Consider the following 72089-nt stretch of genomic DNA (forward strand, 5'->3'; position numbering starts at 1 on the left):
AAAAAAGATTCATATCATGGTTGACTTTCTCTAATATTTCCTTATTATTCTAATGCACTATAGATGAATAATTTTGATATTTTTTTTAATTGGAAAAGAAAATACTCATCAAAATTTGGTCCTTTATTGTTTCAAAGATAACATTTTTTACTATTATTAACCTATGTAATTTAAAGCACGGAATTAAAAGAAATGGGATTGTATTTTAATTTCTTTTTAAAAAAAAACATTAAAATTCATTACTAAAATTGGGTGCTTATACAAAGTTATTTAATTGCATTCTTAATTGCTACGAGGTCTTAATTGCATTAATGAATTCTTATGATTGCCGCTTTTTAAGTAGATTCCTATTGGAAGACTGCCTATTGGAATGGTTCTCATGGCTTTAAATATGTTATGAGAAATGTAAATATCTCGAACTATTTCGTAAATGGTTCATTACATCAAAAGTCTTAGATGTAGGGAAGAGTTGAAAGTTTCTTGAATATGAATTTCATGAATATAAATTTCTTAATATTGAAGATAGAAAAATAAATCCAAAGAATAACCTTCGTATTTTGAACTTTTCGATAACTGCAATATCTTAAAAGTTAGGGATTGAAAAGTGATTTTCAAGCCCTAATAATGACATTTTCTAACATCAACAATTTACGTTGCCAAATAGTAACTTAGATGTAAAGACTTTCATTTGTCTTCCAACTTACCGAAAGGAATTATTTTATTCTCCTGTGGGCGATGAATAAATGTCAAATGTAGAAAATAAAATTAATTTATTACCAAATATATAAAAAGATAAAGAAACAAAGAGTATTTTTCGATATAATCATATTGCGGTGCAAGCATTTAACATATAAATAGTCTCGGAATCGCAACTAAAAATAATTCCTTATTCAAATTAAAACCAAAAAAGGAACAGAAAAATCATCAGAGTATTAGAGCGCGCAAATGCAGTTACTTCTAAATTGCAGATGAATAAAGTTAAAAGTAATAAAAATCAAGTTAATATGAAAATCAAATTAAACCAAATAGTAAAGAATCCGGCCTGAAGATTTTTTTAAGGATCACCCTCAGGCAGGGATTCAAAAAAGGATTTTTTTTTTGTGAAGGAATATAGTCTAGATAGTCTAATAATGATTCCTGGTGATCCGAAAATCCCCGAAATTAGGCCCAAGAGATATGCCATTTTAGGAGAAAGGAAAATACAAAACAATAAACTAGAAGAATACGTCCATTAATAAGCAAAATACAATAAAAAAATACCTTATAATAACACTCAAATCAGTAATGTAAACAAAAAAGAAAGCACATCCCAGCAGCAGGCGAAGAAATTTTAAGCTATCGATTGTGATAGCAGCTTTTAACACCTATAAGCTAACGTATTTGAGGTAAAAAAAAAAAAAAAAAAAAAAACAATTGTACTGTCCCAGCTCCATCTGTGGAGTGATCTAATTTTATTACACACAAGTACAACAATACCTATTTAAATTATAATTATTTTGAAATTTTCTGCACTCTTGTATTTTTGAAAATACAATAAATTTTGTAATTATTTGACCAACTGTAATTTTACTGGTTTTCTTGCATTTAGTTGTTTGAAAGGGATTATTTTATTTCTTTTTTTTACACAAATATGTTTGGCTTGATAGTTGATAAAATATTCTTTATCGCTGCCAGATGTTTTTCAATAAAAATTTTAAACAAATCAAACTAGTTTCAAATGTTAAAGGTTGTAATTGTTTGTAAATTAGGAAATAAATACAATTGCCACTGTAAATATGAAAAAAAGGAATGAACATTTTTCGTTTTCTAGTTACGAAATCAGTCATTAATAAATTACTATTTTTAAGATTTCTAAAATTAATTATACTTTATTACAATGCTAATATGATAAGATTCGCAAGTCGACAAGAATGTATAAATTTTAACTTTTTCTGTAAGTTCAGCGAAGCATAAAATACGAGTACGTAAAAGTTCGAAAAAAAAGAAGAAGAAGAAGAAAAGCGACTTAACTTACAGCTCACCGGTAAACATCAAAATTCAAATTCGATGCCCCCGTCTTGTTTTATGACAATTCATATTAATACATAATTATTCACCTATTTCAAAATTTTGGAATGACTGAAATGATGCTTAAATTATATTTTCAGAAAGAAGAACAAGGAACAAAATAATTTTAGCCATGTTTAACAATTAATCTTCATTAAATTATAAAATATGATTTGTATATTTAAAATATATTAAACTTTGAAAGTATTAATAATAATTAAATATACTATATTATATACTATATTTATATACATTATATTTAATATATATAAAATTAAGTATAATATATAATATAAATATATTTTATGGTAATTAAATAAATTAAATATATTTATTGATTAATTTATCAGATTTTATCTATTAAAAATATTAAATTTGTCATATTGGTATTTCAGATGATAGAGTTTAAGATTCTTGAAAAAAATTTCACCCTTTCTACATTGTAAGATAATTGATTAAATAGCCTGTTCGAAAGTATGAGCCACCATTTAAGGAAGATTAATTGGTAAATTATTAGACTCTTGAAAGAAATATTTATAAAACATAAGAATACTAAAATATTTTTTGATAATATAAATTTTTCTAATTTTGTCAATTGGTATCAATTGAGATTAATTTTCAAAAATTATTCTTTAATAAAAAAGTAAGCTACAGAATTTTATATTAAGATGAAATGCTAAAATATTTATTAATTTTAATGGTTCCAACCACAAATTCTTTCTGAATGACTGAATTAAAATATATGTGAGAACATCTTTTTATTATGAAGTAATTACTATCTTCATTGCAATGAGAAATTAATTTTAAAATATCGGAATTTAATTTTGTTAATTCGAAATATTCACGATAATATATTTTACATTAAAAGTTTTGCTTCATATAATACTTCCGTTAATAGAGAATAATCAAATTTTGACCCAGGATACCAATTAAGAATAAATTTCAAAAATAATTGTGTATTAAAAGTATTAAAATCTTTATTTTAAATTAAGATAAAATGCTAAACTATTTCTTCATTTAATTATTTCCATAAACAAATTCATTAAATATGACTGAATTAATGAATATTTGAGGACACTTTTGATTCTGAAGTAATTGCTGTCTTGATTAAAGTGAAATATTGCTTTAAATTGTGGCAATGCAATTTTGCTAATTAAATATATATTCATGATCATATATAGTATTATTTTATACGATCTTATTTTCATATGCAGTAAATTTATAAGACATATTTATAATTGTGGGAAGCGCTGACAGATCCCGTATCCTGTATGGCGCCATGCTGGCCATGTTGCGTCACGTCATTAATCACGTAATGCTTTCCCGCAATTATTGGCAGACGAGAGTTGGGCAGTGAGACTGCAAGACGTGCAGCTCACGCTCATGTATCTTTTATGTTCTATGTAGTAATGTTTTGTCCTTTGTACTTTAATCTTAATAAATATATTTCACATATTAATGCTGGTCGTTGCCTTTTCCCACATTTTTGGGGGCTCGGCCTTTCTCGTGAATACCCCTAGCAAATCCCGCCAAATTGTTGAAAAAGCTGTGGACGTTAGTACAATTTAAGGCGTTAAATTGATGCTAAAAATTTTGATAAGAGTGGATTTTTGCTGTGGATGATTTACTGGACTAGTGAATGGACGTTAGTGCATGTTTTTCATGGATATCATTGAAGTGAAAAAGTGATAACTTTCAAGTTTCGTGTTCTTGTGCAACTGTGCTGACATATACTGGCTGCTTTAAAAAAAAGGAACATTTAAGAGTGAATAATTCGACTGCTCCCAACCAGGTAGGCTCAATTTTTTCCCAAGTTTGTAATTTATAGTACGTTACTTTATTCCATTCTCCCTTTAAATTTTAATCCCGAGTGAATGTGCATTAGTTCTGTTTTAATTCATTACAATGTCTTTAAAACTAGACGATATTCAATTAATCGCTAACTCCCTTAAATATGCAAAAACTAATTCAGTAAAATTGCTTAACTCTGTGTTAGGTTACAGTAATTTTGACCATTCTTCTCGAAAAAGAATGAGAAATTTTGAAAGATTTGAAAATTTAGATGTAGAAAAACATAAACAAGAATTGCTGAAGATTTTTTCTTTATCTGATTTTATCTCCATTTCTGATTTATTACACTTAGAAGTAACTGAGACCGACAAAGATGCTTTGTGTGAAAATATTTTTAAAGCCCTAACAAATTTAAATGAATTTCAGAACTCGATAGATACTAGTTTTTTATCGGAAACAGAAGAAAAATCTTTGTCTCCTCAAAAGGTTTCTCAAACCGAAAGTTCATCTATTAATAACAACTCTATGAGTAATACGGGTAATAATTCTTCCTTCCCCATCCCCGTAACTTCAGACGAAACATTAATAAATAACACTCAGGCATTAATTACTGGCGCCAAAAGGGAATCACTCGAAAATGATCCCACGAATAAACAAACGATGAATGAAATAAACCTTCAGTTTTGTTTTTTATTACGCGATCTCTGTGTTAGTTGTAGAAACTTCACAGGAAATGATTCCTATTCGATTAAAAGTTTTTTTTGTGATGTTGAAGAGAATTTTTCGCTTTTTCCTTCTTTAAGCGAACAACAAAAATTAATCTTTGCAAAGAGGTTAGTTTCCGGTACTGCTAAATCTTTTTTATTCTCCCAAAGAAATCTAAATTCCTATCAAGCTTTTAAAAGGGCATTAATTAATGAATTTTCCGATAAAGTAACTTCGATTGAAATACATAAACAACTAGAAAGACGTAAAATGCGCTCGAATGAAACTTTTATGCAATATTTTATTGCAATGCGTGAAATTGCGAATCAGTCTGAAACCCTTATTGATGAATGTTCTGTTATTCAATACACAGTAAATGGGATACAGGGTTCCCCTTCTAATAAAATTATTCTTTATGGTGCAAAATGTTATTCTGAGTTTAAAGAAAAATTACGAATTTTCGAAACTATCGTAAGTGCAATGAACGCAAATAATTCAAAGATGTCGTATTCTATATATGCTAATGACGGCCAAAGACGTGATACAATACATAAAATCCCTGTCCAACAAAGAGAATCAAAATCGAATTTTAGTAATCCGACTAACAGTAACATGCGTTGTTTTAATTGTAACGATTTTGGACATATTTCAAAGTCTTGCCCTAATCGTAATCGTGGTCCTAAATGTCTTTCTTGTAATCTTTTCGGACATAAATCTTCCGATTGTCACCGTACTACTCGGAATGACAGTTCTACCCCACGTGATAATGTCAACACTTTACATTTATTGTATTCTCCGTCGAATATGCATAAAGAGGTTGTTATTCTTAATAATACACTTTCCGGGTTAGTCGATACTGGTAGTTTTTCGACACTTCTCAAACATTCTGCATGGATTAAACTAGGATCGCCGCCGTTGACGAATAACAAGATAACACTAACTGGATTCGGTTTTTCCCAAACTAAAATAATAGGTTCCTTTGAATCTGAAATTATTATTGACAAACAAAGTTTTCCTGTTTTTATTTCTGTGGTACCTAATAATTGTACTACTTATGACCTAATAATAGGTTGCGACGTAATAAATCAGGCAAATTTGACAATTAAACCTGACGATGTTGTATTTTCCAAAATTTCTAAATCTGATGATCCTGTTGAAACTGACAGTTTTATAATGGCTATTTCAGCCGAAACTCCCACGTTGGATATAGGTCCGAATATTTCTAAACAAACTCTCAATGAGGTTGAACAGATTTTGTTAGCCTATAAATCTAACAAAACTAAAACCACGAACATCGCACTTGATATAACACTTACTGACGATGAGCCAATTTTCCACACTCCTCGACGTTTACCCTTTGCCGAACGTGATATAGTAAATGCGCAGATAGACGAGTGGTTAAAAAATGGAATTATAGAACCATGTTCTTCACCCTATGCTAGTCAAGTTGTCGTAGTTCGTAAGAAAGATGGAAAACATAGAGTCTGTATAGATTATAGAAAATTAAATCGTAAATTAGTTAAAGACCATTATCCACTACCAATAATTGATGACATTTAAATCGTCTTCAAAATGCTAAAATTTTCAGTACTCTCGATTTGCGTAACGGATTTTTTCATGTGCCGGTAAAAGAAAAAAGTCGTTGTTACACCAGTTTCGTCACAAATACAGGTCAATTTCAATTCCGTTATATGCCATTCGGTTTAAGTTCATGTCCTCCTGTCTTTATGCGATACATAAATGCCGTTTTTCGTGATCTTATTGCAAAAGGCATTGTCCTCCCGTATATGGATGACATCGTCATTCCCGCAAATAATGAATCTGAGGCTCTCGAACGCCTTAACACTGTTCTAAAAGTAGCTCGCGATTATGGACTAGATATAAACTTTAAAAAATGTCAATTTTTGCATAGTCAGATTGAATTTTTGGGTCACGTAGTAGAACACGACAAATTGCTCCCTTCACCCTCCAAAACTAAAGCCGTTCTTAATTATCCTGAGTTAAAAAATGCAAAAGACGTACAACGTTTTCTAGGTCTTACGGGATACTTTAGAAAATTTATTCCCTCATACTCTACTAAAACCACTTAGTGATCTTCTTCGTAAGGACAGCCCCTTTCTATTTCAAGCTCAGCAAAAAACTGCGTTTTTACTCTTAAAACAGTTACTTCCTGATAAACCCGTTTTAACTATTTTTAATCAAGGCAGTCCCATTGAAATTCATACAGACGCGTCAATTGATGGCTTGGGGGCAGTCCTACTACAAAAATCCAAAGATGATAACAAATTCCATCCAGTGTATTATATGTCCAAGAAAACGTCTGACAGCGAAAGAAAATACACCAGCTATGAACTGGAGGTACTCGCCATTGTAGAAGCTCTTAAAAAATTCCGAATTTACATCCTCGGATCACACTTTAAAATTATCACTGACTGTAATGCATTCGTCAAAACGTTAAATAAAAAAGAAATGAATTCCCGCATTTCGCGATGGGCATTATACCTTCAGGATTTTGACTACGAAATAGAGCATCGAACCGGTTCAAAGATGACTCATGTCGACGTTCTTAGCCGAAGCCCATGCTGCATGATCATTCAAGACTGTGTCAATCTTCACATTTTCAAAGCTCAACAGACAGATGAGCATATTACAGCTGGACTTCCTAGATCAAACGGGCAGGTAGAAAGACTTAATTCTACTATCATATCTGTACTCTCCAAGCTATCCATAGAAAACCCTGAGAAATGGTATAGCCATGTTGCTTCCGTTCAGCAAATTATTAATTCTACATTTCAACGAAATATCAATTCTACTCCATTCGAAATTCTGTTTGGAACTAAAATGAAATCTGAGCATGATATAAAAATCCTCGAAATCGTCAACGAAGAGATCCAGTCTGCATTTCTCCAACAGCGTGATGAACTCCGTAAAGATGCAAAACAACAAATCTTCAAAATCCAAGAAGAAAATCGCCGTACCTACAATCTGCGTAGAAACATGCTCAAAAATTTCAATTGAATGATCTCGTCGCAATCAAGCGCACTCAATTTGGCCCTGGTCTGAAATTGAAACAAAAATTTCTCGGACCATATAAAGTGATCAAAATTAAAGCAAACGACACATACGATGTTGAAAAGTGTGATTTCTTCGATGGACCATCAAAAACTTCAACTTGTGCAGAATATATGAAACCATGGTCCAACAATATAGAACATATCACTTGAATTGTGTTTCAAAAAAAAACAGTGAACATTACTTAAAGAAAAAGAGAACTATTTGCCTTCTTTTTGTGTGTGTGTATATTTGGACGATATAAACTTTAATTTTTTTTTCTCTGTTTATTTGTGTTATTATATTTTTATATGTTCAACACTAATATTATTTTTATTTTTAGTTAGTTATTCGATATTTCCAGTGCACGCTATTGTATTGCTATATACTTATGCTGTCACGGATGGTATGACTATTTTATTTGTTTTATCTTGTGAATATTTCAATTTTACATATTATTATTTTCCTGTATTTGCTGTTTGTTTTATATATTTACTTCAATGTACTGTATACCATAAGGCGAGGTCGCCTATCCTGTCATGATGGCCGATGTGGGAAGCGCTGACAGATCCCGTATCCTGTATGGCGCCATGCTGGCCATGTTGCGTCACGTCATTAATCACGTAATGCTTTCCCGCCATTATTGGCAGACGAGAGTTGGGCAGTGAGACTGCAAGACGTGCAGCTCACGCTCATGTATCTTTTATGTTCTATGTAGAATTGTTTTGTCCTTTGTACTTTAATATTAATAAATATATTTCGCATATTAATGCTGGTCTTTGCCTTTTCCCACATAATAATTATAATATACTTTTAATAATTTTTGTTCCTTGTAGAGAGAAATAAAACAGAAAGCTTTAGACAATATATGAATTTTGAGTAATCTTTTTGCCTTCAAAATATCATTTATTGGTTTCCGATCTTTCCATCAGCTTACTAGAGGCAAGGAAAAAAGATAAACTAAAAAATCTGAATTCTTAAATGAAAATATAGTTTGCCAATTAATTTATTAATCTAAATATACAAGTTGGAATTACCAAACTTATAAACATTATATTGAAAACAAGATGAATGAATTCTATTTGTAAGTAATTTTAATATTTTAAAATAAATTATACGAATTCCTGAATTCCAAAGAATGCATAAGCACCATTTGCATGCTATTGAAATTTAAATTAAGGAGTTTAGTCAGATGATACCAAAATCCTTACTTTTTCTAGAAATTGTGCAGAAGCAACATTTTGATAATGTTTAAGATTCCTTTCGTTTCTTAGTTTAATTTAAATAGTATAAAACTTTCCATCGAAAGAATAACAATTCCAAAACAATGAAAGCATATTAAAATTTCAAATGTGCAATGTTGACATTAATTTTCTTCCCATCTTATTAAATTGGGATTAAATATATTTTAATTTATGTTTTTATAAAAGCGAGTTGAGAGATGGTTGAATTCAATTGCATGAAATTTTCCCTGGAGAAAATGCATTCATTATTCACTCCGTAAATCTTACTAGTTGGAAATAACATCAAAGCAATTTTAAATTTCATTTCTTTTTCATCCGTAAGGCTTTTTGGAACAATAAAGTTATAGTTTTTAGAAATCTATTTAGTTTTGAGAGAACGGTAGCAGGGTTTTAGTAAAAGGCGGTATTTGTAATTTTTAATGCAATAAATTAATTTTCTGTAAACTACTGAACTAGAAGAATCATGTAATGTTTTTCAATGTATCAATTTTCATAAATAAAATGATAATGTTTTCTATAATTAATCTGATATTGTTATTCAAATTCCATAGTGAATTTGAAATAACTATTTTTATTCCTAGACCACAACGTTTTCCTTATTTTTTCTATTATTTTTCTATATTAAATTATATTTCATTTAGTTAATGAACATTTTCATTATTTTTAAAAATTATAAATTTTTTTGTTTCAAATACAATGCAGCTTTTCTTTAAATACTGTCAGCAAGTACATAAAGTAAGAATTATGTAAATTAATTAAATTTAATACTGATTTATCATTACTAATATGTATTTTTCAAATTAAATCAATCAAATCAACCAATTTAATGTCCTTATTTGAAAATAAAGAAAATGATATTGATAATAAATACAAAAAGAAGACTGATTATCAACCTTCATTTTGATACACCGGCATCACATTGCTTCATCTATATAATGAATCTGTTGATTTTTTACTTTACTATGAAAAATTCCAATAAAGAATTACCATATTTAATGTCGTGACCAGTAAAGTAATTCCTTCTTTTGATGAATTTCAAACAAACATTTAGGTTACTTGTCTGCCGTCCATTTGATACGCCTGCATCACATTGCCTCATTTATGTCACGCATCTGTAGATTTTTGACTTGCCAATGAAGTATTCCAATGACATTCCAATGAGGAATGACCACATTTAATGCCACTCCAATAAAGAAATGCCTTTCTATTATTAATTACAGCATCCATTCTGGTTAAAAGTTACCGTCAGTTTAAAAAACCGGCATCACATTGCCTCATCCATATAATGGATCTGTTGAGTTAGACATTCCGATGAAGAAGTATAAAGATCAGCTATTGCTTCTCAAAATGGGCTCTCTCGCTTGCAAGCTAAGGATGGCAGTGGGTAAAGGAAAACAGAAACAGAATAGAAAGGTAAACTGGAAGTAAGAAAAGTCCTCTTAAGAACCTTTAAGTATACGCAAACGCAAAAAGGAGATGAAATACCGACATATTCAGCTGTGTAACTTCAATTAATGCTGTACATTCGCATTTAGGGAATTGTTTAGTCGATAACATATTTCTAAATAAAGGAAAATCTCCCTCCCTTTGAAATTCCCTTTTTCATTTCCTATTTATTCAAAAATAAATGGGATATAATTTATTTACCAAAAATAAAAGAAAATCTGGAATATTTTTTTCTCAAAATCGAAAAGATTTTATTCTTTTCTATTAAAAAATGAATATATTATTAAAAATACTTAAAAATTAAGAATAAAAATGCAAAAATCTCATGGCAACAAGATTCTAATCAATAAATATATAATTTTAAAATTTTACAATTCTGTAAAAATAATTTGTGTTTTTTTCTCAGAATTTATAGTATAAAATATCATAATTTCAAGCAACTTTTAAATAAATAAAATATATATTTGCAATTTACAAATTACATACATTTTTATATATTGCTTTACAATTTAAAGAATTATGATAAAAATTTAACTGACTCACATAAAGGTATATATCATCATTAAACAATAGTAAGTTTAAACATTTCTGCTTTCATTATATATTTATGTGAGAAAAAAAGTAATCCTTATTTTATTCCACATTTTTATCGCAGATAAGCAATACAATGATCTTTAATTCTTCTGTGTTGACCGTGATCTAAATTTGACATAAACTGGTGATGAGGGATGTAATGCAACATGCATTACTGGTAGTACTTTGTCCCTTTCTTCCAAAGATTCAATAGTGAAATTTCTCAAGATTGTTGCAAGAAGAATCTTAACTTCCATTGTTGCGAATCTGTATCCTAAATACAGTAAAAATATCACATTTAGATTAAAAAAGAACATTATTGTAAAACGCATACTAATTGTTTTTGAAAATAATTGATTGGCGCACATTTACATTTAACCACTTTTGCTAATTCACGGCAGCATTGGGAAAAATAGTTATTAAATTATTTACATGAAATGCAAATTTGAATTAAGATAAAAAGAGACTAAAATATATAAATTTTGTAAATAAATACGTTTTTCGGAATTACACTTTCAAATAGTATTTGAAGAAGAAATATAATGATTGAGACCTTTTTTTTTTATAGGAGACATATATAGAATCTTGTAAAACTATATCTTGAATGTACGATGTATATGTCAGTTACCGAAGTTAGTTTTTATTTAATGATACATGCAACTCGAAATCCCCAAAATTGAATGCAGTTGCTAATAGGACTTTTAAATATTTAAAAATTTCATCCCCTTCATACATTCCATTAATGAAATATGTTCAATTAAATTTCTTTTACCTATTGCGATGATTTCTGGAAGGAAAGAAACAAAAGTAATGAATTCAATTAAATTGCAATATATTTAAATTTATTGTTCATAATTATTTTATCCTTAAAATACTTCTCTTTTGAAGCAAAAATCTTGTACATCTTAGTTTATGTTGTCGAAAATTTCATTGGTAACTTTTAGATATCAGATTCTTCAATTAATTCATCATTTCGATTAATATCGCCTTCACATCATTCCAACTTCAACACTAATTTATATTTTTTTATTGAAAAAGAAATATCACATATGATAAATTTACTCTAAGAAGGATTTTTTTTTTATCTTTGAAATCAAATAACGGAAGTAAAAATAAATAAAATTACTGTTATAAATGCAACATTCTGAGAAATTTTCCGTGCATTTTCTTAATTCCACTTAGCGAATAGTTTCCGTAATGCTACAGAAAGAAATTGGAAAACGAAATCTTAATCGATAATAAGAAAATGCAGTCGATATATTATGTTTATATAAACACATGAGATAGATGATGTTTTGGGTTTTCAAGACATTCACCATTTTCAGGCTTGAAATATAGAAAGAAAAACCGAAATATTGAGTAATAATATCTCTGCGATATTAGCAATTCGTGTTATTATCTATAAAATTTTATATTAGCTAAAAATATTGATGCTGCGAAAACTAAATTCATTTAAGGCTATGTAAATGCAGAGCATAAAATTTACTTTTAGCCAAAAAATATTTTCTTAAAAATGAAATTAAAAAACATACAAAAAATATTTTCAAAATCCTATTTATTTCTATATATAAGCGTTGGCAGCGACAAATTCTAATTGCGAGTGGACGCGTTTAGCAAACTTCACATATGTGGCTGAAATTTGAGATTAAAAATTTCATTTATTCGAAATCGTTGGTAAGAAAGAAATTAGATTAAAAGTCTTTAAGAATTTGAATCTTAAATTATTAAAACGTAAAAGTGTTTGTATTTTAGCGTTTTTTTACCTATATATAGAACAGATTAACACGGCAAGGCCATGTATAGGCTGTTAGTTTTCACAGTTCATGCTCTATTGTTTTTCAGTTTTTAGTCATATAAGCACAAGTTTTCACTCATTTCAATCCGTCCTATTTTGCTATAAATTAAACTTCATTAATCCAAAGAACCTGTGTCATCATTTACTACAGAAAATTTCAATCTTTAAAGATTGTGCACTCATACCGATTCCATCTGCAATATAAAAGGGATATTAATAAAAGCATAAAAGTAAAAATTTATGTTTTTTTTTTTATGTGAACACAATTTTTAAAAACATTGGAAATACAAGAAGCATCGTTTCCATTTATTCCCGATGAAGAATGTTTTTTTTTTTTGTTTGTTTTTTTGCTTTGTTTACAGTATTTTTTCTAATCACAGCAAATATAAATTTCCAATGGTACATTTAATAAGACATTTGTGAAAGAATGAATTCAGAATAATTTGAATTCAGCCCTCCACATATATACTTATGTCGTTCACTATCCCTTACCTTTTAGATTTAGTGATTTCATTTAAAATTTTATATATATATATATGTTCCAGTGAATTCATGTCAGTTATTGATGATACAAGGTTTTCTAAACAATTTTAACAGAGACGTAAGAATCAAAATTCTGCTTTTGATAATTTGTAAATTTTATATTGTTCAATAGAGATATTTATATAATTTCAATTCAGATTACTTTTTACATTTTGTGGCTGAACTATCTGTTCTTATTTTATTTGCTTATTTATCTTATTCTTATTTTATTTATTTTAATTTTGATACATTTTTGCCATTAACTTGGTTTTTATTACTATTTTATCTATCTATCTATCTATATATATATATATATATGTACACACACACACACACACACACACACACACATATATATATATATATATATGTTTAATAACTTACATGGTTTCTGTACAAGTTCAATGTGATTTTATTCTCGGATTTTTTATAAGTAGCGAGATAGAAACGTCTTTTGAATAAAGGCTTTAACAAATTAAAAAAAAAATATTAAAATTAATGTTATTTTATTTCCGATATTTACACTATATATTGTCTTGAAAGATACTTCATAACTTAAAAGAATGAAGCGAATGCTTTCTATTTTAAAGGTAAACAAAATCCTTAAATATAATTACTGTGACATAGGAGAATTTCGGAGCCATTTTCAATTTCTCTGATAAATTTCTTAATTTTATGAGGGAAAAAATGTTTGGAAATTATTCAAAACCAATTAATTTTAATTAGACACAATTTTAGGGAATCCAGTATCTTTTCCAAAATAAACGAATAATTTCATTTGCTGAATGTTTGGTAAAGGATATTTTAAAAGCTGTCTTTCTAAATTTTATTCCAAATTAACTTTAAAAAATTGAGATCCATCGAGATAAATATTATTTGTTTGGTTGTAAAAATTAATTTTTAAAGCAGTTACATTCAATCACTAAGGCGTATTTACAATATACACATATTCAAAGTCATTGATCAAATTTTCAAAATCTATTTTTACTTGATTATGATAAAAGAAAATTGTATATCTTAAAAATGCATGCTTACAATGGTAAAATGTCTCTTACCAATGCAATTTCGTGGACCAGCAGAAAAAGGTATATAAGCAAATTCAGGTATTTTTATGGTATTTTCTGGTGAAAACCGATTTAGATCAAACTTTTCTGGATCGGGAAATACGTCTTCGTCTCTGTGTAAGAAGTAACTTAAGATAAAGCAAGATGCTCCTTTGGGTAGGGTATATCCGCCTGAAAATAAATGCTCTTTCATTAATGAGTGCTTTAAAGGTTAAAAAATCAGTTATCAGATAATATAATTCAGTTCAGATAATATAATTCAGTTATCTAGAAAAGCTGATTGGAAATAGTTTTAATTAATTTAGTTAGTTTAGGAAATAGTTTACCTCATATTTTTATACAAATCACTTTGTACTCTCAAAAGCCGAATGTATTTTACTAAATATTCAAATGTTATAAATCTTTCAAGAAATAAATTACTCTAAAATTTTACATGAGAATTTAAATGTTTGATATTACCCGTTTATTGAATTAATTTATCGGTAAATAATTATGTATTCACTTTAAAAACTAATTTTTAAAACCCAGGTTTAATTTTTCCTCAGACGGTGTATAGCGATTTTTACACTCTAACATTTATTTATAAACCGTTTCTTTTTTCATTTTACTATAAAAACATATTAAAGGCGTTCGAAGGTTTCATATACTAGAGAAATAATGATAATAATTATAACAAATCAAAAATATTTTTAAATCCATGTCTTTTTACTTCACGGATTCCTTTTTATTTGAAAATTAAGAATGTTATTTTCTCAGACAATTATTTATGTACATAAATATTAAGATTTAATGAATATATCCAAAATAAATTCAGCATTAAAAATAAAATTTTCTTATTAACTATTGAAATTGAGATAGTTGAAACAGAAATACTTGACATCCATCTATAGTGTGTCGGCGAGTATATTCCATTTTCGGATATATATATATATATATATATATATATATATAATAGTAATAATGTCAATTTATATATATAATGTAAACATAATAATTTTAAAAGCAGAAGGCAGTTTCGACGATAGAGAAGACACTTTGCATTTTTAAGTTCGTTTTATTCTCTTCAATCTATCCGTAGAAGGCATAATTATTTACAAGGAGTGACAGCACACACAGAACGAAAAAAAGAAAAATGAAAGCCAACTGAACATTTTATCCCTGTGTTATATAACATGATATTTCAGACACGTGTCGCTTCTAATTGGAATTTCTTACACGTGTCGACCTTGAAAAGAGAAACAGAGGAATACATTAGAAGAATCTGTCTACATCAGTGCTTCTCTATGAATTCACTCGGCACGTGAGAACCGCTCACGCAGTAATTTTTAAAAAGCTTCAGTTGAATTAATTAAAATTTAAAATATCGTTACATATATATATATTTCTTTTCACATCTCATGCGAAAATCTTATCTTAATTGTTAATCTTTTCTTTTCCCAGAAAATACGCTACGATTTCCTTGAACGTAATCATGCGTCTTTTGACTAAATAGTTTCATATGCATTTGAAAATTATTTCATGTTTTCTAAAATATATTTTACTATATTAGTAAAATTAGGCTGCTGAATATATTATAAGGAAAGTCCGTGCAATTTTTCTTTGGGGAATAAATTTCTACAGAGACAATGCCTCCATCGATGATTTTCCCTGAAAGTATCCATTAGCGGACATTTGTTTCTATTGTCTTCATCAGGCAGAAAAATTTTTAAACCAATTTTTGAAAGAATGGAATTTGTTTGAAAGTAAATTGTTGAGATCGACCTTATTCTTAGGCTTTCAAATTATATGATTTATAATACAGACATAAAAACAATAATGCATAAAAAATCATATATATATATATATATATATATATATATATATATATATATATATATATATACACAGAGAGAGAGAGAGAGATGTGTGTGCGTGTGTGTCAGTATAAAAGAAGGTCAATTTTGTGTCCTTATTGTAAAAAAAATGCCTGTGACAATCAGAGTTTCAAAGACCGATTACAATCATTTGAAAGATATGGGATTAGTAACCAATTTCATTATTCCATTGTAAATGGAAGATAACAAATGGTCAGATGACAACAAGAGATGTGGATCGTTGTTGGGAGATAATGAAGGGACAAACAAAAAATGCTAAATAACAAAAAGTTCCTTGTGAGAAATGCAAAGAAGGAAAAATTATATGCAATGAATTTTGAGGGTAAGAACTTTAATTTCTTACGTGACATTTTTAATAAGACCATGAAAGGGTTAGGGATGCCCGATTAGATGATACTTGCATCAAATATTGAGAGGATTTTTGCATCAAATATGTGTGTGATAATGCGCAATAAGCGAATTTATTCCAGATAGTATAGATTGCTGCATAATAATATGTGATATCATATATTATTATATATTCTATAATATTATGCAATATTGCGAATATAGTTGAATATTATATACTATCGTTCAATATACGTGTAATAGGAGGTGCTTCATGGAACAAAATCAGGTAATCAGGTTTTAAGCGCCTGAACAACAAATATCAAAGCCAAATAATTATCATTTAACCAAACATCCCTCCATTCATTTGATTGAAGTAGATATTTTAATGTCGTTTCGTTCAGTTTTCGCTACTTTAGCCGAACATGTTACAATCATGTGTTAAGTATCAACATGAATATAATCGTTTCACTTCGTTTATTTAAAATGAATTTCAGAAAATGTAAATTAAAAAAAAGTACACTAAAAATAGCAGCTGTATTTTTAATTAAGATAATTTATCACCTGTTAGTTTTTAATTAATAGTTCATTATCATAAATATTTTCTATAATTCATAAAACATGGTACCACTGATATGCAATCAAAATTTAACAATATCAATCGATAAACCTATATTCTGAAACATATTTTCACAAAGCATGCATACGCATATGAAATTTCAAATTTCTGGCGCTTTAGAAATTAAGTAAAAACTTCATTACTTAGATTCATTTATGCAAATGGGAAATTTTCTTCCAATGCGCGTTTATAAAAATGGTGTTAATTTGAAATAAAATAAAAGAAATTCCAGAAATATATTTACTTCTACATAATAACAAAAACAAATCAAATTTTTTCTGTTTAAACTTTTATTACTTTTTTAAATTAATAGATATTTTAAATTTTTGAAAATCGTCTATTTCGATATTTCTTTCTAAACTATGGTCGAGAAATATGCGTTTTTAGCTATAAACGTAACAACAATAACAAAAAAAAAAAAAAAAAAAAAAAAAAAAAATCTTACAAATAGTGGTATCTTCTTCGACGTGTCTTCCGAACATTGGTACAGCAGGATACAGTCTAAGGGCCTCCTTTAAAAAGGATATGAATAATTTACTAAACTAGTTAATTAATCGCTCCATTTCAGAGACTATTTTTATACAGATATCTCAGAATACTGAAATGTCCGAAGGAAAGAAAACTAAGAAAGCCCTGCCACTTCAAAACCGCAATGAAAGCCCGCGTTCTTGAGAAGTTATTAATACAAAAGAGATCTGAACTTAGCTAATACCTTAGCTAATATATCCTATGATTGTTCTTAGGAAACCTCCTTTCTCCCAAATACATTTAGGCGAGCATCTGTAATGAGCAAAGCACGCGTCATGGGTATTAAATCAATAATATTTTTAAAATAGAGAAATATAAATATGTATTCAGGTGACTCAGGAGGATTGCAAAACTTCACTGAAGAGACATTGTGGTTTGACCATATTAAAAAATGCGCAAAAAAAAAAAAAAAAAAAAAAAAAAAAACCCTTCGACAAAGTTATTGCGTCAAAAAACAGAAATTAAATAATTTCTTTTTAATCTTTTTTTTCTTTTCTTTTTGTGAACAACTTCAATTATAACATATTTTATAATGTATCTTTTAGGTTACGTACTAATTTTTGGCTTTTTTACCATGCCAAGCAAAAGATATGCTTTTTCAGAGTTGGAAAACGAATTGTATGAAGTCGTTCGTTTGCTTAATCTACATCGGTAAACAGTGTCTGATGCAATCTCTCGCTTCAAAAAGCTTGGCAATGATGGTCAAAGTCCGGGAAGGGAACAAAATAGTATGGTGAACACTTTTAAAGCCCAAAGGGTATCGAAAAGCAGATTCAATGAAATTCTAGGGTAATAATGAGTAAGACCGCTCGTGAACTGGAATATGGTATCGATGAGTGCAACGAATGGCAACAACAGAACTTGGACTGAAGCTTTACAAGTTCCAATATGTTCCAAGTTCCAAAAGCCTTACAAGTTCCAAAATGTTCAGCTTTTTACCGAAGAAAAGAAACTTGTGTGGCTCCAAAGACGCCGAAAACTTTTGAGACGGGCCACAAGTCATCGCTGAGTGAGATTCCTTTTCACTAATGAGAAGCTATTTACCGTCCAATAGCTCCTAACTTCTAGAACTATAGGATCTAGTCTGTAGACGTTCCAAGTACTTCCGCAAGATTTGAACAGCTCAAAAATCCAAAGTTGGCCATGCTATGAAGTGAAGTTTGGGCAAGTCGCAAATACATCTCTGGTTTTTGTGTATAAGGGCGTTAAAATAAAACAAGAAGTCTATAGTTTGACCTTCTAGAAGTGGCTGAATTTCCGTGGACCTAATCACAATTCGGCAATAAAAAGTGGGGGTTATATTTTGTTAATTTATTTATTTTGAATCAACTTATACTAAAAATTATTTGTCCGTGTAAAGGCATCTTGTAAGAGAAGTAATTAATAAGTTATTAAATAAGGATTTTCCGTCCAATTGTTTCAGTGTATTCTTCTCCAAACCAATGGAAGGCAGTCTGCACTGACGAGAAAAGTCAAAAATTATCTTTGATTTAATATAAATATATGCAAGAAATTGAGTATTGCATACATGGAATTCTATATGCACATACATTTTAGAGCATATTCATGTCAATAAATATTAGCTTCTTCCAAATTTCAACCATTATGTTACTGTTATATAAAGTATATATGCGAATATAAAATTCCTGCTAATCCATTTTGATGATATTATTTCTTTATTTGCTGTGATTACTCTTTCTGTCATTTTACCATTTGGTTCAAAGTAATACAAAATGCAACTATATTTAATAACTCCCGTAAGTTAATTCTGCTTCGGATAATACCCTGTCATTCAATTATTAGAATATTCTCAAGCGTTTAATTGTATATTCGATATTCATTATATGTAAAAACTGTGTTAATGATATATGAAATACCGCTTTCACATTTTCTATTCAAATAATAAAATATGCTCAACCTTTACGACACAATCCAAATAACAGAGATCATTCAAGTCATTTTCAGTAATATCTTTATCAATATTTTCGCCAAAAATTCTATCGAGTTCTTCGTGAACTTTTACTTGGACATCAGGATTGAGACCTATGAGGTAGAGTGCCCAGGTAGCAGTAACTGCTGCTGTATCATGACCCTAAATGTAAAAATTAAATACGAGATATTAATATTCATTGAGAACAATTCGAAACACATATTATAAAAACCAGAAGTTCAACAACTGATATAAAATTCTCTACAGAACATAAATTGTATACTTAAATAATTGTAATATGAAATTTCAGTTATGTTATGATGGGTTGTTTTTTTCAAAGATCATTTTTTATGGAAAATGAAAATCCCGATGCATGTCGAAAAATTTAAGATTCACATTTCTCATTGTCTTAAAAATATATACCGGAAATATAAAAAAATGCATTGAATAAAAATGATAATGCACAATCTGAAGTTTGTAAAAAAAAAAAAAAATTAAAACAAAAAAAATACGCCTTTAAGCATCACTAGGCTTCAGACCGCAATTGCATTTTTAAATACTTTAATATAAGTGATTTCGTCAACAAGAGTTTATTAATTCACATTTGATTAAAAATTATCCTGACATCTAAATATAGTTATTTTAAACAATTTCTGACACGTTTACGGAAAACGTTTGCAACAACGAAAATTTATTCCTCATATCTATTAAAGGTGTCAGCAGGTACAAGAAGCTAATTTAAAAATATTATATATAGTTTATTTTTGAGCAGTAGACAAATCAAATTAGTGATTCATTAAAGATGTCGAATGATTCACCGTATGCACTTGTCTTTGTATTATATTTTTGCCCTACAGACAACAAAAGTGAGTATTCCATATCAGAAAAGTATTTTTAATTTTTTTTTTTACTTTACAGTTGATTCTTAATGTATCGAATAAAACATATTTTTTCCGCAGAAATGTGATGTTCTCAGATTTCATGTTTGAAAATAGGTGTTAGATGTAGAATTGATAGGTGAACGGTCACCTCTGATCTTAAATCAAATGAAAAATCAAAAGTGCGTTTCATCGATCGTAATTGAGAGTAACAAGTTTTCTCATTCGCCAAACAGGTTACTCCTCTGAATAATTTATCTCGGATGATAAAAAAAATTCACAATATCCACATTGACAGCTATTTATCTTTTCTTATGACATTGTTATAAGATATTCTCGCTGAACTTATAGCTGTTAAGTATATATATGATCGGACATCTTTTGAACTTTTTCAAAACTCATCCCGTCCCTCAAGTCCATCTGTATGAAAATCTGAACCAAAAAAATGTATGACTTACAGTCAATAATCAAGTTGAAAAAAAAATCGCAGGAAATTTCGCAATGATATTCGGGTGTTTTGGACGCCCGCCTTAATTTTGTTAAATGGGAGTTTCAGATCTTTCGGAAGTCATAGACTTGTAACTTATTTATTTAAAGAAATTTTTGATAAGAAAATTTAATATTTTCTTATTATTAAAAAACATATTAAAATTTTATTTGGGAAAATAATTAAAATTTTACCGCTAAAGCAAATGTGTCTACTTCATGTTTGACATCTTCTTCTGTCAATTCATGTTCAACTAAGTGCAATTTCAGAAGTACATCTAACAATGAATGGCGCTTTCCTTTGTCAGCTCCAGGTCCAAGAGATAAATAGCGCTCTTTCTTCTCACGAATTACCTTCAGAAATACCAAATTGTGTTTTAGTTTCTTCATAATTATACACTCTTAGCAAAATTAATAATTAATTGTCATTTACATGAACATATTGCATAATATACTAAGTAAAGTTAGAAAGAACAAATTTCTCCTAAATAGCTTATATTTTCTTTTGAAATTCTCAGTATTTTATCAATAAATGAATCGGTAAACGGAATTAAATTCAAAAGGAATTTATCTTATAGATAAAAGTAACCACTTTTTAAAGTCACAATATTTGTCAATTCTAAAGAAAAAATTTAAAAAAATAAAATTTTTATTAAAACTTAATTTTAAAAAAATATATACATATATTTATTTTAAGCAGATTTTGAATTTTGTTAGATGCTGATATTTATTAAATGAAGGAGGAATAAATCCTCTGCCACTTGCCTACTCTTTTATAAGGAAAACTGAATACTTAAATTCAACGAAAATAATTTATTGTCACGTATACTACTTATTCTTAAAATAGCATTACAAATCTTGAAAGCAATGTTGCATAAATTTTCGGCTAAAAACATGTTATGGTTTCTAATTTTAAAGCAAAATCGTTTTTTTTTCTTAGAAAAGAGAAAGCTTCGAAATTAACATAATTTCAAAAAATTCTAATAAGTCTAAATTAATTGTAGATTGAAACTACAAATAATTGTAAATTGATACCCCTGAAATGTTTTAATAAAACATTTTATTTAATTTTTGCAGTCCTAATATGCTTCCAATTTTTTTAATTAATAGACAAAATATACATATTTTGAACATCATGTCAGTATTAATAAAATTTATTTCCAAAATTGAATCAATTTAGAAAAGAGCAACATTGTCTAGGAGGTTTATCATAAACTAAATCAAATTTCAGATAAAAAGAAAAGAACTGTAATGATAATATATCATAAATTGCTTGTCTAAAGATGCAGACATTTTGCAGGTATACTTTTAATTCGAAATGCAAGGAATGATAGATTTTCATTTTGTATATATATATATATATGCCATGTTTTACTTTCATTGTTGAATGCAATAATATTTTCTTAGGAGAAGTTTTGATACAGTGAAAAACAATTATTTTCACATAAGACTATTATTATTTTCACGTCACTTTTATTCTGCTGAAAAACTGAATAAGTTGTAATTATTATTATTTTCAATTAAAACAAGTTTAAAATTGGCACAGAATATGCAAATTCTTTAACTGCATATTCATAACGTATTATGTGTCATTCATAGTGAATTAATTGCTTGAAAATTTCCAAATATCGATAATGTTTAATCTATATCTGTTAGTTTTCTTTTAATGAAATACATTTATTTTCATTTGAAGAGTTAGTAATATTGAATGATATAAATATATCAAGAAAGTATTTTTAAATATGTTAGGGAAAGCTTTAAAGAATACATAAAACTACATAACGAACATCGAAATCAAAACTTTATCTTTTTTAGATAAATCTTTTTGTCAAAATGGTGAGACTGAATATCAAATAGAATAGAAAAGCATGGTTTCGAAAAAAGTTTCATATTCAAGCAAACTCAATTAAGAGTACTTTTTATTTTGAAGGCAGAAAATTCTTTTAACTACATTTAGGAAAATCTAAACAGTTTATTAAAACTTAAAATGCTTACAAAATATCCGGAAAGTAAAGAGACAATTTCAGTTCGTTTAATACCTTTTCTGTGAATTCTCTCATGAATTTAAGGTGAACTTTGGCTTCTTTACCGAGTGGCGTATTCCAAGCTATGACATCTGGCCACAGCCAAAATGAATATATTCTGTACAGAACAAGCTCACACAACCTTTACAGAAAATAAAAGGCATAAATTAGCTTAGAAAATATTAGATAGAAAAAATTTCGGATTTTTTTTTTAATTTGGAAATAAATCCAACATTAAAATTAGAACCAAAAAGATATGCATCGTGTTACTAAAGCAATAATAATAATCTTTATTAAAATAAAATATACATTATAACGATGAATGAAATAGAGATAATATTTCAATGCAGATATCTTTGTGCTCAATAGTGACTAAAAATGCTATTAATTCTTTTTTTTTCTATCCTGAAACAATTTTGGAGGTGATGTGGAAAGTATTTAAATTAAACGGTATAGCTGGAAAATAAAATAATGAAAATCGATTTGAATTATTGAAAGTTGTTATTTATTTATTTAAGGCTTGTAAATTTATTTTACTACATATCAATTATATTTCAATCAGGCTTTTCATTTTTAAGTAGTTCATAGATGCTTTATTTTTTTTCGGGGGGATGGGCTACTTTTAGAAAAACAAAAACTTGAATGAACGTTATTTCTTTCAGAAAAGAAATTCATTTAATACATAATTTTCTTTAAAATATAAATACACATTTTATGATTTTCTTGATAAATTGATATTAAATAATTTCAAAACTTTTCTATTTTTTATCTATTTATTAAAATGAAAGATTACTACATACAAATTGGGAAAATTTTGTAGTATTTAATTTAAAGAGTAAATTCAGCAAAGTTGAGATGCGTATATTGTATAAAAACTTTTCTGCCAAGATTTTAAATCCCGAAAAACTATATATTAAAAATTTTACTGATGGAATTAGATATAAAGATATTTACAAGAAAAAAAACGCTTTAACCTAGCAATTAAAATCGACATATTTCTATATGTATTTTAAATAATTATTATAAAAATTGAATAACTTAACAATTTAGAATACTTTATGGATCTTACACATATATTATATCTTTAAACTAAACACAAACATATATATGTAAATGTATGTGTATGTTTGTCTTGCATGTTTATTCTTATGAAACTATATCCTACTATTTCATATAAAGAAAATGTGTTTATATTCTTTCTTGAAATTGAAGGGTCTTCAAAAAGGAGGTGATTGCATTCCGAGAAATCTTGAAGAACATTGATATTGATCTTGCTAAATTTTATTACATTTTTTTAAATATTTAATGTTTATTAATCTGAAGAGACCATGAAAGACATAAAAAAGTTGTGAGATATAAATATGCTATGGTATATGTACTTAAATGAATATAGCAAAATAATGCGTGATTTTACAATGAATAAAAAGCAGACAAAATAACAGACGTATAGTGTTTATTGAAAGAAAACGAGAGATTGGAAAAAGTAGCTTTCTGATCGCAAATTCGAAAAAAAAGCTTTATTTGTGAGATATATCTCTCATAAATAGATGAAATCGACATTCTATGAAAGAAAGATGTAGCTACCAAATGTTCAACAGTATGAAATAATCTGAAGATATATATATATATATATATACAATTATTTAAAATTGCTTATCTTTTACACTAAACCCTTCAAATTTAGAAATATTTTGGCTGCACATTTGTTTATTCAAGAAATTAAATAGGCCTTAACAAATAAACTTCTCTTTAAATGAATGAGCTGTACCGCAGATAAATTCTACCCAGCTGAAAATTAAAGGTTTCTCATGTAGGGAAGTTAGCTGTTTTTGGTTTAGTTATATTAACCAACCATTTTAAAGCAAAAGTAGAGCCTATTAATTTTGAATCTCGGTCAAATGACGATATAGAGAATTAAGCTTGCTCCCCTATCCACGCTGCAGCAGCGGGAGGTTGTTTGTACCCAAGGGATTTGGCGTGTAACTGTCCCGTTTAAAATACAATTCTTCGGTAGAACCCCGACTCGAAACTGAAACCCTCCGACTCCACAGCCGAGACTTTATCACCAGGGCACCGTGTACAGTGCAGATAATATAACAGATGAAATGAAAGTAGCTCTTAGAACAATCGCTATTGGAGATAAATTGTGTTATGATCGAAGAAGTTTTTCAGTATTTCTCACTTACCTTCGAACTGCATTCGCATATTGTGATTCGTTATTTCCAAGAGTTTTAAGCTTTACATCGAAAGCCGTTTCTAAAATAAAAAAAAGATATTTAAAAAAAAGGAATTTTATTCATCATATAAAAGTAACTCATAAGAAGTACCTGTTGTTTTCTCTATTATATAATAATTACTCATAAAAAAGTAGTGTATGGGTTTTCAAAAAGAATAATTAGGGAATTATTGTAAGCCTATTTTTGTACCAAATTGTAAGGCAGGGGAAATAACTTTAAGCCTCTTATAATGTCAAATATGTTAGTTATATTTTAATCATATGATATGATAATGCTCGAGTGAAGTGAAGGATCATGTAGGTGTAAAAAAGTCACAAAATACGACATTTTGATAAGTGTTTCGATTTCTCATGATATTCGTAATGACAAAAATGTAAATTTCTGCAGGATCGATGTACAAGTTGTATATTTTACATATGGTTTAGTATATTCAATGTTCCCGCAGAAGACAGTTTTAAATTAACAGCACTTCTTTATTTATTAAGGAAAATTAAAATTTCAATGGACTTTTGTAGTTTCTCTTTTCAGGATTTTTGCGGGTATTCAGAGTTGAATTAATGTAATCGGCAACATTTCTATACAACGTGTCACTTTTATTCCAACATTAGTTGTCGGAGTGCAGCAGATATTTAACTTTAACAGGAGAGGTGAAAATTCGGGACTTAACTGGGGTGAAGCGATAATTATTCTCAAATTTAATATTCTAAAGTATCAGTATGAAAACCTGCCAAAATATTCTATAAATATTTTTCTTGATATAAAAATATGTTTGAGAAATTGTTGTCTGTATATTTCATCAGTGAAAATAGTAATTGCGTTCCAACCAGCATTTTCTTCTCAAATAGCATGTTATAGCAAAAAATATTCTTGAAGAGACATGTTACTTATTATTTTTTAAATCGTATTGTTACGAAATTACCGGGGATCGTTTGGATAGTGGAAGTTATATGGTGTGAAGAACAATTTTTACAGTGCACAAAGCTATATAGAAACAATATATGAAAATTTTTTAAATAAATGACAATATGTAAAATTGACTTTTTCTTATCGCTCTCATCGGATTTCGAGGCCATTTTATACATACAGGTTAAGTACTATAATAAAGATCAGCCTATAAATTATGTAAATATTTCTCTTGGTATATTAAAAAATTTAGAAATTTTTCTTAATAAATTTTCAGTAGAAAAATTAATTATATTCGAACATAAATATTAGAATCACCCCAATGCGAATTTTTATGAAAACAAATATTCTATACAATTATCCTCATCACTCAGATCACTTTCGGACTCATTTAAAAGTCTCTGGAGCTCTGCTTCCTAACGAGGATTAGTAGGTCGGATGAAGTTTCGAGCACCAAGTTTTAGTCATCTGCTAAGCCTTGTTTAGTAAAGTAACACTAAAAGGGAGGTGGGGTCTTATTTTCGTCGCTCAAAGAATTAGCTGAATTATTTAAAAAATCATTTGCTAAAACCGGTTGATAAAGTACACGTGTATTGAAGGACACTAAACAGGAAGCTACAGAGTCAATCCATTTGATTCAGCTAAAAATAGAATAGGAGTGACTGGAAGTCCATCGTCAGAAGTCTCACATGTCGCACCCCCATCTCCCAGTAAAGAGTTAAGAATAGTGTTGGAAGCTCAATTGTCGATCTGCAGCAAGGATGAAATGGAGTTGTTTTTCGCTTTTTGTTTGCGCAAGGTGCTGCAGCGCAAGCTGCTGCAGAAATTGAAATCTGAAATCAGATACAAACATCTTGGAAAACGGCAAAAAGCTGTCATCCGGCAAGAAAATGCTCGACAACATTGAAACAATAAAGGAAGGGACGGCTGAAACAATAAAGGAGTTGGGATTCGGAGTACTAAAAAACACACCATACAGTCTATACCTGGCTCCAAGCCATTTTTATATATTTGGAGCATTAAGGAAAGCTTTAAGGGAAGAAGATTTGCAAACAATGAAGAAGTCATTGATGCGGTGCAAAATTGGTTTCAGATATAAACGAAAAAATGTTTTCGAATGAATTAAAAAAAACAACGTGTGACACGTTGAGGGAAATGGTTTGAAGTCCTGGGTGATTATGCAGAAAAATAATGCATGTTTCAGTTTTATATCATAAGAATAAAGGCTTCTTTTCTCAAATGTTCCTTTTTTATGTATATTGTTACAATTGTAAAAAAGCGAAATAGTATTTAGAGTAACCGTTTATGGGTGATTCAAGCAAAAAAAAAAAATTCTAGTGCAACATCAATTGCGTACGAAAGCACAGGTTGTGTTCATAAATGATTATAATCAAAATTTTCAAAAATTCACTTACACAAATATTGACTTATTTTTCCATCATTCGCTTTTATAGTATGTCATGAAACATGTAGAAAATGGACATAAAGCCATCTTCATTTTTTAGTAGTGTTTAATAGAACGCTTAATTAATTTTTTTCTCAAGTGACTGGGAATTTTTTTAAAATTCTAACTGAAAGATTAAAATTACATTGCAAGAAAATATTTAACGTTCAAATAATCACATTCTTACTGGATTTCACTCCTAGCAATTACTTTTAAAAACTAGGTGTATTAATTCTACCAGAAAATCTTAGATTTTTGAGTGTTCTAAGACTGATTTATTAAACAATGTATTATTTAACGCTTTTCGAAAATATCAACTTGAGATTCAATACTCGATCTCAAATTTAGAAACAATAATTGGGCATGGATGGAAAATATGTCTCGTAAGAAGTAGTTTCTCACCTTTAAGTCATTTCATGTTGGAACTAGAATTACACATGAAGTTATGTTCACAACATTTCATTTAAATTCAATGCTACTCTATATGTGAACAGAATGTATCATAATTTCGCACTCATAATGCATTCTAAAATCCTCTGAATTGAGAAGCAATCTTCTTGTTGTTATTTATGGCTGTTTACAAGCCAACTGATGAACTGTCCGCGATTTAAGCCGCTTGTTCAGTGGCTTCTCAGGGCAAAGCCCCCTGAATACCCGAAGGCAGATGTCTGACTTTTAGCTTATATGAAGATGACACATACGCATTCACTTGCACAACCCCTATTTACGTGGGGGGGGGAGGGGCTTTTTCACATACATCAACGATAGACATAGAGTAGAGAATAATCATGCCCAAACTTGGACTTGAACCATGGAAGCCCGCATTATGTTGAACACACGCTACCGGAAATGATAAACTTTGTTCTTGGTAACCCTGTACCTGCTATTTATTTTGATGAAAGGAAATAACACACATTAATTATAAAACAAATTAAATCAAAATAATATTGTTGAACCATGAAGCAGGGAAATGATTCTATTTTTTTAATGAGCATGATTTGGTTAATAATTGATATATATTTCTTAACTTTTTATGCACTATATGCTGATATGATTTAGGTAAGGCACGCTACCATCTGGTATCGTACCTGATTTAATGGGAATTCACCTATTTCAGCCTTTGGATGGGAAATCAGAAGAAACTTAGATTAGTTAGAATTATTCTAACTATTTGAAGGGATCTGTTTATTTTTATTTAAGTTCTATCAATCGTAAGTTTTAAGCATCATAATAATACGAAAATACATATATGAAAGTATTCTCGGTATTTTGCTTTGCAGTTTGTACGAGAAAGAAAAGAATGAAAGAAAAATTCAAAAACGGAGTTAAAGTAAAAGGGAACAGATATAATACTAAGATGTGAAATTCCAGTAGTAGAAAATCTACATAAATATCGGAGTAAGGAAAATAGTTATCACGAAGTAATATATAATCTAACAATATATAATTAATTAATATAAAATATATAAATAAATTACAATCAAAGTTTCCTTCAAAACATCTGGATCTTCAAACAGAATCTATCTATCTGAATTTATACAAAATCAGGATGCAACACTTGGAATTACATTGGTTTTATGCATGTGTAAATACTGATATCCATTATTTTTATAAGTTTCTATAAGTTTGACGCTCTTCTGAACTCTTTTTTAGGTTTAAATCTAACGAATTTGCAACAAATAATGTTATTTTTTGTTTAGATTTGCATTTATATTTTTGCATAAGTTTAATGATAGATTTCTATGTTTAAACGGAATTTAAATTGTTTTAATTGTTTCATAATATATATGATTGAATGATTTTTCTTCCATTTCTGGAAATTAATAGAAAATTAATCTAATAATAATCTGTGAAATTTGAATAACAAATAACAAAATGAAGTTGCAGTACCTCGGAAGTTAAAATGTAAATAATTTGGGCAATCTCTTTTTTATATCTTGTAGGTTATGGGACTTTATTCACTATTCATTGTGTATTATTTGCTTATACTGTAGGTGAGAAAAGGTGTCATTCTAATAAAATAACATTGCTATAATCCTGTCATAATTCAATGCATATAAGAATCGTAAATATTAAGTTGTACATAAGAAATAAATGAAGATAAGCATATCCAGTTTTCCCTGCAAGCCAGCTGAATAAGAATATGTTTACTATGTGAACCATGTTCATTTTCATCTGGCAGAAGCAAAAAAAGACTTTTGTTTACATACCACAAATTATATCCAGAGCGCAAAGCGCTATCGTATGAGATATTTCAGTGAATTCATTTTCAGATTCACGAAAAACCTTAACGAGTTCTTGAGCATGTTCATTAAAAACCGGCAAGAAGCCTCTCAAAATATCAGAATGGAAACAACGGTTTAGCAGCTTGCGTCGTGGCTTCCATATAACATGTGGACTGGAAAGGAAATAATTAAAAAAATGCTTACATAGTTTTTTTTTTAATTATTGAGTTTATTACAAAAAAATAGATCAAATCCTGACACATATTTAAGAACATATATTTTAGTTTAAAGTTCATTGCCAATTATTAATTTTTTTGCATGTTAAATTATTAATACGCTTTTCAAATATAATATGGACTATTCTTTTCACAAATAAACAAAAAAGTCGTATTCATAGAATAAACAAATTCAGTGTATATTTATTAAAGTGCCTTGCTATTATTATAAACACAGATTAGACAAGAAACACATGGTATATTTCATAAAAGCATAAACAATTAGAGGAGTTCTAATAACTGAATAAAAAATAATAATTCTAAAGCTAAAAGAGTACTTCTAATAATTGATACCGTAAAATGAGTTACTTAATCTAAAATAATATATGGCATTTATAAAGCTTTTACCTCGTAGTTAAACCATAACCAAATAGAGGTCCCAGGAATTTATAAAGCCAACTCTTTTCTTTCATCTTATTTCCACTCAAGGCTTCCTACAGAATAAAAACGAATAATTTGTCACCATTTATTTAAGGAACTAACTTTGCAATCAATATATATTTGTCTTTGAAACGTTGGTTTTACAATTCCAGTTACAGCCATAAAACTATATGTCAGATATCAGTTTTTCTGATCTCCAGTTCGTTTTTTATTCTTCCATCTTTAACGTAACTTAGAAACAATTGGTATCCGTTATTATTTTCACTGAATTATGAAAAATATGCTTATTCCAGAAATAACATTGACGGATAACCAAAGAATAGATTTCAGTTCTCAGTAAGTTTCGTTATATTAACGCCCCGTTTAAAAGCAACACAAGGGCTATTTTGGGACGTAATTTTGTGCCGCAGACAGATGACTCCTTAGCTAGCACCCACTCTCCAAACTTCCGCACCACATCCGTAGGTGGAAGTTTGATCCCGACTATTTTAACTAACACCATACCCGCTAACACGACGGATTTCGATGGAATCTGATCTAAAAACTGAAATCCACCGGTTCCAAAGCCGAAACTTTACCAACAGACCACGCCGACCCATGTGTCGTCTCTGAAGATGAAGGGAAAGTGTTGTTTATTCTTGAAGAGAAGAAATTCTTCTTAGATTTGTTCTAAATCCATAATGCAATAATATAAAATTTCAATTCATATAATGTATTTGATTATTTAAAATTTTTGAAAGAATCTTTACTGCTGTAACACACTTATGATTTAGTGCAATTTCATTTGTGATTTGTAATAATTAGACAATATGTAAAAATTCGACATATTGTCTGTTTTCAGACGCCAAAACTTTCTTCACTTATATGCATAAGTCGGATATAATTTTACTGTTTATTTTATACTAAGCAATATATAGAAATATCAGGCAAATTCGAATTACAGCAAAATAGAACCATTATTAAAAAATAATAGAAAATCAGCGTCCTAGTAGAATCGCTAAATGAGAAAGTGCGATAAGCAATGGAATCCAAAGAAATGCCATTCTTACTCTCTACGTATCACCTCTATACGGAGTAAAATCGTGCAGAAGTGATAAACACGTAATTCTGAAATGAGTAGTAATTTATATTGATTAAGAACAATAAGGCAACAGTTTATATTCAAAATTTGATACTTTTGAAAAGAAAATCATGTTAGTTTGATAAATCGTAGCGGTTTTATTTCCCCAACAAAATTATATAATACGAACCTTTACAGCCTCAGCTTTGACAAGAAATACAAAAGGCGTGTATAAAATCCAGGTACAGAACAAACGGTCCTTCTGAAAAGTTTTATTTAGATTTCTCAATGTTTCCATAAATTCTGTAGGAAAAAAAGGGAAAAAAACCCCAATTATTATTCAAATACTGTAAAGAAGATTTTTTTGTTTGTTTTTCAGAATTTAGTAAAATGCGATGACATGTTAATTAATTTTCTGTTCTTAACTAAGATTCTGCTGGAAGTAATTATGAGTTGATGTATTTCATAGGCATTCAAAATTGAATATCTATAAAATTCATCAACTCAATTATATCTTAATCTTAAACAATCGTTTTTCCACACTAAATTATTAATGAAAATATATTATATATACTAAAGAAAATCAGCACATAAATTATAGGAAAACAAGAATATAAATTTAAATCAATTGTAGTAAATTCTACTGTTTTGAATGTCTGTAAGAAAATATAACGCAGCATTAATGTTTATTTCAGTTATAAGCATTAAATGGACTTTTCTTCGTTGAAGTAGCTTCATTAATCATATTATGAACTAAAATGCCTCTTAAATCTTATACGAATTTTATTTTTCTACAGTTTCTATTTCTTGTATTTAAATACTTCTTTAGCTCATGATACTTTATCTGAGAATTAAGCGTTTTAATGTAGTATGTATGGATGTTGAAATTACTTGTCGATTGTTGGCACATTAGATTATATACATTTAAATATAACAGTATATTAATCAGAAAATGAAGTGATATTTTTCAGATTTCAATGAATTTCCGTAATTATCAGCATTTTTTATCGAAACTTTGTTTACCTGCGAATCAACCCGGAATTGTTTTTAAAATGATTCATTTGATTTCTATCTCATTTCTTTTAACCAAATGCTTATTATTTTGCAAAAAAAGTGAAATCGACATTTCTTTCATTTAATTTCATCATTAGCACATTTCAAGTATCAGCTTGTGGAATATGTATACATACATGCATGCATACATATTGTTAGAAATAAGCATTCTTGATATTCATTTAAATTTGAATTTAAAGTACTTTCTTTGTAATTTGTTTTATTCTGTTAAATAAACTTAATCTTTAAGAGATATAAAAACAAAATCATAATACCGAAAATTTTACTTCACTTTATTAGATTATATTTGAATTATAACCGTCAAAATTATAATTTTTGTAAGTCTCTTCTGTGTGGGAAAATTATAAACGCGTTCGTTTATAATAAATTTTTTAATCAAATTTCTCATATTTTATCTATTATATTTAACTCACTTCTGAAACTTTCATAGTTTTTCATTTGAAACGTAGTTTTCATAGTTTTTTTGACTGTTGCTTCGTTTCGTTATCAATGTGTACCACCCTCCGTTCAATTGAAATCAAGTCGGTCTGGAGCCGAATTTGTTCGAACCTCTTCGGAATAATTGGAACTTCAACTGAAGGGAGCTGGGCTTCGATGATATAAAAAGAAAGGATGAGACGAGAGAGAGGAGAGACTTTAGTTTTTGCACTGTGTGATGGCCGAATCCTGAACTTTCGTTATATTTAGCGATTTTTAATTAGTTGGTTTTGAAAGCCCCAGAGATTTTAAGATGTTAAACCTGTTTTTTTTATTTATGTTTAATTTTAATTGTGTCTATGTCTGCGAATAAATGTCTTGTGTTTTTTTTTAAAACTATGTTTCCTATCTCAAGACATTACAAGGTGCATAGAATATCATTCTCACTTTGACAATGATTGATTTCCACTTGACTTTTTTTTTCAAAGCACTAAATCTTGCATGCAGAGATGAATTTATAAAATCAATGTTATAAATTAACATATCTTCGGAACTGTAAGTCACGAATAATATGAAATTTGACAGAAACAATTTGAAGTTATATGAGGTGGAAAAAAAAAAAGATCACCTTTAAAATGGAAATAAGGAATGAATTTATTTTTAAACAGATTAAAAATTATGTAACTATTTTTACATGAAATATCCAAATAAGTCTAAGATATAAAAAATATTGAGTGCAGATTAGTCTAATTTAAATTCAAAGTTCATACTGATTTAATTAATAAATGAAACCTTTGTTCAACTTCCAAAATAAAAAAAAAATACTTACTGAGATGTATCGAGTCTGTAGATCCTAAATGTCTAAAATCTATCAATTCCCCAATATCTCCAAGAATATTAAAGACACTCGGTTTTCTTCCTGGCATCAACCTGCTATATTTATATCTCCAAAAAGAACATTTTAAAAGGAAAGCGAAAGACATCCCTATCAATATGTAAAATATAAGCAGCAGCATTTCATATATCTTGCACACAAGAATTCAAACTAACTCTTAATGTATACTTCGTTAATATTGTTCCCTTTTATAAGATAATATTTCATAACACAACTGAAATTAAGCGAAAATTTATATGTATCTTAGACTATCGATTCACGTGACCTTAACTTTAATCTTAAGGGAAGCGGAAAATTTTATAAAAGAGTCATATGCAAACTTTTGTACTGTTCGTATTAAATATAATCTATCTAAATTTTTGATTTTAAAATATAAATAATGAAATTTAAAGATAATTACATATCTAACTATTCGGAATGCTTGTAAATGAAGGAAGTTTTACCTAATTTGACTAAATTTTACCTAATCTTTTCTAAAATTTAGCCATTTTGCAAATAACTATTCAATTCAAATGTAACCAGTTGCATTTTTTAATAAAAATTTAGCGTTTATATATAATAAATGTAGGAAGTAAATGTTAATTCCTTTGTCTAACAACGTTTCATATCATGGTTGATTTTCTCTATTATTTCCTCTATTATTTCCTTATTATTCTAATGCACTATAGATGAATAATTTTGATAGTTTTTTTTTAATTGGAAAAGAAACTACTCATCAAAATTTGATCCTTTATTGTTTCAAAGATAATATTTTTTTATTTACTTATGGAACTTAAAGCTTTTATTAACTTATGTAATTTAAAGCACGGAATTAAAGAAATGGGATTTTTTTTAATTTCTTTTTACAAAAACATTAAAATTCATTACTAAAATTTGGTGCTTATACAAAGTTATTGAATTGTATTCTTAATTGCTACGAGGTCTTAATTGTATTAAGAATTCTTATGATTGCCGGTTTTTAGGTAGATTCCTATTGGAAGACTGCCTATTGGTATGGTTCTCATGGCTTTACATATGTTATGACAAATGTAAATATCTCGAACTAGTTCGTAAATGACTCATTACCTCAAAAGTCATTTCGCTATGAATGTCTTAATATTGAAGATAGAAAAATAAAGCCAACGAATAACCTTTTTATTTAAAACTTTTCGATAACTGCTATATCTTAAAAGTTAGGGATTGAAAAGTGATTTTCAAGCCTTAATAATGAAATTTTCTTACATCTAACGTACCATCTTATATTCAATTACAATTATTCAATTAATATATTATTCTTCGTACAATACTTAGAATAAGTATTTCTATTGTATTCTTATAAATATTATCAGATATATCATAAGATTTCACCTATCTCCCAAGTATGATCTCTAATTTACATTCTTATATTCAATTGCAATTATTCAATTATTATATACTTCTTCTTAAATAAGTATTTACATTGTATTATAAATATTATTAGACATTTCATAGATATTCCAATTGATTTCAGAGTCTAATCTCTAATTCATCTTCTTATATTCAAGGTCTTCTGATCTTCAAATTTGGAAATGGATTGGCCCCCTTGAAAGAGCTCGGGAAGTAGTCGAAAGAAAAATAAATACTCAGAAAATATATTGGATATTTCTTGAGAAAAGCTGCAATCTGGATAAAAAGGCGAGAGAGTGATATTTTTCAAGTTATTGATTTATTAAGTAGGAAGAGTCTGTAAGAAAGTGGAAGCAACAGCTGTTGGACATTGAATGAGTTGAAAATCGTTTCATTTTGTGAACATATTCGAATGAAGCTAATGAAGTGAAACAGGAAAGTGATTTTTTGTAAAGTAAAAAGAAAATGAAGTAGAGTGGGAAGCAAATAAAAATATCCAGCATAGAAAATGAATAGATTCGTAAAGTATGGATATTTTGAATATAATCGTTTTCATTTTTAAAGATCAAGTGTTTGTTTAGTTTTCCAGAACAAGAGAATGAGCCTTTTTTTTTTAACAAATTAGAACATTTTAATTTTTTTAGATTGCTAAGTAAAAGATCCTAATTCATCAAATATTTTAATTTTTCTTCTTGATTAAGAGAATGAACATTTTAGTTTAAAATGAAAGAGGAAATTTTTAATTCTAATGAATTTATGAACATAACAATATAATTGATTTCTTATTTTTGTATAACTAAACAAACATAAACTTTAAGAATTCCTATCTCTCAGACCGATTATATCAGAAGATTCTTTATTTATATCACTGAATTATTTTTAAGACTAAAATTCACTGAAGATCACATTTTAAGATGCAAAAATCACTATTTAAGACTCACTGAAAATATTTTAAGACTAATCAGAGTAAAAAATAGTATATACAACGTAATTTGACATTTACTAAAAACGTTTGAGGAAGAGAGGGACTCCTTAAACAGTAATGTAACTTTTAAGAAATATAAAACATAGGGTGTCCTGAAATAGACTGACGATTTTCAAAAATGCATAATAGGAAAACTGTTAAATGTAATTCTTGTAGAAAGTTCATGTTATAGAACATAAATTTCACCTCCGGCAAGTTTGATTTTAGTTCAAGAAATGGAAGATAGATAGCGCTACTCACAATAAACATGCTAATAAAGAAATAATTGAAAATTACATCACATATTACGAAATCTTTTAATAAATGAAAATAACAGTATAATAATTTCGAAATATCTATTATCAGCCGCAAACCCATATTATAAGTGGAGGACGAAATTCTTAGACATTTCCTGGAAAGTATCTATCGGAATAGCTACACATGTGTCATTGATTGACCAAAGTATTTTCTTACATGTGAATTAGAATAATTTGAAGTAATTACACGGTTATTAAAATACCCCTATAAGAAGCGGGAAACGTCAACAGTACAATGAGCCTCGCGCAATTTTGCATAAACCAGTATGCTACGAATGTTCGACTAAAACCTTTTGAAATGCCACAAAAAGCATTCAAAATTTTAATATATCGTTTTAAAGTCATTGTATCATGTAGAAAAAAGAATTCATTTATACTTGTACAGGAAACATCTGTCCATACAGTCACATTTTGAGAATAGAATGATTTTGAAACACGCAGATACGAATTTTCAGTTCACCAATTTTGCTTCTTAGCGAATCCATCGAGATGGAAATGTGCAAACGTCGGAAAAATAGATAGAGTTCACATCAATATTGAAATCGTCAATCATGGCTCACAATTCATTCGAAAACATGTTTCCTCCAACAAAAAAAAAAAAATCTTTTTTGAAACCTTCCTGCAGCGCCATCTATCTATAGATTTTTGAACTGATACTAAAAATTGAGGGAAGAAAAATTTCTGGCCTATCACATGTATTTGCTGCTAGGATTGTTTTTTTAACCTTAACCGTTTCCCTGTTATTCACTTTCGAAAATCGTCAGTCTATTTAAGGAAACATTGTATATCTGTTGATATAACATCTGTACCACACATAACAGGACTGATTTCAACCTGCAACTTTTCATATTCTTTTCCGCATGGGAAAGCATAATCAACATTCAACAGAGTAAATTTATTCAAAAAAACCTGAAACTTTAGCTCACATGCGTAACCGGTGGTTTATCTCGAGATTGCAGAACTTTGATTTCCTTAGAAATTTAGCTTATATAGCAAATAATTTTATTTCAAAGCTCAATAACTGGTAACGGATACAAGTTTTAATAGGAAACTTTAGATAATTAGGATAATATTGTATAAATTTAGTATATTTTATTTAGTATTTTATAAATTGTATATTGTATTAGTATTTGTATTTAGTAATTAGTATTTTAGTATATTAGTATATTTGTATAAATTTAGATAATACAAAATAGGAAACTTTAGATAGTCAGAATCAAATCATTCGAATTTTTTTAGAAGTAAAAAGGACGTTCTTGAAATCCGACTAAATTCAATTTTTTAAAATCTTAATTTCATTTGATATTTTCTCAAATGTGGCTGGTATTCTTCACGAAATATTCTCAATCCAAAAAAATTTACTTTTTATTTCTTGGGGGCAAATTATCGACTGTTCCATTGATCATCTTAATTTTGAATATATTTTTTAAAAATTTTTTTATCTTTAGAAACTTGAAGCGTGTGAAAAACTAATATATGTGTATCAGTTTTGATAGTTTTGCCTCATTTATTTAATTCGTTTTTAATTTATAATTTCAAATAATTTATTTTTAAACTGACATATATTAATTAAAGCATTGCATATTTGTAAAACGCAGAAAAATTAAATTCCTCTCTTTGTATATTTTTAATAAATGAAATTTCAAATCCCTCATAAAAAATTTAATTCCTCTATAAAAAATAAATAAAGTTCTCTTTAGATAAATGTAATTTAATTTAATTTTAATTTAAAAAATTGATTTAAATTTAATTTCATATTAATTTTGTATATTTTTTAAATTTAATATGATTTAAAATTAAAATTAAATTTATTTTAAAAATTATTTAGTATTTGTTTTTTATTTTTTAATTTAATATTGAATTTAATTTTTGAATAAATTTAATTTAATTTTTAATTAAACAATTTAATTTTAAAATTAAATTTATTTAGGAATTCATAAAATTACATTATATTAATTCTTTCTTTATTTTATTTTATGTTTATTAATTCTTGAAATTTATTGCAAAAGGAAATATCTTTTTCTTTCATTGTTTTCTATGTTATTTATTCATATGTTTGTATATTTTTTTAGTTCTATGCTAATTTTCTTATGCGTTTTAGTTACGTCTTTATTTTGATGTTTTGTCTGCCCTAATGTTTGTAAATACGTTCTGCTTTGATTTTCTGTTTTTTATTTTTTTTTTCTTGTTAGAATTTGTCGTATTTTTATTTATTCACTCTAACACTGCCAAATGTCGTTACAGTTTGTAGTGTTTTATTGTTATTTACAAATACTTATATACTATAATATGATACTTGTTGTATCTATTATATTTCGGTTTATTTTAAAAAGAATTTTATTATATTATATTTTAAGAATTTTAAATCACACTTTTCTTGATTTTTGTCACTTGTTATCACTCTATTTGGGTTTTTTGCTTGGTCTGTATTTAATATAAATTATTTCAGCAATTTATTACTATCTGTTCTTTTCGGCTAAAGAGATCATCAGCTGGAGGGTCAAATCCTAAGACCAAAGAAATGTTTTTAGTGTTGAATAACTGAATAGTTTTTAATAGATTCTGATTTTTTGCATTTATGCTTAAAAGCATGCAGATCATTATCAGCAATCAAATGCCAGACAACCAAAATTATTTTCCACCAATGTAAGAGATTTGTGCCATCATAGGTTAATATTCGACTAAGTTCAACTTTTCCCAATTGTACTCTCCGCCATCCAGCAGCAGTATGAAACAGATTATTCAGATATTAATTTTCAAAAACGTCATTCTATTTCCTAAAGCAAAATAAATATAACAGAAATAATTCACATTGGCATTTTGAGTATAGATGTCTTTAAGAACAATGTTCCCTTTGCATGTCAACCGCAAAACTTATTGAAAAATATTTTATATTTAAAAAAAATGATTTTTTTCCAACATTTAAAAGTATTTTAAATGTTGTCTTTGAGTTTTACAAAGCTTCTTATATTTCCAAATTTCACTGTTCCCTTAGTCTAATACTGGAATGTAATATATTTCTTCAGCAGACATTTTGTTTCCATATTTGTTAATTCATATATGTTTTCTTTTTTTATACCAAACTATTCAGCTTCAGTAACTTTTTGCTATCACAGACACATGTCAAATCTGTAGGATTATTGGAATATTATAAGTACTATAGCATAAAATTACTGTCTCTGTGACAAATTTAACTATTCGTGAAGTTACATCTATGAATATCAATTTTTTTTCTTCATCTGTAATAAACAAAAGTAATCGAAGCTAATACATTAATATAGGACTTATGCGAATTTGTGCAAAAGGGTAAACGGAAACTCTTAAAGAACAAAACAGTACTAAACACAGTAACGCAGTTATATATTCTTGTTACAAATTAATAAAAGTGATTTCCCTTCAAAAATAATTTTTGTATAGTTTAAAATTATAATCTTTCATAAAAGTCAAGGTCTTCTTCGATAAATACTGTTTGCTTGATTTTTTTCTGAAATGTTTATGAAAAAGCAGAAAATCGCAAATATTTTAAGTAGTCCCAATTAAAAGCAATAAAATGCGTTCTATGATATGATTTCAAAAATCGCACTTGAATCTGATTATCCTCAAATACATTTCAGTAATTTTATTCTACTAACAGCTTATAGAGTCTTTTGGTTTCAATTAAAATAAAATCATTTGCATTTAAATTATTGAATATTACTTTAATATACGGAAGAATTTGAATCATTGTTTATAAATATCTGTTTTTTGCAACCAGTTATTTCGGCTAGATCAATGCTAGCTAAAACTTTTAACTAAATAATTTATGTAATTTAGCCTGCAAAATAACAGTCAAATATATTTGTAGCAAAATATTTCTTCAGAAAGATTTTTTTGTAGTCATTAATAGTAAAAATAGTTCAAATTCTGATAGTCAAAAAGATCAATTTTTTTTAAATATTTCACATAATTTATTAACCATTAATAATAACAGGAAGATCTAACTTACAAAAGCATTTTTTTCCTGTTGCTGATCAAGTTATTTATACTTGCTTAATATAAACACATATAAAATCATTACAGTAATTTTTTTTCTTATATTACCACGACAATTATGAAGAGAATTTAGCGTTTGTATGCATAATATAGAATAATCGGCTACCAATATTTTCATTCTAAATACATCAGACGCTGTTAAATAAGGTTATCATTAAGAGGACAACTAAGAATGATTTTATTTCAAAATAAAATTGTTGTCATAAATAGTTTTCTTAGAAGACAAAATGATTTAACAGTAAGGAAAATATTCAACAAAATTTATTTTTATTCTTATTGCAAAGATTAAATATTAAAATAAAATCGTTATCAACGTTATAATATCAGTAAAATAGGGGAATGATTACTCATGCTTTTTATCTTTTTATAAAAACCAAATATCCTTTTCAGAATATGGTGATTGAAAAAATTTATAGTAATGCATATTATTAGTAAATAACACAATTAATTAGTTTTATATAAAATCTATAAACATGACATTATTCTTTTATTTATCTTTCTGGCAATAAAATATATGAATATAATTAATCACAAAACATAAATATGTATGTTAATTTTGATTGTATATGGTAAGATAATATACAAGCAAATTTTTTGTTTTGAATTTTTATCTGAAATATAATTTAATTAAAATTACGTATCCCTCAATAAATTGGAATTAACCTTTCATTATTTTGATAAATTTTGATAATTTTTCTAAACTACATTAATTCTTGAAAATTTAATCTTCACTTTTCAAGTGTGCATACATAATATAAGAATTGCTATAATTTAGATGCTAAACTTGTGCACAAAATATGATTTGTTTATCTCTTTACATTTTTAAATTATCGAGGTTCCTTATAATTAAAAATTCAGATAGACAGGATAACTGTAAGTTTGATTTCTTTAAAACTTTGACACAAATCCACAGATTTAATATATGGCCCAAATCCACTGATTTAATGTATATCCCGTATACAAAATTTCATTTACTTAGGTCAAAGTATCTTTGCGTTATCCGTTTATGGCGGGGGGCGGGGAAGGTAATAATTCCTAAAATATGTCTTTCGCAGTTCATTGTTATTTAAAGTGCAAAAGTTCGTCAAAATATCGATTTCGGATTTTTTGACGTTTGCAACATTTTTGCTTTCTATACTTCAAATGCTAAAAAAAAAATAATAAATCTTTCTTTATTATTTCTTCAAAATATTCTAAATTTTTTTAAATATCAACTTTTTCTATTTTTTAACTAATAAGAATTGGGAAATTTTCCATTCCTTAACAATAGTTACATTGCAAAATTTATCATTGCCTTTTTTTAAAAGTAAAAACTAAAAGCTTTAAAAAATTTTAAATTTGTTCTACTATTTTTAGTAAACTAATTCAGTTTTTTGAACCTCTTTTGCTATATTTAAAAGGATGTCTTTTAAAAGGAATCCTGAATATATAGTATATCTTGCTTTTCTGTTCTATTAGGGCTCCCATTCCACACGATTTTACACGCTCGGATTTTTGTTATATGAAAGCATTTTCAGCATGTCTTGCAAAAGTCCTATTGAAATTGATGAAAATAAATTCAATGCTGTAGCTGCTAGTATCTTCTACATGAAATGTATATGAAATATCCGACATTCTTGAGATAAAATAATAAGTGGTAAACAATTAGTGCGTTTGTGTTAAAGTAGTATTTGTGACTAATTCTTCTTGTTTAAAACCGACAACCCCGCCACCACTGAAGGTAGAAGTATCGACAGGTTTTATTGTAAGTGATTGCTATCTTTATAAATGTACGACTACTATAGGGATTTTGGCGTTACAATAAGATTTTACACATTCCTATGTCAAATCCGTAAATTTGGGATCGAAAATTTATCTGTTCTCTTGGCCTTATTTGTTTATCTTACTTACTAGCTATCCAAACCATTTTCAGGTGAAAGCAATCACAAGTACTATTTTCGAAGATTTATGACATTAGAAAATGTTCTTCCCTTTTGCCCCTAGTAACTTTTAAATTTTCGACCAATGATTTTTAATTACTTTCCATAGTAATTGCAAAATTAAATTAAAGTCATTTACTCTTAAAATGTTAACTGCAAATATTTACTTTTATTCATGCACCTTAAACTAAGTTCTTGTTTCAATTAGTTTCTTTCAATTGATAGTGAATGAGATGTAAATGTTTCTACGCATTTGTATAAGTTTTTTCATTCGCAAGCTTAGTTTTTCCCTTGATTCGGATTTCACGGATTTATTCCCTGGTGTATTTGGTAAAGCATTATGCATAATATCCCATTCCTCTAAAAATTATCTTCATGCCCAACAAAATAAGCACTTTTTATTTACATAAAAACCCTATAAATTCTTTCGAAAATATTTCATTACCGAGCTTGTATTTTTCAACAACAGAAAATATAAAAGTAGATAAATGAAAAAAAAAAAGAAATATCAAGAATTCTCACTTACTTAATTTATTTCTTATCTTATTTTGTTTCAGCATTATATTTCCTTAAATGCTTTACACAAAGGTTGCAAAAATTTTTAATATGACTTTTAACAACAAAAATAGAGATATTTTCTCCAGAAGGACAATTACTAAAATAACTTAGGGCCAGAAATTTATAAAATATTTTTCAATGTGTGAGTACAATTTAATGTTAATGATAAAAGTTCATGCAAAAAACTTGAAAAATTATGATTTTTTGCTCATATTTTCACATGTGGTCTTTTAACCATTTCAGTCATGTCTTATATTAACAACAAAATTTATTTTTGAAATAAGTTAATGAATTTGGAATTGAAGGGATTTTTTTTAATAAAATCATTAGAATTTTTGTTCTGTTCAGAAGTGACATTGATTTTTATATTTGCATTACATGCTTACATTATTTTAATGCGGTTTAACATCTTTTGATCGTATATCCTTAAATTCTAATCTTTGATAAAAACTTTTTTACGAAAACACTCATAAATTAAAATACATGTATAAATAAAAACTTGTGTTAAAATTTTGTATAAATTCTCAAAATTCTCAATTTCTAAACAACAGAATAAGTAATCTACTGATCTAGAAATATTTTTTGTTGTTTTAGTGCTTAACAATGTGAAAGAAACGGAACATTTTGTGTTATTTATAAGTGAACAACACCAATACTTAAAGATTGAATAGAAATGCAGCTTATTTTTTTTAGTTCTGAAAGTAGATAATATGTTTCTTAGGTTATTTGCAAACATTTTGATATACCTTTAAAATACAAGGTTTTTTGCTTTATATTTCTTTATTTAGCTAATAATAAGTAGTTAGTTCTTCTAATTTTTCTTATAAAAAATTTCTAGTTAACTGATTTATTTTAGTTTTATAGATGTGTTCCCACTCTTTTTTATACAAATATTTAAAATTATAGCTATTTATGAAAAAATTTCAAAAACTTCATCCCGAACGATATCATATACCTTAACCAGAAATGGATGCGTTTTGCCAATACATTTATTGCCAAATTTCTATAAAATCCTATTTTACAAATGAATTATCTTTTTTAATCAAAAGCTGGATGTAAAGACAAATATGGGCATATTTACTATTTTTTATTAAAAAATAGATCCAAAATATTGTATTTCGAACTAAATGATTACAGTAATGTACTTTAATTAAAATAATTCACTACATGTAACAATGTTCTTCAAAATGGTTTCTCCTTCTTTTCACTTTCTGGGAAATAACGACGCAAAAATTTACTATTAGTAAAATATAATCAAAGTAACGTGACAGCTTTATCATTCAAATAAAAAGAAATTTGGTTAGGTGCTAGGACTGAGGAATATAAAAACCGAAATAAATTATTTTATTACAAACAAGTACAACAATAACTATTTAAATTATAATTATCTTGAAATTCCCTGCACTCTTGTATTTTTGAAAATACAATAAATTTTGTAATTATTTAACCAACTGTAATTTTACCCGTTTTCTTGCATTTAGTTGTTTAAAAGTGCTATTTTTTTTTTTTTTTTTTTTTACCCAGATAAGTTTGGCTTTATGGTTGATAAAATATTTTTTCTCGCTGCTAAATGTTTTTCAATAAAAATTTTAAACAATTCAAACTAGTTTGAAATGTTAAAAATTGTAATTGTTTGTAATTTAGGAAATAAATACAATTGCCACTGTAAATATGAAAAATAGGAATGAATATTTTTCTTTTTCTACTTCACAAATCAGTCATAAATAAAATATTACTAAAATAATATTACAAGACTTCTAAAAATAATTATACTTTATTGCAATGCTAATATGATAAATTTCGCAATTTGACAAGAATGTATAAATTTTAACTTTTTCTGTAAGTTCGACGAAGCATTAAATACAAGTAAGTAAAAATTTGAAAAAAAAAAAAAAAAAAAGAAAGAAAGAAAAGAAGAAGCAGAAGAGCGACTTAATATAAGGGTCACCAATATACATCAAAATTCAATTTCGATTAAATTTGTCACATTTGTATTTTAGATGATTGGGTTTAAGATTCTTGAAAAATATTTCAGACTTTATACTTTGTACGATAATTGATTAAATAACCTGTTCGAAAGTATGAGCCACCATTTAAAGAAGATTAATTGGTAAATTATTAGACTCTTGAAAGAAATGTTTATAAAACATAAGTATACTAAAATATTTTTCTGATAATATACATTTTTCTAATTTTGTCAATTGGTATCAATTGAGAGTAATATTCAACAATTATTCTTTAATAAAAAAGTAAGCTTCAGAATTTTATATTAAAATTAAATGCTAAAATATTTATTCATTTTAATGGTTTCAACCACAAATTCTTTATAAACGATTGAATTAATGTATATGTGAGGACATTTTTTATTATGGAATAATTACTATCTTCATTACAATGCAAAATTTATTTTTAAATATCGCAATTTAATTATGTTAATTCGAAATAATCACGATAACATATTTTACATTAAAAGTTTTGCTTCATATAATACTTTCGTAAATAGTGAATAATCAAATTTTGACCCGGATACCAATTAAAAATAAATTTCAAAAATAATTGTGTATTAAAAGTATTAATATCTTAATTTTAAATTAAGACAAAATGCTAAACCATTTCTTCATTTAATCATTTTCAAAAACAAATTCTTTAATTATGCTTGAATCAATGAATATTTGAGGACTCTTTTGATTCTGAAGTAATTGCTGTCTTGATTACAGTGATATATTGCTTTAAATTGTGGCAATGTAATTTTGCTGATTAAATATATATTCACGATCGTATTTAATAGTATTTTTTAAGACCTTATTTTTATATGCAGTAAATTTATAAGACATATCTATAATAATTATAATATACTTTTAATAATTTTTGTTCCTTCTAGAGAGAAATAAAAGAGAAAAGAATGCTTTAGACAAGATATGAATTTTGAGTAATCTTTTAGCCTTCAAAATATTATTTATTGGTTTCAGATCTTTCCAACAGCTTACAAGTTGGTATTACCAAACTTATAAACATTATATTGAAAACCAGATGAATGAATTCTATTTGTAAGTAATTTCAGTATTTTAAAATAAATTATACGAATTCCTGAATTCCAAACAATGCATTAGCACCATTTGCATGCTATTGAAATTTAAATTAAGTTGTTTAGTCAGATGATACCAAAATCCTTACTTTTCCTAGAAATTGTGCAGAAGCAACATTTTGATAATGTTTAAGATTCCTTTCGTTTCTTAGTTTAATTTAAATACTATAAATCTTTCCATCGAAAGAATAACAATTCCAAAACAATGAAAGCATATGAAAATTTCAAATGTGCAATGTTGACATTAATTTTCTTCCCATCTTATTAAATTGGGATTAAATATATTCTAAATTTATGTTTTTATAAAAGTGAGTAGAGAGATGGTTGAATTCAATTGCATGAAATTTTCCCTGGAGAAAATACATTCATTCTTCACTCCGTAAATCTTACTAGTTGGAAATAACATCAAAGCAATTTTAAATTTCATTTCTTTTTCATCCGTAAGGCTTTTTGGAACAATAAAGTTATAGTTCTTAGAAATCTATTTAGTTTTGAGAGAACGGTAATAGGGTTTTAGTAATAGGCAGTATTTGTAATATTTAATGCAATAAATTAATTTTCTGTAAACTACTGAACTAGAAGAATCATGTAATGTTTTTCAATGTATCAATTTTCATAAATAAAATGATAATGTTTTCTATAATTAATCTGACATTGTTATTCAAATTCCAAAGTGAATTTGAAATAACTATTTTTATTCCTAGACCACAACGTTTCCATTTTTTTTTCTAAAAATTTCCATTAAGTTTTAAAAAGGTTTCAACTAGCTAATTTTTTTTGTAAATCTACAGATATATCCGAATAGAAGCAGAGATCTTATGCTTCATACTATTTTTTGATATACCATGTTTGTTTGGTTTTCTATGAAAAATATTTATTTTTCATTTTTATAAAGAAACGTCAAAGATAAGTTTATTTTTGTGTATATATTTACTATAATTGCAATATTTCTTTAAAAAATTAACACTAAATACGGAAAATATGGCAATGTTGATTGTCATATTATTTAATAGAGCATATTATATATATTCAGCATATATTAAAAATATATTAATACTATCATTTTTTTAGTGCTCCGATGCAAATTTAAATTTGCATTTTTTTTTTTTTTTTTTTACTTTACAGCTGATTCTTAATGCATCGAATAAAAAATATTTTGTTCCTTAGAAAAGTGATATTCTCAGATTTCATGTTTGAAAATAGGTGTTAGATGTACAATTGATAGATGAACGGCCACCTCTGCTCTTCAATCGGATAAAAAATTTAAAAACTGCGTTTCCTCGATCGTAATTGAGAGTACCAAGTTTTCTCATTCGTCAACCAGATCGTCTACCTCTAAATAATTTTCTCGGATGCAAAGAAAAATTCACAACATCCGCATTGACAGCCATTTTTCTTTTCTTATGACATTGTTATAAGAAAGTCTCGCTTAACTTATAGCTGTTAAGTAAATATATGCTCGGACATCTTTTGAACTATTTCAAAAATCACCCCGTCCCTCAAGTCCATCTGTGTGAAAATCTGAACAAAAAAAAAAATTTATGACTTACAGTGAATAATCCCTGAAATCTGAGAAAGAAGAAAATTGAAAGAAATGCGCAGGAAATTTCGCAATGATATTTGATTGTTTTGGACGCCCACCTTAATTTTGTTAAATGGGGGTTGAGATCTTTCGGAATTCATAGAGTTTCAAATTATTTATTTAAAGAAATTTTTGATAAGAAAATTTAATACTTTCTTAATATCAAAATCATATAAAAGTTTCATTTGGGGAAATAATTAAATTTTTACCGCTAAAGCAAATGTGTCTACTTCATGTTTGACATCTTCTTCTGTCAATTCATGTTCAACTAAGTGCAATTTCAGAAGTACATCTAACAATGCTTGGCACTTTCCTTTGTCAGCTCCAGGTCCAAGAGATAAATAGCGCTCTTTCTTCTCACGAATTACCTTCAGAAATACCAAATTGTTGTTTTAATTTCTTCATAATTGTACACTATTAGAAAAATTAATAATTAATTGTCCTTTAATGAAGTTAGAAAGAACAAATTTTTCCTAAATGGCTTACATTTTCTTTTGCATCTCTCAGTATTTTATCAATAAATGAATCGGTAAAATGAATTAAATTCAAAAGGAATTAATCGTATAGATAAAAGTAACCACTTTTTAAATTCACAATATTTGTGAATTCTAAAGAAACATTTTTAAAAAATATAATTTTTATTAAAACTTAATTTTTAAATATATATACATATATATATTAAGCAGAAGTTAAAGTTTGTTAGTTACTCAGATTTATTAAATGAAGGGGGAATGAAGCCACTAACACATGCTTACTGTTTTACGAGCAAAACTGAATACTTAAATTCAACAAAAATAATTTATTGTCACATATACTACTTATTCTTAAAATAGCATTACAAATCTTCAAAGCAATGTTGCATAAAATTTCGGCTGAAAACATGTTATGGTTTCTATTTCTAATGCAAAATCGTTTTTTTTTCCGAGAAAAGAGAAAGACTCAAAATTCACATAATTTCAAAAAATTCTAATTAGTGTTAATTAATTGTCGAATGAAACTCCAAATAATTGTAAAGTGATACCTTTTAATTGTTTAAATAAAACATTTTATGGAATTTTTCTAGCCCTAATACGCTTCCAAATTTTTAATTAATAAACAAAATATACATAGATTGAACATCATATCAGTATTAATTAAATTTATGTCCAAAATTGATACAATTAAGAAAAGAGCGACATTGTGTAGGAGACTTATCATAAACTAAATCAGTTTTCAGATATAAAGAAAAGAACTGTCATGATAAAATATTATATTTTGCTTGTCTAAAGATGCAGAAATTTTGCAAGTATACTTTTAATTCGAAATGAAATTAATGATAGATTTTCATTTTGTATATATATATATATATATATATATATATATATATATATATATATATATATATATATATATATATATATATGCCATGTTTTACTTTTATTGTTGAATGCAATAATTTTTTCTTAGGAGAAGTTTTGATACAGTGAAAAACAATTATTTTCACATAAGACTATTATTATTTTCACGTCAATTTTATTCTGCTGAAAAACTGAATAAGTTGTAATTATTATTTTCAATTAAAACAAGTTTAAAATTGGCGCAGAATGTGCAAATTCTTTAACTGCATATTCATATCGTATTATGTGTCATTCATAGTGAATTAATTGCTTGAAAATTTCCAAATATTGATTATGTTTAATCTATATCTGTTAGTTTTCTTTTAATGAAATAGATTTATTTTCAATTGACTACTGATTACTAATACTGATTGATATAAATATATCAAGAAAGCATATTTAAATATGTTAGGGAAAACTTTAAAAAATATATAAAAATGCATAACGAAAATCAAAATCAAAGTTTATTTTTTTTAAATAAATCTTTTTGTCAAAATGGCCAAACTTAAAAATGTCAAACTTAAAATACTTACAAAATATTCGGAAAGTTTCGAGATAATTTCAGTTCGTTTAATACCTTTTCTGTGAATTCTCTCATGTATTTAAGATGAACTTTGGCTTCTTTGCCGATTGGCGAATTCCAAGCTATGACCTCTGGCCACAGCCAAAATGAATACATTCTATTCAGAAGAATTTCACTCAACCTTTACAGAAAATAAAAGGCATCAATTAGCTTAGAAAATATTAGATAGAAAAAAATTTCTTACAAAAAGCTGTATATTTCTCTAAATTTAATTGTTAATACTTTACATAATTAAAATAAACAAATTGCAATACAATTTTTTTTTATATTTGGAAATAAATTAAAAATTAAAAATTAGAACCAAAAAGATATGCATCGTGTTACTAAAGTAATAATAATAATCTTTATTAAAATAAAATATACATTATAATGATGAATGAAATAGAGAAAATATGTCAATGCAGATATCTTTGTGCTCAATAGTGACTAAAAATGCTATTAATTCTTTTTTTTTCTATCCAGAAACAATCTTTAGAAACTACGGAAACGATATAGCTCCAAAAAAAATCATGAAAATCGATTTGGATTATTGAAAGCTGTTAATTATTTATTGAAGGCATACATTTTGTAAATATATTTTACTATATATCAATTATATTTCAATCAGTCTTTTCATTTTTAAGTAGTTTATAGGTCCTTTATTTTTTTTTTGGGGGGGGGGATGGGCTATTTTTAAAAAAACAAAAACTTGAATGAACGTTATTTCTTTCAGAAAAGAAATTCATTTAATACATAATTTTCTTTAAAATATTAATACACATTTTATGATTTTCTTGATAAATTGATATTAAATAATTTCAAAACTTATCTATTTTTTAATCTATTTATTAAAATAAAAGATTACTACACACAAATTGGGAAAATTTTGTAGTATTTAATTTAAAGAGCAAATTCAACAAAGTGGAATTGCGTATTTTGTATAAAAAATTTTCTGCCGAGCTTTTAAATCTCAAAAAAACTATTTATTAAAACATTTTACTGATTAAATTAGATAAAAAGATATTTATAAGAAAACAACCTTTTAACCTATCAATTAAAATAGAAATATTTCTCTATGTAATTAAAATAATTATTATAAAAATTGAATAACTTAACAATTTAAAATACTTTATGGATCTTACACATATATTATATATTTAAACTAAACACAAACATATGTATGTAAATGTATGTGTATTTGTGTCTTGTATGTTTATTCTTGTGAAACTATATCCTACTATTTCATATAGAGAAAATGTATTTATATTCTTTCTTGAAATTGAAGAGTCTTCAAAAAGGAGGTGATTACATTCCGAAAAATCTTGAGGAACATTGATATTGATCTTCTTAGATTTTATTATATTTTTTTTAAATATTTAATGTTTATTAATCTGAAGAGACCATGCAAGACTGAAAAAATGTTGTGAGATATAAATTTGCTATGGTGTATATACTTAAATATATATAACGAAATAATGCGTGGTTTTACAATTAATAAAAATCAGACAAATTAACAGATGTATAGAAGGGTTTATTGAAAGAAAATGAGAGACTGGAAAAAGTAGCTTTCTGATCGCAAATCCAAAAAAAACGCTTTATTTGTGAGATATATCTCTCATAAATAGATGGAATCGACATTCTATGAAAGAAAGATGTAACTACCAAATGTTCAACAGTATCAAATAATCTGAAGATATATATATTTTTCAATTCGACGTACTTTTATAATATAATTAAATTCTGAGGAAATTAATCAAAATTGATATTTTGCCTCAACTGTGATGTTATATATATATTTTTTTTAATTTTAAATAATTATCCAAAAATTTGAAGAATTAAAATTGTTTATCTTTTGCACTAAACCCTTCAAGTTTAGATTTATTTTTGCTGCACATTTGTTTATTCAAGAAATTAAACAGGCCTTAACAAATAAACTTCTCTTTAAATGAATGAGCTGTACCGCAGATAAATTCTACCCAGCTTAAAAGTAAAGGTTTTTTCAGGTAGGGAAGATAGTTGTTTTTGGTATAGTTATAGTAACATATCGTTTCAATGCAACAGTAGAGCCAAATAATTTTCAACCTCGGTGAGGCGACTATAGCGAGAATAAAATATTAAAGCGAGAATCCCCCCCCCTCCACGCCGACACAATGGGAGGATATTTGTCCCCGAGTGATTAAGCGTGCACTAGACCCGCTTACAAGACAATTCTTCGGTGGAATCGTCTCTCGAACCTAAAACCCTCCTACTCCACAGCCGAGACTTTACCACCAGGCCACCATGCCCAGCGGAGATAATATAACAGATGAAATAAAAGTTGCTCTTAGAACAATCACTATTGGAGATAAATTGTGTTATGATCGAACAAGTTTTTCAGTATTTCTCACTTACCTTCGAACTGCATTCGCATATTGTGATTCGTTATTTTCAAGAGTTTTAAGCTTTATATCGAAAGCAGTTTCTAAAATAAAAAATATATATATATTACATATAAAAAGAATTTTATTCATCATATAAAAGTAACTCATAAGAAGTACCTGTTGTTTTCTCTATTATAAAAAAAATTACTCGTAAAAGAAACAGTGTATGGGGATTTCAAAAAAAATAATTAGGGAATAATTGTAAGCCTCTTTTTGTACCAAATTGTAAGCCAGGGGAAATAACTGTAAACCTCTTATAATGTCAAATATGTTAGTTACATTTTAATCATATGATTTACTCTAATGTACGAGTGAAGTGAATGATCATGTAGGTGTAAAAAAGACACAAAATACGACATTATGGTGACTGTTTCTATTTCTCATTACATATGTAATGACAAAAATGTAAATTTCTGCAGGATCGATGTACAAGGTGTATATTTTACTTATGGTTTAGCGTATTGAATGTTCCCGCAGAAGATAGTTTTGAAATAACAGCACTTCTATATTTATTAAGGTAAATTAAAATTTCAATTGACTTCTGTAGTTTCGATTTTCAAGGTTTTTGCGAGTATGCAGAGTTGAATTAATGTAATAGGCAACACTTCTATACAACGTGTCACTTTTATTCCCACAATAGTCGTCGGAGTGCAGCAGATATTTAATCCTTAACTGGGGAGGTGCGGTATTTATTCACAAATTTAATTTTCTATTGAAAGTATCAGTATGAACATCTGCCAATATATTCTACAGATATTTTTCTTGATATATACATAGGTTTTAGAATTTTTTTTTTCTAAATACTTTATCAGTGAAAATAGTAATTACGCTTGAACCTACATTTTCTTCTCAAATTATATATTACAACAAGCAATATTCTTGAAAAGACATATTACTTATTATTTTTGAAATCGTACATATTTTTCCAGTATAGAAAAAGCTATACAGAAAACACTATTATTTAAAATTAAACAATTATAGGAAAAAAATGACTATGTGCAAACTTTACCTTTTTTTTAACGGCATTATCAGTTTTCGAGGGCATTTTGAACATATAGGTTAAGTATTATAATAAAAATCAGCCTATAAAATCTGCAAATATTTCTCTTGGTATATTAATATATTTTAGAAATTGTTCTTAATTCATACTCACCAGAAAAATTAATTATATTTAAACATCTATATTAGAATCAACACAATGCGAACTTTCATTGAAAAAATAATCTATTCAATTATCTTCATTACTCAGATCATTTTCTGACTCATTTAAAAATCTCTGGAGCTCTGCTTCATAACGAGGCTCAGTAGGTTTGAAGATGTTTCGAGCACCAAGTTTTAGAGTCATCTGCTAAACCTTGTTTAGTAATGGAACACTAAAGGGAATGTGAGGTCTTAATATCGTCGCTCAAAGAATTAGCTGAATTTTTTTATAAAGCATTTGCTGAAACCGGTTGAAAAAGAGCATGTGTAGTGAAGGTCACGAAACAGGAAGCTACAGGGTTAATCCATTTGATTCAGCTAAAAATAGTATAGGGTGGACCGGAAGTCCATCGTCAGCGATCTCACAGACCGCACCTCTCCAGTTAAACGTTAAGAATCGTTATGGAAGCTCAATTGTCTGTCTGCACCAATGAGGAAATGGTGGTTGTTATTCGCTTTTTGTTTGAGGAGGGGTTTAAACCTGCAGAAATATAAATCTGCAATCTGATACAAATATCATTGAAAACTGAAAAAAGGTATCATCCGGCAAGGTAATCTTCCGCAACATTCTGCCGAACGGATGGCTGAAACAGTGAAGTACTAAAAAACGCACCATACAATCTATACCTGGCTCTAAGCAATTTTCATATCTTTGGAGCATTAAGGAAAGCTGTAAGGGACGGAGATTTGCAACCAATGAAGAAGTGTTTGATACGGTGCACAATTGGTTTCAGATATAAACGAAAATCTTTTTTTTTCGAATGAATTAAAAAAAAAAAAAACTTGAGAAACGTTGAGGAAAATGGGTTGAAGTCCTGGTTGAATATGTAGAAAAATAATGCATGTTTCAGTTTTATATCATAAGAATAAAGGCATCTTTTCACAAATGTTCCTTTTCTTTTGACGTTTATTATTACAATTGTAGAAAATTGAAATAGTATTTAGAGTAACCGTCTATGGGTGATTCAAGGAAAAAAGTTCTAGTGCAACGAAGTTGCGTACGAAGGTACAGGTTGTGCTCATAAATGATTATAATCAAAATTTTTAAAAAATTCCTTATACAAATATTCACCTATGTTTCCATAATTCACATTTATAGTATGTCTTGAAGCTTGTAAAAAATCTACATAAAGCCATCTTCATCTTTTAGTAATATTTGATGGAGCAGAGATTACGGAGAAGCCGCGCAACCCCTTGGGACCGGCAATGATAGGCCTTCTTCTTGGTAACTCTGTACTTGCAATTTATTTTGATGAAAGGAAATAACGCACCTTAATTATAAAACGAATTAAATCAAAATAATATTGTTGAACTTTGAATCAGGGAAATTATTCTTTTTCTTTAATGAGCATGATTTGGTTAATATCTGCTATATATTTCTGAACTGTTTATGTACTAAATACTGATAAGATTCAAGTAAGACATGATACAATCTGGTATCGTACCTGATTTAACGGTAATTCACGTGTTTCAGCCTATGGATGAGAAATCAGATGAAACTTAGAATGATTAGAATTATTATCATATTAGAAGGGTTCTTTTTATTTTTATTCAATTTCTATCAATCCCAAGTTTACAGCATCATAATAATATGAAAATATAAATATTAAAATATTCTCGGTAATTTGCTTTGCAGTTTGTACGAGAAAAAGGAAAGAAAAATCAAAATAACTAAGATACAATCTGGTATCGTACCTGATTTAACGGGAATTCACCTGTTTCAGCCTGTGGATGAGAAATCAGATGAAACTTAGAATGGTTAGAATTATTATCATATTAGAAGGGTTCTTTTTATTTTTATTCAATTTCTATCAATCCCAAGTTTACAGCATCATATAAATATGAAAATATAAATATGAACGTATTCTCCATATTTTGCTTTGCAGTTTATACGAGAAATAGGAAAGAAAAATTAAAATACCGAGACAAAACAAAAGGGAACAGATATAAGACTAAGATATGAAATTCCAGTAGCAGAAAATCTTTAAAGCAATTTGAGGCTAAATAAATATTGGAGTAAGGGAAATAGTTATCATAAATTAATATATAATGATCTTAAATGAAATTAATTATAATTAATGTTTCCTTCAAAACATCTGGATCTTCAAATCTATACATCTATCTATGTATCTATCTGAATCTATAAAAAGTCAGGATGCCACACTTGGAAATCCATTGGTTTTATGCTGATTGAAAATACTGATATCCATTTTTTATAAGTTTCCATAAGTTTGGAGCTCTTCTTTAGGCATAGGGTAAACGAATTTGCAACAAATAATAATATATTTTTGTTTAGTTTCGCATTTATATTTTTGTAAAATTTTGATAAGAGATTTCAATATTCAAACGAAATTCAAATTGTTTTAATTGTTTCATAATATATATGATCGCTTGCATTTTCTTCCATTGATGGCAATTAATAGAAAATGAATCTAATTATTATCTCTGAAATTTGAAAACAAATAACAAAATGAAGTTACAGTACCTCGGAAGTTAAAAATTAACTAAATTGGGCAATTATATTTTCTTTCTTGTAGTTTATGGGACTTTATTCACTAATCATTGTGTATTATTTGTATATACTGTAGGTAAGAAAAGGTGTCGGTTTAATAAAATAACATTGCTATTATCCTTTTATAATTCAGTGTATATAAGAATCATAAATATTAAGTTGTACATAAGAGATAAATCAAGATAAGCATAGCCAGTATTCCCTGCAAGTCAGCTGAATATGAATATGGTTACGATGTGAACCATATTCAAAACCATTACGATGTGAACCATATTCAGCTGGCAAAAGCAAAAAAAGGCTTTTGTTTACATACCACAAATTATATCCAGAGCACAAAGTGCTATCGTATGAGATATTTCAGTGTATTTATTTTCAGATTTTCGAAAAACCTTAACGAGTTCTTGAGCATGTTCATTAAAAACCGGCAAGAAGCCTCTCAAAATATCAGGATGGAAACAACGGTTTAGCAGCTTGCGTCGGGGCTTCCATGTAACATGTGGCCTGAAAAGGGAACAATTAAATAAAATATTTACATAGATTTTTTTTTATTTTTGAATTTATTACAAAATATCAATCAAATTGTGATACTTATTTAAGAACATGTATTTTATTTAAAAGTTTATTGCCGATTATTAGTTGTATTTGCATGATAAATTTTTAATAAACTTTTCAAATATAATATGGGCCATTCTTTTCACAAATAAACAAAAAAGTCGTATTCATAGAATAAACAAATTCAGTATATCTTAATTAAAATGCCTTGCTAATATTGTAAAACCTGCTTAGACAAGAAAAACGTGGTATATTTCATAAAAGCATAAACAATAAGGGAGTTAGAAAAAATGAATAAAAAATAATAATTCTAAAGCTAAAAGGGTAGTTCTAATAAAAAATACCGTAAAATGAGTTACTAAATCTAAAATAATATATGGCATTTATAAAGAAAGCCCTTACCTCGTAGCTAAACCATAACCAAATAGAGGTCTCATGAATTTATAAATCCAACTCTTTTCTTTCATCTTATTTCCACTCAAGGCTTCCTACAGAATAAAAATGAATAATTTGTCACCATTTATTTAATGAATAATTTGAAAAAAATGAATAATTTGTCACCATTTATTTAATGAATAATTTGAAAAAAAAATGAATAATTTGTCATAAAAATGAATAATTTGACACCATTTATTACTTTTCTATCAATGCTATCAATATTTATTTGTCTTTGAAATGTTTGTTTTACATTCGTGTTATAGGGTGAAATTATATGTCAGATCTCAGTTTTTCAAATCAACAGTTCATTTGTTATTATGTCTTCTTTAAAATAACTTAGAAACAATCAGTATTCATTGTTATTTTCACTAAATTATGAAAAATATGCTTATTCCAATAATTATATTGATGGATAACCTAAGATTAGATTTAAGTTCTGATTTACTTTAGTTATATTAATGTCCCGTTTTAAGCAACACTAGGGATATATTGGGACGAACTTCGTAATTTTGTGCTGCGGACAGATGACGAAGTTGACAACTTAGCTGGCACCCACTCTCCAAACTTTCGCACCACATCAGTAATTGGAGGTTTGAACTCGAAGAATTGAATGTTCTCCTGACCCGCTCCCACGACGATTCTTAGATGAAATTGCATCTAGAAACTGAAATCCGCCGTTTTCAAAATGAGACCTCACCACCAGACCAACACGGTACATGTGTCGGCTCTGAAGATGGAGACAAAGTTTTCTTTAAAGTAAAAGAGGAAATATTCTTCTTAACTTACTTTTGCTCTAAATCCATAATGCAATAATATAAAATTTCAATTCCTATAATAAATTTGATTAATTACAATTTTTGAAAGACTCTTTACTATTGTAACACACTTATGATTGATTGCAATTCTTTTTGGGATTTTACCAAATGGTAAAAATCTGACATACTGTCTTGTTTTCGGATGCCTATACTTTCTGTTCTTATGAGCATATGTCGGATTTAATTTCACTAAGAAAAGATACAAGATAATATAGGAAGGATTATTTACTATTTTTAATTATCGACTATTGTTTATTTATTTTATACTAACCAATATATAGAAACATCAGGCAATTTCGAATTAAAGCAAAATAGAACAATTATTACAAAAAAAATTGAAAATCAGCGCCCTAGTAGAATCGTTAAATAAGGAAAGGCGATAAGCAATGGCCTCCAAGGAAATGCTATTCTTACTCTCTACGTATCACCTCTAAACGGAGTAAAATCGCACAAAAGTGAGTCTGAAATGAGTAGTAATTTATATTTAATCAGAAAAATATGGCAACCGTTTAAGTTAAAAAATAGATACTTGCGAAAAGGAAATCATGTTAGTTTCTTAAATGTTAGCGGTTTTTCTTACCCAACAACAATATTAATACGAACCTTTACAGCCTCAGCTTTGACAAGAAATACAAAAGGCGTGTATAAAATCCAGACACAGAACAAATGTTTCTTCTGAAAGGTTTTATTTAGATTTCTCAGTACATCCATAAATCCTGTAGGGAAATATATATATATTATTCAAATACTGCGAAGATTTCTTTGGTTTGTTTTTCAGAATTCAATAAAATGAAATGCCCTGCATATTCATTTTCTGTTCATAACCTAAGATACTGCTGGAAGCAATCCAGAGTTGATGAATTTTATAGGTATTCAAAATTACAATATAAACAAAATTACAAACATTAGCAAATTTCAAGTATCAGCTTGTGGAATAAATATACATGCATGCATACATACATATTGATAGAACTAAACATTCTTGATATTCATTTAAATTTGAATTTAAAGTATTTCCTGTGTATTTCTTTTCCTTCTGTTAAATAAACTTAATCTGTAAGAGATAAAAAAATTAAATAATAAAATCGAAAATTATTGCTTCCTTTCGTTATCTGGGACATGGAATATCATTCTCACTTTGACAGTGATTTTTAACCTCTTGTCCGTTTTCAAAGCACCGAATCTTACATGCAAAGATGAAGATTATAATGTGTCAACCTTTTAAAAGCTTGAGCTCAAATGGCACTATTTAATGAGCGAGCGCATATAACATACAACCAAAGCATCCAATCTTGAGTTAATGAATTCATAAAAACAATGGTATAAAGTAACACATCTTCGTAATCACAAGTAATGAATAATATGAAATTTGACATAGACATGTTGAAGTTATAAAAAAGAGATTACCTTTAAAAAAGAAATTACCTTTAAAATGAAAATAAGGAATGATTTTATTTTTAAATACATTAATAATTCTATAACTATTTTTACATGAAATATCGAAATAATTCTAAGAAATAAAAAAATATTGAATACAGATAAGTGTAACTTAAATTCAAAATTCATAGCGATTTAATTAATAAATGAAAAATTTGTTCAACTTCCAAAATAATAAATACTTACTGAGATGTATCGAGTACTTAGATCCTAAATGTCTAAAATCTATCAATTCCCCATTATCTCCAAGAATATTAAAGACACTCGGTTTTCTTCCTGGCATCAACGTGCTATATTTATATCTCCAAAAAGAACATTTCGAAAGGAACGCGAAAAATATTCCTATCAATATGTAAAATATAAGCAATAGCATTTTATCGCAAGAATTCAAACTAACTATTAATGTATACTTCTTTAAAATTGTTCCCTTTTATAAGATAATATTTCATAACACAACTGAAAGTAAGGGAAAATTTAAATGTATCTTAGGCCAATTATTCACGTGACACAAACTGTAATCTTAAGGGAAGCGGAAAATTTTTTAAAAGAGTCATATGCAAACTTTTGTATTGTTCGTATTAGATATAATCGATCTAAATTTTTGATTTTAAATTATAAATAATGCAATTTAAAGATAATTTCATTTTAAACTATCCTGAATGCTTGTAAGTAAAGGAAATTTAACTTAATTTACTTCAATTTTACCTAATTTTTATCTTTTAATCTTTGTTCAAATAACGATTCAATACAAGTGTAAGCAGGAGTATATTTAAATAAAAATGAAACGCTTATGTATTATACACGTAGAAAGCAAATATTAATTCCATTGTCTAACAAAGTTTCATTTCAAGTTTGATTTTCTTTATTTCTTCCTTATTATTCTAACGCATTATAGATTAAAATCTTGAATAATTTGTTTAAAATTAAGAAAGATTCTTTTTTTCTAAATTTGATCCTTTATTGCTTCATAGATAAAATTTTTAACCATTATTAACTCATGAAATTTAAAACACGGAATTAAAAAAAAATATTTTTTTTTTAATTTTTTCTTACAAAAACATTAAAATGCATTACTAAAATTCGATACTTATGCAAAGTTATTTATTGCCATCTTAATTGCTACGAGGGCTTAATTGCAATAACGAATTGCTATGATTGCCGCTTTTTAGGTAGATTCCTATTGGAAGACTGCCTATTGCAATGGTTCTCATGGCAAGAAAGATTTCGGGAAAATTTCTTCAGTTCTTCATCGATCATGATCTCTAGAACCCGAAACTCCTCTTTGCCCATATTGCGAACAGGATAACTATGGCAATTCTGTTTCGATTTGAAATGGTTTGAAATATGTTATGAGAAATGTAAATGCCTCGTACTAGTTCGTAAATGGCTGATTTAGCTCAAAAATCTTGGAAGCGGTGAGGAGTTGAAATTTTCATTTCGCTATGAATTTATCAATATTGAAGATAGAAAAATAAATCCAATTAGTCAAATTAGTGTCTCATCAAGACGAATAACATTTGTATTTAAAACTTTTCGGTAACTGCAATATCATAAAAGTTACGGAGTAAAAAGTAATTTTCCATCCCTAATAATGACATTTTCTAACATCAACTATTTATGTTGCCAGATAGTAACTTAGATGTAAAGACCTTCATTTGTCTTCCAACATACCGAAAGGAATTATTTTATTCTCCTGTGGTCGATGAATAAATGTCAAATATAGAAAATATAAAGAATTTTTTACCAAATATGTTAAAAGATAGAGAAACAAAGAGTATTTTTCTATATAATCACATTGCGATTCAAGCATTTGACATATCGGTGGACCTGATCTCAGATCCTCTGATTGAAGAATGTTGACGCTAGTGATATGAGATGGCCATTAGCATTCCTTTAAAACTCCTCGTTATTTTCTATTACATTCTGTTAAAACTCCTCTATGGATTTTCATTGAAGAAAAGAATTGAAACATAAATGTCTAAACAACCTTCGATTGATTTGTATTAACCTTTGATTGACGATAATTTATAGCAATAATGACGATAATTTATAGACGATAATAATAGCAATTTTACAAAAATTAACTCCAAATACGGAAAGTATGGCAAATTTTGATTTTCATATCATTTAATAGAGCATATTATATATATTCCGTATACATTAAAAATATATTATTTCTTTCCTTTTTTTGTATTCCAATGAAAGTCGAAAAATTTAAGATTCACAATACTTATTGTCATAAAAATATATACCCGAAATATAAATTATTGCATTCAATTAAAATGATAATGCACTTTTTGAAGTTTGCAAATAAAAAAAAAGCTAAGCGAAAATTAAAAAAAAAAAGTTAAGCTTTTAAACATGACTATTCTTCAGACCGCAATTGCGTTTTTAAATACTTATATATGAGTGAATTCGTCAACAAAAGTGTATTAATTCGCTATGGATTAAAAAAATTTCCTGACATCTAAATATAGTTATTTTAAACAATTTCAGACAAGTTCACCGAAAACGCTTGCAACAACGAAAATTTATTCCTCAAATCTTTTAAAGGTGTCAGCAGGTACAATATGCTAATTTAAAAATACTATGCATGGTTCATTTTTGAGCAGAAGACAAATCAAATTAGGGATTTAGTAAAGATGTCGAATGTTTCTTTTATTTGTTTCTTTTATTAGGATATATTTGTCTTTGTTATATATTTTAGCCCTACAGGTCATAAACGTGGGTATTCCATGTGAAAAACGTTTATATATATATATATATATATATATATATATATTTTGCTTGACAGCTGATTTTTAATGTATCGAATAAAACATATTTTGTTCCGTAGAGAAGTGATATTCTCAAATTTCATGTTTGAAAACAGGTGTTAGATGTAGAATTGATAGGTGAACAGCCATCTCTGCTCTTAAATCGAATAAAAAAATCAAAAGACTGAGTTTCCTCGATCGTAATTGACAGTTCCAAGTTTTCCGATTCGCCTACCAGATTACTCCTCTAAATAATTTTCTCGGATTATAAGAAAAATTCACAATATCCGCAATGACAGCCCTTTTTCTTTTCTTATGGCATTGTTATAAGATCATCTCGCTTAACTTATAGCTGTAAAGTATATATATCTGGGTGAAGATCTGCGCCAAAAAAGAATGTATGACTTACAGTCAATAATCACGTTGAATCAAATTCACAGGAAATCTCCCAATGATATTTTGTTGTTTCGGTGCACGCCTTAATTTTGTTAAAGGCGGTTTAAAATCTTTTGAAATTCATATAGTTCTACCTTATTTATTAAAAAAAATTGATAAGAAAATTTAATACTTTATTATTATCAAAAAAAATATTAAAATTTCATTTGGGAAAAGAATAAAAGTTTTACCCCTAAAGTAAATGTGTCTACTTCATGCTTGACATCTTCTTCTGTCAATTCATGTTCAACTAAGTGCAATTTTAGAAGTACATCTAACAATGCTTGGCGCTTTCCTTTGTCAGCTCCAGGTCCAAGAGATAAATAGTGCTCTTTCTTCTCACGAATTACCTTCAGAAATGCCAAATTGTTTTTTTTTTTTTTAGTTTCTTCGTAATTTTACACTTTTAACAAAATTAATAATTAATTGTCATTTACATGAACATAAAGCATAATATACTGAGTGGAGTTATAAAGAACAAAATTTTTCCTACATGGCCTATATTTTCTTTTGCAACTCTCAGTATTTTATCAATAAATGAAACAGGAAAATGAAACAAATTCAAAAGGAATTAATCGTATATATAAAAGTAACATCATTTTTTAAAATTTACAACACTTGTCAATTCTTAAGAAAAGAATTGAAAAAATAAAATTTTTATTAAAACTAAATTTCGAAAAATATTTTTTTCTTTGATTTTAAGCAGATTTTAAATTTTGTTAGATGCTCAGATTTATTAAATGAAGAGAGAATAAAGCCGCTAAAACACGCCTACTATTTTACGAGCAAAACTGAATACTCAAATTCAAGAAAAATAATTTAATGTCAATTATACTACTAATTCTTAAAATATCATTACAAATCTTCAAAGCAATGTTGTATAAAATTTCGGCTGAAAACACATTAAAGCTTCTCGTTTAAAGCAAAGTTGTTTTTTCCCTAAAAAAGAGAAAAACTCAAAATTTACATAATTTCAAAAAATTCTAATGTGTCTTAATTAATTGTCGATTGAAACCACAAATAATTGTAGATTGATACTCCTGAAAATTTTTAACAAAAGATTTCATGGAATTTTTCCCTGCCTAATATGTTTCCATTTTTTAATTAATAGATAAGATATAAAGAATTTGAACATCAAATCAGTATGAATTAAATTTATGCGCACAATTGATTCAATTAAGAAAAGAGCGATATTGTCTAGGATGTTCATCATAAACTAAATCAATTTTCAGATATAAACAAAAGAACTGTCATGGTAATATATCATAAATTGCTTGCATAAAAATACAGAAATTTTGCAGGTATAATTTTAATTCGATATGAAAGGAATTATAGATTTTCAACTTGTATATATGTATATATATAGCCCATAATAATTCCATTATATTATTTCGTGATCCAATTCCACTTTCGGTTTAATTAATTCCTCTGTAAAACTAATGCGCCATCACTATTACGTATCAAATGAAAGTAATACTTCCGTTGCCCTTGTCAAAGGCCATCTTATGTATTCCATTGGCTTGTGGCCGGAAATCCTATGTTATATAAGACTAGTGATCATTTGTTTCCCCCTTCTACCCTTTTTGCCTTCTTCTTACTTCCGCTTTTGTGCCGAACTGCATTTGCTTGTAAATAAATTGCTTTCACGAAATCGGTATTAAAATTAATTTTAAAATATAACATGTATCTTCAACGTCTTCGAACCTGCATTCTGTCTCAACCAAAATAATGTTACATATTATTTAGCCGACTGGATTTGAATAACTTTACCATAAATTGCTTGTCTAAAGATAGAGAAATTTTGCAGGTATACTTTTAATTCGAAATGAAAAGAATAATAGATTTTGTATATATATATATATATATCATGTTTTACTTTCATTGTTGAATGCAATATGTTTTTTTCAATAGAAGTTTTATGCAGTGCACATCAATTATTTTCACATGAATTTTATTTTACTGAAAAACTGAATAAATTTTAATTATTCCTTTCAATTAAAACAAGTTTAAAATTTGCGCAGAATATGCAAATTCTTTAATTGCATATTCATAACGTATTATGTGTCATTCACAGTGAGTCAATTGCTTGAAAATTTCAAATTATCAATTGTTTACTCTATATATGTTAAATCAATTATGTTTACTCTATATTAGTCAAAGTCAAAAGCTTATTTTTTTAAATAAATAATTTTGCCAAAATGGTGAGGCTGAATATCAAATAGAATAGAAAAGCAGAGTTTCGAAAAAGGTTCAAATTCATGGAAACTAAACATTTTAATTATTAGATGAACAAAAATGATCCTCAAATCAAGAAGCTGTATAAAATTCTCTATTCCATCTCAGCTGTTGATTTACATCACTCAATTACAATACTTTCTGTAAAATTAACGAAATTTAAAGTGATAAAGACCTTAAAGGGTGAATAAAATTATACATATCAAATTTAGTTGTCTCGGTTATCATGAAACAGATAAATTCTTTTAAGAAAGAATGATTATCTATCAATCATAACATTGGCATCTAATATTTCCATTACTTTTTATAGCCAAATACTTAATCAGTTTATTTGATTTCCTTTATATTCTTGTACATTTGATTTCCTTTACTTCCTTGCATAATACTTCATCAAAAATGTGTTTATTTGATTTCCACTACTTTTTTTATATTATTACTTCAGATTTTACAGTCAATAAAGGGAATAATTGAAGGTTATTTTATCGTAAGTTTTGATGTATGCTTTACGTTTTCATGTTTTTTTTTTAATTCAATATCTGTGTTGTGACTCCTTATTTTACTTTTTTTAAGATTAATGATCCATGATACACTTGTATGTAATATATATATGAATGGATATAGATATAGATATACAGATAGATAGATATATATGTATATTTTCTTTCAATATGTTATGTTTCAATGCATCGAATTCTTTTAACTAAATTTAGGAAAAACTAAACAGTTTATTAAAACGTAAAACGTTTATAAATTTCCGAAACTTATCGAGATAATTTCATTTAGTTTAATACCTTTTCTGTGAATTCTCTCATGAATTTAAGGTGGACTTTGGTTTCTTTGCCGATTGGCGTATTCCAATATATGACGTCTGGCCACAACCAAAATGAATACACTCTGTACAGAACAAGCTCACTCAACCTTTACAAAAAATAAAAGGCATCAATTAGCTTTAAAAATATTAGATAGAAAACATTTTCTTACAAAACTGTTTATTTCTCCAAATTTAATTGTTAAATACATAACTAAAATAAACAATTTGCAATATACATATTTTTTAAATTTGGAAATAATTTCATCATTAAAAATTAGAACTAAAAAGATGTGCATTGTATTACTAAAGCAATAATAATAATCTTTAATAAAATAAAATGTACATAAATATAAATATAAATATGTAAAAAATACATATATAAAAATAAATAAATAATTAAATATACATTATAATGATGAATGAAATAGAGAAAATATGTCAATGCAAACGTTTTTGTGCTCAATAGTGACTAAAAATGCTTTCAATTTTTTTCCCTATCCAGAAAAAAATTTTAAGATTGTATTTAAATGAAACGATATAGCTTTAAAACAAAATCATGAAAATCGATTTATATTATTGAAAGCAGTTAATAATTTATTAAAGGCATATATTTTGTAAATATATTTTACTAGATATCAATCAGGTTTTTCATTTTTAAGTAGTTTATAGGTGCTTTATTTTTTTTTCAAGGGGGTGGGCTACATTTAGAAAAAACTTGAATGAACGTTTTTTTTCTTTCTGAAAAGTAATTCATTTAATACATAATTTACTTTAAAATATTTATATATAATATATTTATATACATTTTATGATTTCCTGGATACATTTATAATAAATAATTTCAAAATTTATCTATTTATTAAAATAAAAGATTACTACATGCATATTGGGAAAATTTAGTAGTATTTAATTTAAAGAGCAAATTCAACAAAGCTGAGATGCGTATATTGTATAATATTTTTTCTGCCAAGCTTTTAAATTTCGAAAAACTATTTATTAAAATAGTTTACTGATTAAATTAGATAAAAAATAATTATAAGATAAAAAATAACTTAAACCAGCAATTAAAATCGAAGTATTTCTATAGGTAACTAAAATAATTATTATTAAAATTGAATAACTTAACAATTTAGAATACTTTATGGATCTTATACATATATTATATCTTTAAACTAAACACAGAAATATATATGTAAATGTATTTGTATGTGTGTTTTGTATGTTTATTCTTATGAAACTATATCCTACTATTTCATACAGAGAAAATGCATTTATATTCTTTCTTGAATTTGTATTTATATTCTCTCTTAGATCAATCAATAATAGAGATAATTCGTGCTATCATCGAACAAATTTTTCCAATGCTACTCACTTACCTTCGAACTGTATCTGCAAATTGTGATTTGTTATTTCGAAGAGTTTTAATCTTTACATCGAAAGCAGTTTCTAAAATAAAAAAAAAATTATTTATATAACAAAAAGAAAAGGAAAAAAGAAAAAAGAAATGGAAAAAAGCAAAGGAAAAGAAATCATTCATCATATAAAAGTAGCTCAATAGAAGTACCTGTTATTTTCTGTATAATAAAAAATTACTCTTAAAAGAAATAGTGTATGGGGATTTCAAAAAGAATAATTAGGGAATAATTGTAAACCTCTTTGTGTGCCAAGTTGTAAGTCAGTGTAAATAACTGTAAGCCTCTTATAATTTCTATTATGTTAGCTATATTTTAACTCGTACGATTTTTTCCAATAAGATTTAATGTTCGAGTGAAGTGAATAATCATGTAGGTGTAAAAAAGTCACAAAATCCAACATTATGGTGATTGTTTCTATTTCTCATGACGTACGTAATAACAGAAATGTAAATTCCTGCAGAATCGATGTACAAGATGTATATTTTACATATGGTTTAGTATATTCAATGTTCCAGCAGAAGACAATTTTAAATTAACAGCATTTATATTTATTAAGGAAAATTAAAATTTCAATGGACTTTTGTAGTTTCTATTTTCATGGTTTTTGCGACTATGCAGAGTTGAATTAATGCAGTGGTTCTTAACCTTTTTAAGCCGCGACCCAAATTTGAGAATTTGAGAACGATGATTTTTTTTAACTTACAAATTTTTTATTTATTTTTTTAATAATAAAGATAAACAAAAGTACTTTTCGATCCAAGGAAAATTTAATTAATAATCAAGTGTTTTTAATAATTTTTATTGACCAAATTAAAATATATTTATAACTTTTTGAAAATAATTGACATTTTAACTTATTCCTAAAAAAAAGAAATATCAATACATATGTTAAGTCTTTTAAATTTTAAATGCAAGTCATACAGTTTTAATGAGAACCTTGTGCTTGAATGCATTTTGAAAGATCTTCAAACCTCGGTTGAATGCTTGTCAAGGAGCACCTTATATCTATTTCAGGATTTAACTTGTTCCCGTAATTGTTTTTGATTACACACAGAGCCGAAAAACCAGCCTCACACATATATGTTGTTGAAAAGGGCAATAATACTTTTAGGGCTTCTTTAACAATTATTGGCTTTTCGGTTTTTAATTTTAACCAGAAAGCACATAAAGATTCAGTGTTTTTGTAGAAATTGTATCGAAGTGCTTTGTCACTTTGTATTTCTATTAATTGTTCTTGAAATTGATTAATATTAACAAATTCCTCATGCAAATCACTTACATCAAAACTAAATGGCATTCGAACCCAATTATATTTGGAAACATCGTCTGCAGGGAAATATCGATCAAAGTCTGCTATTAGTTTTTCTAAATGATTAATAATAATTTTCTGTATTTCAAAATCTGTGATATCAATATTATTGTCTTTAACAAGTAAATTAAGAGTCGGGAATGAAGCAAGTTTCTTTACTTCAACCTTATTTCTCCACACGTACTTTTTTTGCTCTCGCTTTTTAATCAGTTGATATTTTTTGATCTTGTTAACCACATTCATTTTCGATTGTTGATATTTATTCAAGTCGTCATTTCTAAAATGTTTGAAATTTGGTGTATTACTAACTTTTTTGGTTCGACTCAGCTCGACCCAAAAAATATGCTTCGCGACCCAATTTTGGGTCGCGACCCATAGGTTAAGAACCGCTGAATTGATGTAATCGGCAACACTTCTATACAACGTGTCACTCTTATTTCCACATTAGTCCCGAAGTGCAGCAGATATTTTACCCTTGACTAGGAAGAGGAAAATTCAGGACTTAACTAGGGAGGTGCAGTATTTACTCTCAAGTTTTATTTTCTACTGAAATTATTAGTATGAAAATCTGCCAATATATTCTGCAGATATTTTTCTTAATATATAAATATACTTTAGAAATTTTTCTAAATTTTTTATTAATGAAAAAAGTAATTGCGTTTGAATCTATATTTTCTTCTCAAATTACATGTTACAACAAGCAATATTCTTGAAAAGACATATTACTTATTATTTTTTAATTGTATTTATTACTCCAGCATACGAAGGTATATAGAAAACAATGTAACGAAAAATTCAACAATTATATGAAAAATAAAAAATAAAAAATGACAATGGGTAACATTGACCTTTCCTTTTATCGGCATCATCAGTTTTCGAGAGCATTTTGAACATACATGTAAAGTACTATAATAAAAATCAGCCTATAAATTCTGTAAATATTTCTCTTGGTATATTTTAAAAATTTTTCTTAATCCATTTTCACTAGAAAAATTAATTATATTCGAACATATATATTAAAATTACCTCAATGCGAACTTTCATTGAAAAAAAATCAATACAATTATCCTCATCACTAAGATTACTTTCTGACTCCTTTAAAAGTCTCTGGAGCTCTGCTTCATAACGAGGCTCAGTAGGTTTGTAGATGTTTCGAGCACCAAGTTTTGGAGTCATCTGCTAAGCATTGTTTAGTAATGGAACACAAAAAGGGAGGCGAGGTCATACTATCGTGGCTCAAAGAATTAGCTGAATTATTATATAAAGCATTTGCTGAAACCGGTTGAAAAAGTGCACGCGTATTGAAGGTCCGAAACAGGAAGTTATTGGGTCAATCCATTTGACTTAGCTAAAAATTAAATATGGGTGACCGGAAGTTCACCGTCAGCTTTCTCATAGACCACACCTCCCCAGTTAAGGGTTAAGAATCGTTATTGAAGTTCGATTGTTCAATAGATGTATTAATTCCACTATTCACTTGTTGCACCAAGGAGGAAATGAAGTTGTTACTCGTTTTTTGTTTGCACAAGGTGTAAAACATGCAGAAATTGAAATCTGCAATCAGATACAAACATCGTGGAAAACTGCAAGATAAAGCTCGGCAACATTCTGCCGAATAGATGGATGAAACAATAAAGTCGTTGGGAATTTAAGTACTAAAATACCCGCCATACAGTTTAGACCTGGATCCAAGCAATATTTCTTTCTTTGGAGCATTACGGAAAGTTCTAAGAGAAAAAAAATTTGCAACCAATGAAGAAGTCATTGATACGGTGCAAAATTCACTTATAAAAATTCGCTAATACAAATATTCACTTATATTTCCATAATTCGCATTTATAGTATGTCATGAAACATGCAATAAATGGACATAAAACCATCTTGATCTTTTAGAGTGTTTGATAGAACACTTAATTAATTTTTTTTTCTCAAGTGACGGGGATGAAATTTTTATTCTAACTGAAGGATTAAAGTTACATTTCAGGAAAATCTTTAATGTTAAAATAATCTCATTCTTACTGGATTTTCCTCTTAGCAGTTATTTGTAGAAACAAGGTGTATTAATTCCACCATTAAAATCTTAGATTTTTGAGTGCTCTAAGACTGATTTATTAAACAATGTATTATTTAACGCTATGCAAAATGTGCAAATTTAGATTGAATACGCGATCTCAAGATTAGACACAATGATTGGGCATGGATGGCAAATATGTCTAGTAAGAAGCAGTTTATCACCTTTAAGTCATTTCTTGTTGGAACTAGAATTACACATGAAGAAATGTTCACAACATTTCTTTTCATTTAAATTCAATGCTATTCTATATGTGAAGAGAATTTAGCGTAATTTCGCACTCATAATGCATTCTAAAATCTTCTGAATTGAGAAGAAATATTGTTGTTTTTACTTATGGCACTTTACAAGCTCGTGGACGAACTAACAGTGATTAAGTCGCAATGGGTTCTCAGGAAAACGCCCCCTGAATAATGAAAGGCAGATGTCTGACATTTAGCTCATATGTGAAGATAGCACATATGCATTCACTTGCGCAGCCCCTTTTTTTGGGGGGAGGGGCTATTTCACACACCTCAATAATAGAACACAGAGTAGAGAAAAACTATACACAAACCAGGATTCATAACCCGGGGATCCCACATTATGGGGAAGCCGCACTACCCCTGGGCACCGGCAATGATAAACCTAACTCTTGGTAACCCTATACTTGCTATTTATTTTCATGAAAGGAAAAAACACACCTTAATTACTAAACGAATTAAATCAAAATAATATTGTTGAACTTTCAAGGAGGGGAATTAGTCTGTTTTTTTAATGAGCATGATTTGGTTAATAATTGCTATATATTTCTAAACTCTTTATGCACTAAATACTGATAAGATTCAGGTAAGACACCGATAGCATCTGTTATCGCACCTGATTTAACGGGAATTCACTTTAATCGGCATTTGGATGGGAAATTAGATGAAACAGAATAGTTAGAATTATTATCAGATTCGAAGGGTTCTTTTTATTTTTATTTAAGTTCTATCAATCGTAAGTTTTCAGCAACATAATAATATGAAAATATAAATATGAAAGTGTTCTCTATATTTTACTTTGCAGTTTATACAAGAAATAAGAAAGAAAAATTAAAATACCGAGACAAAACAAAAGGGAAAAATATAAGACTTATGAAATTTCAGTAGCAGAAAATCTTTAAGGCAAATTGATGCTAAATAAATATTGGGGAAAGGGAAATTGTTATCCTAAATCAATATATAATGATCTTAAATAAGATAAATTGCAATTAATGTTTCCTTCAAAACGTCTGGATCTTCACATCTATACAAAATCTATCTATCTATCTGTCTGGATCTATGCAAAATCAGGATGCCACACTTGGATTTCCATTGTGTAAATATTGATATCCTTTATTTTAATGCGTTTTCGTAAGTTTGACGTTCCTCAGAACACTTCTTTAGGCATAGGGTTAAAGAATTTGCAACAAATAATAATATTTTTTTATTTAGTTTTTCATTTACATTTTTGCATAATTTTAAAAATATATTTCAATGTTTAAACGAAATTCAAATTCTTTTAATTGTTTCATAATATATTCTCTGCAAGCCAGTTGAATATATTCATATTCAACTGGCTAAAGCTGGCAAAAAGGGTTTTGTTTACATACCACAAATTATATCCAGAGCACAATGTTCTATCGTATGAAATATTTCAGTGAATTTATTTTCAGATTCTCGAAAAACCTTAACGAGTTCTTGAGCATGTTCATTAAAAACCGGCAAGAAGCTTCTCAAAATATCAGGATGGAAACAAAGGTTTAGCAGCTTGCGTCGTGTCTTCCATATAACATTTGGACTGGAAAGGGAATAATTAAATAAATTAATTACACAATTTTTTTTATGATTGAATTTATTACAAAGAATATACATCAAATTATAATGCTTATTTAAGAGCATGTATTTTAATTAAAGTTAGTTATCAATTATTAATTTATTTTTTTATATTTTAATGTATTAATAAGCTTTTAAAATAATATATGGGACATTTTGTTCATAAATAAACAAAATAACGCCGTATTTATAGAATAAACAAATTCATTCTATATTTATGTAAAGTGCCTTGCTAATATTATACACCCAGATTAAACAAGCAAATTTCTTTCTG

At 27.5% G+C, this 72089-nt stretch overlaps 2 protein-coding genes across 3 annotated transcripts; both read right to left on the bottom strand.

Moving 5' to 3' along the window:
* Positions 1-10876: 10876 nt before the first annotated feature.
* Positions 10877-33958, bottom strand: LOC129981470 (cytochrome P450 4V2-like). Its single transcript, XM_056092317.1, has 11 exons — positions 33749-33958; positions 31619-31731; positions 30336-30421; positions 29698-29885; positions 25090-25159; positions 22919-23045; positions 21075-21233; positions 19504-19677; positions 17503-17569; positions 14229-14408; positions 10877-11130 (listed from the first exon to the last, which is right to left on the bottom strand). Exons 1-11 carry the CDS (start codon positions 33933-33935, stop codon positions 10958-10960), a joined length of 1524 nt encoding a protein of 507 aa, XP_055948292.1. The 5' UTR covers positions 33936-33958; the 3' UTR covers positions 10877-10957.
* Positions 33959-47829: 13871 nt separating this feature from the next.
* LOC129981471 (cytochrome P450 4V2-like) lies at positions 47830-59322 on the bottom strand. Of its 2 annotated transcripts, none has more exons than XM_056092318.1 (7): positions 59135-59322; positions 58115-58227; positions 56661-56746; positions 56020-56207; positions 51966-52035; positions 49590-49716; positions 47830-48004 (listed from the first exon to the last, which is right to left on the bottom strand). In XM_056092318.1, exons 1-7 carry the CDS (start codon positions 59319-59321, stop codon positions 47834-47836), a joined length of 942 nt encoding a protein of 313 aa, XP_055948293.1. In that variant the 5' UTR covers position 59322; the 3' UTR covers positions 47830-47833. The 2 variants fall into 2 exon arrangements, with proteins under 2 accessions (XP_055948293.1, XP_055948294.1); XM_056092319.1 differs by having other exon boundaries at positions 47884-48004; positions 49546-49716.
* Between the last annotated feature and the right edge of the window lie 12767 nt (positions 59323-72089).

This window comes from Argiope bruennichi, chromosome 8 (assembly GCF_947563725.1).
Source record: "Argiope bruennichi chromosome 8, qqArgBrue1.1, whole genome shotgun sequence".
NCBI lineage: Eukaryota > Metazoa > Arthropoda > Arachnida > Araneae > Araneidae > Argiope > Argiope bruennichi.

Coding starts and splice junctions, on each gene's coding strand:
- LOC129981470 (XM_056092317.1), bottom strand. CDS start 33,935: ATGCTGCTGCTTATATTTTACATATTGATAGGGATGTCTTTCGCTTTC. Junction 25,160..29,697: donor CGCTCTGGATATAATTTGTG/GTATGTAAACAA, acceptor TTTTTATTTTAG/AAACGGCTTTCGATGTAAAG. Junction 19,678..21,074: donor TAGACACATTTGCTTTAGCG/GTAAAATTTTAA, acceptor TTTTACATTTAG/GGTCATGATACAGCAGCAGT.
- LOC129981471 (XM_056092318.1), bottom strand. CDS start 59,321: ATGCTATTGCTTATATTTTACATATTGATAGGAATATTTTTCGCGTTC. Junction 58,228..59,134: donor TAAGTACTCGATACATCTCA/GTAAGTATTTAT, acceptor ATTTCCCTACAG/GATTTATGGATGTACTGAGA. Junction 56,747..58,114: donor TCAAAGCTGAGGCTGTAAAG/GTTCGTATTAAT, acceptor TTTATTCTGTAG/GAAGCCTTGAGTGGAAATAA.